This window comes from Phycodurus eques, chromosome 13 (genome assembly GCF_024500275.1).
Source record: "Phycodurus eques isolate BA_2022a chromosome 13, UOR_Pequ_1.1, whole genome shotgun sequence".
Classification (NCBI taxonomy): domain Eukaryota; kingdom Metazoa; phylum Chordata; class Actinopteri; order Syngnathiformes; family Syngnathidae; genus Phycodurus; species Phycodurus eques.
The window spans coordinates 24566189-24634345 of NC_084537.1; the positions used below are offsets into that span (position 1 = coordinate 24566189).

Genomic DNA, 68157 nt, shown 5'->3' on the forward strand with positions numbered 1-68157 from the left:
CATCATCGACTTTGCCACTTTTGTCGACTACGGGAAAATGCATGATAATGTGATCCTTTGGGAGGAGGATGCTAGAAAAACCCTCCAACGTATTCATGGATTTCCGCATGGTAGGAAAATGGATCATAAAGACAGAATACACATTCGCTTTATGTTTGTGTTTTTATCACATTACTGCAGATTGTGTGAAGGCGTGTACGTGCACGTGAGAGTTTGTGTGATGCAACTTCATCCATAGTGTTCATTCAGAGGCTCGCAGGCATACATGCACACACAATCCTATTATGTGACACAGAAAGCTTGGAATGTACTCATCTTAATAATATGCAGTGCAAAGTATTTTTTTCTGTTTTGAATTAATTCAGTCCCTTTTCATTCGTGGCATGCCGGTGACAAACATGAGAAGTCAGGAACGGTGGCACAATGGATCGCTCACATCCTGTCAGAGCAAAGATGGGCGTGACTCTGCTGCCACCGGCTGTCGACAAATAGAAATGCACGATTTCTGTCGGCCGACCACATTGAGGCACTGTGTACAAAGCAAGGTTGGAATACGAAAATAAGGAGTGGTAGTCAAATCTTTATTGTGTCAAGTGACTGCATATAATGTTGAACAGTTTCATATTTACTGAGAAATGTGTGTGTGTGTGGGAAGGGGGGGTCGGCAAAAAGTAATTACGACCGCGACTAGGAGTCATGTTTTATATGCGGCCGGTAACAGAAGGTTTTCACTCATCCAGTGAACACAAAAGTGAGCAGTGAGTCTTCCCCCCCCCCCCCCCCCCCAGAATGTCAATTCCTGCACGTTTTCATTCGGATCGTGCAGTCGCACCGTCTCACGCGCAGTGGCGGCCCTAGCTTGGATGGCGCCCTGTGCGTGACCCACCTTTAGCATCAATTCGGAAGCAAAAGAAGGCTGAAAGCGGCAGTTCGAAAGGGATTCCGCCTTGACCGCGATCAACAGTGTTGGGGAGAGTACTACTTACATGTAACAGGATGAGGTCATTTCATTTTCCCCAAAAATACGGAATTGTAATCTATTGCATAACTGGGAGAAAAGGTGGACTTCCATTGCAGTGGCTTTGGGAAATTTCGATGATTCCAATTTTAGTTACCTTTAGAAAAATAGCCGCAAAAGCTCCGATTTGTTTTTTTTCTCGTTTCAATTTGTAGTAGTAGCAGTTTGTGTGCTTTTATTTACTTTGTACTATGACTAAGGTTTGTATTTTGACCATGCTATAGCTGTAACGGTAAATAAACCAAAAATGAATATAAGACAGAGGATTTGTCTGCGATTCCCGAGAAACACATTTCTCTTCAACACATGCGCTTGAGGATGGATGGTACGTCACCGCGCTTCAGTCCTGCAGGGGGGCATCGTCTCAAGGGGGCACGAGTGCCGATTGGTAACAGGTCATACATATCTTTGCAATCCATGCCACGTTCGTATTGGGGAAGGGGTGCATGGTTATTATAATACGTTTTTTGTTTTTTTATGTATCACTGGTAGCCTGTTATGGTGACATCACAAAAACAACAACAACAACAAAAAGTTTATCAAGTTTTGTTCTGTTTAGTTAACTGTTCCTGAAAAGAAAAAAAAGTGCTGAACTCAAATTTAACCACCTTTAGTGTGTTCAGCTTTGGACGTTCCACGGTATAAGACGTCAAACCAAGTGGAAAATCATCACCATCATCATCATCATCATCGATCCTCTAAAGCCCAAAGAGAACAGCAGACAGCTGTAAATTGCGCCACAAAACTTTTGGTTGGAAAGGATTTATAATGTTACACCCAATTCCATTTATGGAGATGTACGAATAAATCTTAGAAATGGTGAAGAACTCAAAATGAAGTGTGGGAGAATACTAATGCGTGGCTCTTGCTTTTCTTCACAGATGCTGAATTGATTTGACCTTGGGGTCTTTGCTAAAGCGAATGCATTCGTAGCTTTAGTCCTGAATCATTTGCTATTTTGGGTATCCTTGACTTTTGGCTCATGTACTTATTTCCTGGCTGAATTCTTCTCCGAACCTTTGGAGATATAAATAATCCCACGTTTCTTCAGGAGACATTTCACCTTAGAATGATTGTTCTTTTTGTCCTTTTTTTTTGTTTGTTTCCCTGCTAAGTGACCAGGGTTGCTTCTCGTTTAGTGATGAGCGGTATTCCATCCCACGGGAGGGAACAATTCCCACACGAATGTGGCTTGCAGTCACATGACTGGAATCCGGCAACATGGGAAAGTTGTTCCTGGTGATGACTGTCCCATTCACTTAGGAAGACAAAGTCACAAACAGCTGTCGGGCTTTTCGGCTTGAACGATAACAATCGCAAATTTATTGTTCCCCTAAAAGCCATAAATGTGTTTGGGGTCCAATGTTTGCAAATATTTTACAGATGAATTGCTTATTATGGCGCTTTGAGCAGACACGGAACCGCGACGTCCTGCTGCTACTCAAGTGAGTCGAGTGGGTTTAAAAACATCTGAATCTCCCCTTTCGTCCACCGTGAGACATCACCTCCACAGTGGAAGCTTCCATTTTGACTTCTTTTTGCACGCTCGTCCAACAGGAGCGCTCGCCACGCCGTCGCCGAATGGTCACGGGGTCTGTCGGCTGGCAAAAAGGCCAGAAGTGCTTGAGTTTTTCACACTTATTTTGGCTAATTGTACTGAGTTCGTTGGATTTGACCGAGGTCGTGATTACACGATACAACGACAAGTTTAGCCGTGAAGCTCGCCGCAATAAAAACAACACAAGCAGCAATGCGGAATCGCTAATATTAAAGACATGGCAAAATAGTCAACGTAGTATCTCAACACCTTGAAGATATTACAAAGATGTCATCTATACAAGTCTTTCTCGTTTTTCATTTCTGTACCTACGATTCACAATTCCAGTGCAGTCTGACGTTTTGGAATAAGGCGCACGGCGGTCAGCGTTGAAGATGTGGAAAGTCCGCATGAGCTGAGCGGACTGCGATGTGAGCGTTTCCCTCCCGCGGTGCACTGAGATTACAAAGATTTCCTGCTCTGCCCGAAAGTGCTGGCGTGCGGCGGAAGCTGTGGCTTAACAAGCCCGCCGTCCTCCTCGGTTTACCCGGTTAATGAGCGTGCGCAGGCCGCAGGCCGCGGGGCTCATGTTTTTAGTGTCTCAATTAAATTGCTGGTATCAACGCCGCCACGTATAAATATCTTAATACATATATGTCGGGTTTGAATTATTAAAAGATCAGAGTAGAACTTTTGTGCGCTACATGAAGGATCGGAGTTGGGCTGGAGCGAAGTTTGTCAGCTTGTCTAAGAATAGAATGTTTTATGTCTCAGTCTTTGCAGGCCTACTTCACCCTCCGTGTTTTGTCTTCGGCACCACACCTGAGCTGAAACTTTGCGTCTGTGCACAACTTTTTTTGTGTTTGTGGAAGCTTTTTGTTTGATGGGTTCTATAGCACTGACTCATATCAAATATTCTACATGCTCAAAGATCTACTCTGACTCTGTCTGTGTATTACAAGTCCAAAGCGTATGCAAAATTCTTGTCTGAAGTGGCAAGAGTGAGTTTTCATGATTTGGATCTTTGTAAAACTGTGCTGGACTACAGTGGCAATGACCTGGCATGAATCGAAAAGGATCAGATGTATTCCAGAAGATTATGATTTTATTTTTTTCTCCTTTCTAATGTATGATTATTGTTATCTCCTGGATATATTTGTACATGAATTTGAAGCATTTCCATCTTTTGCCATCGGATATTATTGACAAATGTGAATGAGAAAGCAATGATCTGATGCAAAACTAAAACCAGGATGGAAAATTGGATTGACACGGTCATAGCGGTTTTCATGAAGCGTGTTCAAATAGCGCTCGGAGTGGGTGCTAATTGTGAACCCCGCTACATCGTACTGAGAGGTGCCTCCATTTGTGTGTTTTCTTTTTTCACCTCATTTAGCAAAATGAGACGAGTACCTAACGAAGCCTCCACTCTGCACACAATCGTATCACGTAGGCTTCCGCTCAACGCTCCGCCGTGTGCCGTCTTGACCACGCTGCCGGCATGACTTGGCATTCTCGGGAGCGCCATACGCAGGTTTACTTTCTGAGAAGCACGCCCACCCGCCGCCGTTTCTCCGCTCGGGCGTTGCCGAGCAAGGCTCTCGAATGTTGGCCTTTCGTGGTCCGTCGAGGTTAAAGCCTCACCTGCCTGCAGAAAGACTTAGCAGCTGCAAGGCAAACTGGTAGTAAGTCGTATGTAGCTAACTACATATATGTAAATATAATGAGCAAGATTAACAATCGTAATGGTCAATCTAAAGAATTCATTGTATTTACTCTCACGATCTCAGGCGGAGTTAAAGAGGTCAAGTGGATCCGTCTCCATCTCCCTCACCATAATCTGCTTACGAATACGAATACGTAACCGTAACTCCAACTCAACTGAACTTTGTCTGCTAAGGTTGGAAACACGGTCGCGTTTCGCATCCGTCTCAGTGCACAAAATGAGCACGTTGCGCAAGTCAATCTAATAAGCGTCGCAATCAACGAGGACGGGAAGCCGGCGCCCTCGTCGCTCTGAGGGGACATCTGCGCCTTGTTTACCGACTGCCACCTTCTGCCCCCGCTCGACCTATTGTGTCACCGAGGGGCTATATTTCAGAATAAAAGTGGGCGCATTAGCGGCATTCAGGGGCGCGCAGACGTTTCCTACAAATCAGCTTTCCCTTGCACACAACCCATTTGCGGCAATGTACCCAATTAGCTTTGTGGCGCACATCCTGCTGGTGCCTCGCAAAGCTTCCCCGCCAGCTTATTTGTTTCTGTGCTACTGAGTCCAAACTTATTAGCCTCCTGCGGGGTATTCTTTGGAAAATGGCATCTCTTTTTTTCTGACTCATAATTCATAGAAGAACTTAGCAAACATATTACCGCAATCGTGGGCAACAGCGGAGGCCTCATTCATTTGTCAGAATGGTTAGAAGCATCATTGTACGGGCAAGCGTGTGCGGCCTGATGGCAGTCGGGTTCAAAACAACAAAATGAAAATTAAGAAATACATGTAGCGTTCAGTAGCCGGCCGGTACGGAGAGCCGCTGAGGGCGGTGGCTGTCTCCGCCTCTTCTTGTTCATGTGCCATCATCGATATTCTACTCGTGCTGAGGCTGCTGAACATTGATTTGTCATGCGGCAGCAAGAGCACATGTTCGACGTGCAGTTGACATTCGGTAACACACGGACAGCGTCGCGTGCGCCGCCGGTGGGCCGCATCAGGTACACTCAGCCTCCACCTGCTTTGTGACTGACCTGAAGCTGCGCGTACATGCTAGCCATTGCCAGATAAAAACCTAGTCTCACTTTTGACTTTCTACCGTCAACAAAACACGTGAGAGACGGAGGAGGAGAAATGCTGGAAACAGGCGGTGGAAACTACTTTTGTCTTGGACGCTTTCCAGATGAAATCTTGGCTCATGTCAGATGGGAAATGGAGTGACGATTTGGGAATTCCTCTGTACTTCCCACTCTTCCAGAAATTCATTCAAATCTTTCTCGCAAGAGAGCGACAGGAAGTGGTGACTGTCCCCGGAGTATCGAGATAAAGATTTTGACACAACTGCTTTTAGCAGGCGTTTCAACCCCGTAGAGTAGTAGTAGTAGTAGTCGTATAAGAATAGGCCTTTCTACTCCTAGTGGAATGAATTCACAGAAATATCCACTCGACGAGTCCTGCGTGTCCGCTGGCTTCGAGGTTCGTACCGGAACAAGAACTCGGTTCTTGGACTGAGACGAGGTGGCTATATTTGGGCAAATCACAATGAGCAAGTTAAATCTGCCTGCGGATTTTTACGACAGGACTCAGTCGATGCTTTCTTGCGCGCACTCAACGGGTGTGTTGAATTTGATTTGCTTCAAAGTTGTATTGAAGTCTCAAATTAGACCAAAGAAAAAAAACTAACAAAGAATAACCTGAGCGCCGTGGACAGGGTTTACCATCATAATGTAGATTTCACGAGCATGACAGAACTCCGGATTCATTTTCTATTTACTACTCATAAAAAGGTGAAAGGTGGGCGAAAACGATGCTCGGTATATTAGTTGCTCATCCCGCAGGACCACATGCAGAGCCTGGTTGCATCATCGTTGATAATTACTGTGAGAAATCGTGAACATGATCAGTCTTTTCACATAGATGAAAAGCACGAGTTATCACAATCACATAATTAGAGGTCATCTGAGCAAATTTGTCATTTCAGAAGTGCGCATAGTGACGTGTAGCCGACAAGTAGCTCGCGGTTTCGAAAAGCTCGGTGACCCCTGATCTGAAGATGTTCACAATCAATATTTGGCAATAAAAGTTCCACAGGTTCGACTGCGCGGAGATACCGACCATTAAATGTATTGACGTGTGCCGATGGCTACAGATGTGTTTTAGGAGTCAAAGGTTTGCTCTGACCAACCAATCAGAGGACGGAAAAACGCTGACCCCTGACATTAGGCTGGCAGCGCGAGGACAAATCTGAAAGCTGATCGCTTCAAGAAACTGTCCTGTTGCTTCTATCGTTTACATGACATAAACCAGCACTACCGATTGTGAAGGTCCGAGGCAGATTAGCTCGACGTGGCAACACATAGAGGCTGAAAAGTGATTGGACGACAAAACATTTTCTCCCTGCGCCTGTGTGGTGCTTCTCCGAGCGCTCTGCTCTCCTCCCACGTTCCCCAAAAAAATACATGCGAGGTTCATCGAAGACTGCAAATTGTCCTGAGGTGTGAAAGGTTGCGTCTCGCATATGTGCGCGGTGATTGGCTGGCGACCAGTTGAGGGTGTGGCCCGCCTCTCGCCTGGAGTCATCTGGGGTACGCCCCAGCGCACCTGTGACCCGACTGAGGATAAGCAGTGCAGAGAAGGAAATGAAATGGAACAAATATTCCAATGTACTTTGTAAATGTAGGTCAGCGATTCTGCCGGTGCTTGGCCAGCATGATCGAAAGCAGCACAATCTGCGTATTATGAATTCATGATTTGATTCAATTCTGGGTCGGCCGCATTGTGACACGTCGAGCTAAAGAGGAGCGCAAAACCACTCAGGTAACCTAGTTTTAGGATTCTTGGAAATGCTGATTATGTCACTCTTTCATGACACTGAGAGCTTCTTACCCGTCTTTTTTTTTTTTTTGTCTTATGCAAGCCAAAACAAGACTTTATGCAATATATGGTCGCTTGTATACCTCTGTCTCACCTTGAACCCAGTCGTGACATCAAACGAAACTGTGTCACCGTACGTAATAAGACGAAACTCTACAAAAGCCAGAGAAGTTACAACAGCACTCTTTCTTGTGCGATAACGCAGGTAATGCATCGTACATTATATAATTTGTTGCGTTCCTTGAACTCCTCCTTTGTCGAGACTGATGCAAAAAAAGCGCAAGAAAAAGCGATGTACCGCACATTGAAATGGAATCCTTCGATGCTCGATAAAATGAGGACTTGCGTGACATCCTTCACGATGACAAATGTACGTCTTTGACTTTCGCGGTTTCACTTCCATTGTGATTACCTGCCTACATAATTCAATCTTGACTGAAGGTTTAAGATTGAAGCAACTATTTTTGACACGTGCTTCCACTGTTAAAACTGTATTCTTTAGGTTGTGATTTGATCATTAGTTTTTCTTGGCGTGGCATTCGAGCCACATCTTCATTCAGAACATTTCGTGCACTAAGTGCGAAGACAATTCTCAGAGAAGTTCTCATCGTCTTCCTATTTTGTGGACTGCTCCATCTTTGGGCATTTTGAAGCGTGTGATTATTTTAGACTGGCTTGGATCGGGAACTGTTTGCCAGCGATAGCAGTTACGAAGGGGAAAAAAAATACAACGCATTGTTCTACTAAGGAAATTGACTCAGACACTTTCAATGAGTCGTTTTTATCTGTCGCCGTTCATTTTCCTTTCCTTAGAGTTTGTGAACTCCTGCTAACAGCACTATCTGCTGAAAATAGATCCCCCCCCCCCCCCTTCACCAAACAATAGGTTTGCTCAAACATAACACTATATTAAGTCTAGATTTATCTTGTCTACGTTTTACCAAAGAAAAGAAGCGAAAAAGGAAATGCTTCTTCATCACTTCCTGTTGATAATGAATGTTGTTGCTTTCTGTTGCTTGTCTTCTCGCGCTAAAGCGAGGTACACCCATAACGATTTTGACCATCTTGGCCGATTTTTAAAATGTGACAGATCCGGAAAAATGGCGGGCTCTTACCGCTCTTACTGTGCGAGCTGTCAACAAGACGGCCAACACGGCGGACCACACGCATAACCGTATTTGCGAGTCTCCTCCCCCAAAGTCGAGGTCTGTTGTAGTGCCGAGACTGACCCGTGAGGGGCGGCGTGGTGCCGCAGTGGACCGAGACTGAGGGAAAATACCAATTTTTTCCCAATTAGAATTGACCGTTTTCCAAGCAAATCTGGGAGCAAAATAATCACTCTTAACGCACCCCACACCGCTTGATAATCGCTCAAGATCGTACCTTTGCTGACGTCAATCGGAAGTGAGGAATACGCTCACATTTAGCCCGATCATCTACTGTATCGTAACTCATGCCAAACGTTTTGTTCTTGACTTTGATTGATTACAATACTGAACTGAACTGAAGAAAAGATGAATTAGCTCAACAATATGAAGAGAAAACAAATGTATGATCATATATTACAAAACTATTCCTGCCGCATATTTTTGTCGCACAGCACACAGAGAAGCAGACTGAACATAAACCGAGTGAGTGATAGCGGGGCAAAGGATCTCGTCGCTCTTGAGCTGACTTTAGGGGGGGCGCCGCGCCCGGTGCCTTGCTTAACAGCCTCTCGGCAGTGGTCAGGATTCACACCAACAACTATTGTAAGTTTTTCTCTGTCCCCGGGACGTGACACACCAGCGCCAGAATCCAAGACCTTACATAACAGACGAGCGACTGCCGCCTTTGTGTGAAAGGAATCGACACAATTAGGTCATTGACTTCCAGCGAGTTGGGCGGCGCGGCTGCCTGCAGTCTGGAGGAACGTCTCCCCGTCGTCCCGCTGCTCTTGCTCCATTGGCTGAGAGCTGTGAGGTCACCGAGAGGGCCGCCCTATAAAAAGGCCCTCTCCCTCACATCGGTCAGACCAGCCGAGAGCGATCCCGCTCGTGAACGGGCTCTTTTTTCAAACCTCGGGAAATATCCACCGCCGGCATCTCGCCATGTGCCGAGGACTCGAACTGCTGCCGATCGCCTGCCTAGAGAGGTGAGCCGCTGTCCTTCTCATCCGGACGACAAATAACAAACAAACAAACTGTGTCGCCTGCAAGCGCCTTTCGCCTCCCTCTGCATTTTGACATCTTTGTTTCATTCCCTCTTCGTCATCACAGGGCCAAAGAGCTGAAAGCTCTGTTTGGGAGTTTGCTGCACAAGTCGGATCACGGCATCCCTGTGCAGCCCCATAAAAGTGAGACTCAGCGGTAAGGCAGATCCACCTCATCTTTACGTGGACTTTTCACGGCTTAACCTTTTTTTGACTTACGTTGTATGTTGCTTCCTTTGTCCCGCAGTGTTGACGAGCGGCTAAAATGGAAGGAGTCATTTGAGAAATTGCTGTCGAGTCAAAGTAAGCGCGGCTTTTGCAAAGTCATGCGATACTCTCACTGGACACAACATTAGGTGCACCTGCGCAATCCAACGTCACACGGGCAGCCGGTCCGGCTTTTTCTCGGCGCCCTCTCCATCTCTCATTTCAATTTACTCACAAAAGAAATCAAATTGCATTGTTTTTACCGTTGTCTCCGATTTACAAGATAACGTCGCCCGATTTAAAATACAAGCAGTAAACTGCCGTTGCATATTGCATGTGGCTATCTCAAGTTATGGAGAATGATTCTGATTATTATTCATAGTAATCATAATCATAATAAGAATACGCACTTTAACACTGATCTGAGGTTTAAATTAAATCACATGCTTTAGACAGTTTGTACTGTAACACAACAAAAAAAAAAAAAAATATATATATATATATATATATATATATATGAAGGGGCAAAAGGGCTTGCTAGCCAGTTGTAAAGTACTAGCACGTCTATTAATCGTAATATTAATTGGGCATCGCTTTATATTTGTATTTATTATTTGTTGTTTATTTTGTTGTTAAGGTTTATAGTGATCATTTGTTTTAGTTTGATAATTAAATCATAAGGTTGAGATGACTGTGTGACTTGTCTGTTTGTTTTGACGCCCAATTAAATAAAAAAACACCTCGATGGAAAATGAATTAAAAAAAAAGAATACCAGCGAAACAAATGAAGGGAGGAAAAACAATACGAGTACTACGGGGGGGGGGATGCACATCCAAAAAGGGAGGAAGGAAAGGAGGATCATTTCTGTTATAACACCATGTATGTTTATTAATGGTTCTCAAGGTGAAGTGAGTGGCACCGCTGGAGGTCACAGTGCCCTTCGCATTTGCCTGTTTAAAACTAATAATCATAATAATTTGCCTATATTATTGCCTAACGGGTGAGCCGGTTTATGTCACTCTGCAGTGACATACAAAACAAAGGCTGCTCTTACGCTAAGAATGCTCGATTTTCCGCGTCGCTCTCCGACGGTGTTATGATGGTTATTATCGCGGTTTTACCACCGCACTGCATCATTCTGAGAGGTGCTTCCAATATTTTGCCTTCCTTCTTCAGATATGAGAGGAGAAAAATAGCACATACACCTTTCGGTATGAGATGCGATGCAGTTTCGTCTTTGTCGAGACACCAATTATATGCGGCTATTGTGACGGATGTTATTTCATTGCGCGGAACTAACCTTGTAGCTGTTGATTCCGAAAGGTCACGACCTATGCTAACTCGAACTCTCTCCTCTTCTTAGATGGTTTGTGTCTATTCAGAGCTTTTCTGGTGTCGGAAGTCAGTGAGGAAAATATTGCCTTCTACTTAGCGTGCGAAGACTACAGGACGACTGAACCCTCGAAAATGTCCGTAAAGGCCAAGCAAATCTTCGAGGAGTTCATCAGCACCGATGCACCCCGAGAGGTAAACAACAGACACCCCAAAATGGGCACATCAGTTCGGAGGTGAGTCCTAAGAAGTCACTGATTGTGAACTCCTTTTCCCCTGGACAGGTAAATCTCGATCACGTGACGAAAGCCATCACCGGCGAGAACATCGAGCATCCCACCCAGTCGTGTTTTGATCTGGCCCAGGCCAAAATTTATACTCTGATGGAAAAAGACTGCTACCCTCGTTTCCTCAAGTCCTTGAGCCAGCAGAGCGGACAAGACCGGCGAAGCGACTTTATCGAGAGCTGCGCAGCCGGCGGCCGGCAGATGTGATCCTTCCGCCGGAGGAAATTTGTAAGCTATTGACGCCGAGGCGAAAGCGATACGCGATACCTGAGCCGAGGGGTCGCGCGGCAGGTTCAGCGGACTGGAGTCCCAGCTGAAGGACGGCGAGCTGGGAGGACGCGCGGCGAGCCGCTCGTGAGGAGACGTGTGACGCGAAGTCCTCGCGCAAGCCTGACGGACGCACTGCCACTCCGCTTGAAAACAATGTCGTGTTGCTGTATTCATTTATTTATTCTCTTTCAACTGAATGTGTATTGATAATGGCAAAAAATGGAATATTTGCTTTCTAGCCGTTTAGTGAAACTGTCTTTTTTATTGTTTTTATTTACATTTGAAATGAAGTGCACCAAACAAAGGGAGGCGTAAATGTCTCCGGAATGTCGTGTTGTTGTGAAGCCGTGTGTGGCCTCTTGACTTCCACTTGACAAGCAGGTGACCAAATGACTTGTTTTAGCCAATGAATGGAAGAGATTCGCGCATCCACATGTTATGATGCCCTGAGAATCGTCATGACTCTCATGAGAGGGCGATTAACGATGCACGATGTTTACTCCTTAGATGGTAACCGTGCGTGTGGAAGGTAAAGTCGATGCCACTTGAGTTGTTCGGGACTCCGACAGACGACGAGAGAACAAACAACAACGTGCAACAATTGCTAAGTCAGTGCTTGCGCGAGACGTTGTCAACTGAGAACACGAAAGAAAACAAATGCGCCACCTTCGCCAGCAGCGCCTTTTGTAACGAGGAAACAGAAATGTTTGAAATGGGGATTTCACTGTGAACAGGTAGTGTTTTGACCACATTGCCAACTTTTTGCTTCAACTTCTCAGAAATAAAATGGAAAAGAAAAAAAAAAAAAACAGTTTTTGTTTTGATCTGGTCATTGTATATGAAAAATATAAATAAGGGATAAAAGCTGTTTTCTCTTCAAAGGATATAAGCGAGTTCGCAATCATGGCCATAGCGAGCCCAGACGGTCGACTGGATAGCCCGGACATCAACGGCGTATCAAATCGGGTGTTGTTACTAACTTTCAGAGTTGAACCAGCAGCTCGCTCTCTTGCTGCAGCGCTACCCGTCGTCGTCGTCAAGGTTGCGAGTGAGCTGAAGCTTGTCCCAAGTAACTTAGGATGAGAGGCGGGCCACCTCCTGGGCATAACCATAAAACATAAACCGGCATCTTACGACTACGTTTGGCACGTTTCAATGAAATTCATTGAGGAAAACAATTCCTAATAATAAGTGCCATTTGAAAGTCTGCTCTGCGCTTCAGTTGCACTTCTAAATATGAAGATTAAGAATGCAAAGGGAAAGTGGGGTGTATTTATGTGTATGTACTTTGTCATTTGGTGCTTCGATTGTCTAAGCGGGCAAACGCCACTGATTGCTGCATGTTAGGCTGAGCCAAAGGTTTTCGGGCGGGGTGGGTGTAAATTGCCTTTTTGGAAGCATTATAATTATTGGTTAGTGCCATGACCACTCGCCACTGTCTACTACAAATACTTGGTGTTTGTGTTTTTATGAGCATTTTTCTACGCATCCTCAAAGCAAATATCGTCATGGCGGTGTTGTAATCCTCAGGTAGCAGGGCAAAGGCAAACACGCTCGGCGGGTCCTTTGGCCGGTCTTCGTTCCGTCACTTAAACAAAGTTTCCCGACAATCGACGTGTGCATGCGTGTGCGTGTGTGTGGGCGCGAAATGACTAAGAGGTTGTAGAGGAGTCATTTTCCGCTGGTGTTAACGACTGCGTCTGCGCCTCCTCAGGGCCCGATTGCCCGAACGGGTTTCTTTCTACCTTCGCAGTCGGAGGGCGCGTGGGAGGCAAGCGGAGAAGCGCAGCTAGCGTGTGACGCTCCGCGGCGCAACGAAGGAAGGAGGCGCTGACTCAGGCGGTGAGCGGCTTGCAAGGAAGAAGACGAGCTCGCCTGCGCACGCCTCGCTAATTGTCTCCGTAGTGTCTCGCCTCCTTCGACCAGCGCGGCGGATGTTAACATCGAAGATGAGCACGTTTTTCGTTCTTCGGTAAATGCAAAGACACCGACGCTAATTGCATGATATGAATGACATTATTTTCCCGTTGACGACGGAATGTTCTTTCCCTAGCATGTCTCGATGTATCTCGCAACTACAGGGCGTGCAGTATTCCTAAAGCATCCTCACCTTTAAAAGGCTACAAAACGGGCTGTCATTTCCGTACGTGTTTCCTGAATCGATGCAAATACCAGTAGTTACAGGTTAGGTTAGGCGAGGCGTCGGTTAGGTCAGGGTGAGGTTAGGCTTAGGGTCCTGCCTCTGCCTCTGCCACTCTGTTCTTATTCATCGTTTTCATCAAAGATGTAGTCTGATGTAAGATTCAACAATTGTTCTTTGTTTTCCAAGTGGCGCGGTGCTCGATTCGCCGCGGAAGACGGCGCCGCCAAAGGCAAGTTGGCGTGCTGTGATAATTGCATCGAGAAGGAAACCGTCAGAGGTGGCAAAAAGTACTTACGCTCTTGGATTTGGGTAGAAGTACGGATCGTGAGAAAACAAATAAAAATGCCCCGGTAAGAGTAATGATTTCATTCCTTAACTTTGCTAACATTTTAAGAATTAAACACACCTTACTTGTGTGTGTTTTGTCCGACGACACGGCTCATTCTTGGAGCCGACAACATCAAGTCATTCTCTTAAATAAGGCCACGGACGGGAAACATCGTCCTTCATCGTCCGAATCTGTTGCATCATCGTTGTTAATGTTTCTCGAGTTCACGTGTCGCTTTTCCGCCCTAAAATTCCCCCAAATCTCATTCAGTCAGTCAATCGAGGTCTCCAGTGCGCTTGACTTGACCTTTCTCTAACGAGCTCTTTTTTTACGTCGCGTCATCGTCGGCCAACTTCAGAAAAAACAGTAACTGACTTCTTTTGATCAAGGAGTCGAACATATTTGTCTTTTCCAATGCAGTGAAAGTGAAATGTCGTCCAAAAAAAAAGAAATACTCAAGTAAGTTACAGATATCTGAAAAATGTACCGTACAGTAAAAAAAGGTATTTCTACTTTGTTAGTCGAGGACGCTTGCTTAAATAGTAAACTCCTTTGGCATGAACACATGAGCTGTCTTGTTTCATATTGTGGAAGCGTCAAGGGGATGCAGGCGACACGACCTTTCCCCACAGGCGATGGAGCCCGACCTCGACATCTGCTCCACGTGGACTCGCGCCTCGCGGGTCGCCGTGAGCCGCCGTCCTCATTTTAAAAACTCCCTTTCCATTGCTAGCGTTAGTAAAAGCGCTTGAGTGTATAAGCGCGGTGTGAAAACAAAGAGCCGCATTCATGGCTAGCAGCAGGTTACCAAGGAAACGCAGCCTTGCAGCTCACACAACCGTCACCTTCTTGTCATTTCAGTGGCTACTTTGTTCATTGGTTAAAAACAGTTGATCACCAAGCCTCATCAACACTGCTCCGATTGTAACGATCCCAACAAAGTGCTCTTTTTTTTTCAACATCGGGTAGGCATTGTTCCTTTATGATGTTAGGACACAAGGTAGTCGCATAATCCATCAAATACGCCGACTCATCACCACAGGAGGCGGGCAACATACCGCATGTGTGCTATCAGTATGGAGGTACGGGAAACACAATGTGAAGCGGTTTCCTCCACTTTCGCTCAGGGGACAAAATGAATTGTAGATCATTAGAGTCTCGTCCAGGAAGTGATATGCAAAAGATCGAAAAATATTCATTTGAAAAATTGTCCTCGCTCGTGATGGAGGGTCAGCCATTAAACTGCCTCCGCGGTTCAAGGGACAAACTCCGAAAGTTGTGATTTTGGATTTCCCATGACCGCTGTGACCCGGAGTAGCTGAGTAGATCTGAAAAAGACAGCTTCGTGCAACATTATTCATCTTGCTTTACATTTGCGCAAAACATTCATCCCTGATTTATGCTAATCATTTTGAGCAATTATTAACAAAACGAGTCGCTTTATTTGTGCCGCAAAAAAAGCTCCCGAAATACGCATGTTGACATTTCACGTGACTGACCTGTGTGTGTGTGTGCGTGTGTGTGTGTGCGCGTGTGCCGTCAAGCCCGGTTACGTTGGGCTTGAGGAGCTTTGCCGAGAATATATCCTCCTGCGGATGGCAACAAAAGTGAAAATGAAGGAATTCTGAGACACACGCAAACAAAAAAAAGGGGATGAAATGATTCGCCTGTTCGAGGTGGAGGGAACTCAAAGCATTTGGACTGGGTCACGATTTTTTACGACGAAAATATGGAACGATATCAAGTTGTACAGTTTGTATGTATTTGTACTGCATTTGTTTTTTGTTTTTGCCAACGAGAATCTGTTCTCAAATGGCTTCCGTAGATCGAGAGATGAATAAAGAGACAAATAAATAAACGACGAAACGACTAATTACGTATAGAATGAATTGATTCGTACAATGAAAGCCAGCCAAATCTCGTTAGATCACCCGCGCCGAACTTGGCGCAACTGGCGCACGTGGCTTTGGTCAGTCTCCGTGGCGGGTTGGTCGAGTCAGGCTCCGTTCCAATCTTGCGAGCAGCTTGAGAACTGCGAACTCCCCTTGAATTCATTTGCTGACTCGAAGTTCGAAGCCCCGCCCCAACTGAGAGCTTCCTGACGGCGACGCGTATCCAGGAGACTTTTCACGGTTGAGCTTAATTGAACGTCCGGCCTGCATCGCTTTGTTTGATTTGGATCCCGGCGGCGCTGAGTAAACTTGCGAACGAGCGGACTAAACGCCTCGTGACGTACATGTGCTGCACTTAAAGTGTCAAAAGTGCACCTCCGAGATGAACACGCTGTCTCTAAGAGGTTTTTTTGTTTGTTTTTCTATCTTTCAACAAATTGACTGTTGAGGCTTTTGAGACAGATGTAACTAAACACGTGTACATTATGCATACAATGTAGGCATCCCACTTCTGAAACCTACGATCTCCACTCCACGATAAACGACATGATGGGATGTCCTACGTTCATGGTATCGCGGTCCGCCACTTCTGTAATTGCACCGAATCGACTGCCGGCAATCAACGGGTACGTTAGCGTAGCTTGCGAGCCGCCCGAGACGGCCGCGGTCTCAAGGCTCAACCTTGAGGTCGGCTCACGCACGAGCTCCGAGATTGTGAGGCAGAGCGCCGAGATAGTTAATCGGGTCGCAACCTGAAGCCGGAACCAATCGAAGGAGCGACCGGTCGAGATGAGCGCTCGCGCAACGTGGACCCCCCCAGTCGTGCCGCATTACGTGTTTACATTCGAGCTATACATGACTGCAAACACTTCCGAGTACGGCGCGTCGCACAATTCGACCCTATGTAAGGACTTACTAAATAAATAAGCATCCACACCGCTCTGACCTCGCGTGCAAAGGGTGAGGTGGACAGATTCATAAGGAGATCCGGACTGAACAGCGTGGGACGCTGTGGGTGGAAATAACAGGCGACATAGATGTCAAGTGCACGTAACGTAGACCCTCACACGTCGACGGGGAGAGCAGCGTCGGTAATAAAGCCGAAAAGCGACGAACACCTATTCAGCAATTAAGCCTTGTAGAAGACAGCGTGTTCTATTTGCTAGGAACTTCGTGCACCCAAAAGATGGTTCTCCGCATGAGTCATTCACATGGGAAGCCGAGAGAGCGGCGGGCGGTGCGCTCTCAAAGGAGCATCTCCAGAACACTTTGTTCCCCAGGGAGGTGACCGGGCCTGCTGCTCTTTTTGACCTTCATGATAGGCACACAAAAAACAAAAAGAGGGCTTGCATGACACGGCTGCTGAACAAGCAAACGGCGCGAGGAGCTCGCGTCACTTTGCCTGTTAAAGACCATAGAGCTCTGCTGCCATCTGCTGGTCAGAAAGCGCGTGGCACGGAACAGAACGACGCTGGATAATTGTGGAGGCCACATCTCGGTCCGAAAATGACTTCTTCGCTATTCTTATGAACCGTGGACGCAGATTTGTTGTTTGTTTCCTCTGTCGGTTTGCGTGTTCGCCTGGTGCCTGCCTGCAGGTTGACGCTCACAAACAGAGTCCATCTCACCTCTGACCCCAATCGAGACGGATGGATGATTCCACATGTTGGTTTCCAAATAGGAGAACGGTGAGGCGATGCCTAATTCATGCTTCCTTTCATAATTGTTTGCAGTAATGTCGAGGAGGTTCACTCAATAATGTAATAACCCAAATAGGATCTCTGCATTACTGCAAACACCGAACACAAATCGTGCAACGAATACTCGCGTGTCATCAAAGTGTTTTCTTCACAAAATAAGCAGACGTTTTGCGAAAGATCGTTTGTCTGGGATCTGATTCGATTGTGCACTGCAGTTGTTTGTCATGAAGTGTCTGATCAGCGTGGAAAATGGTTCGCTCGATTTTCAGCGTTTTGTTCTTTGTCAGTTCTTCCCTACGTCGCCCTCGTTGCAATACTTTGTTTGCATTTGAATATTTCTTAAACATAGCAACGTATACTATCAGTCTCCAAATATATTAATAATTCTATCATCAGTGGACTATAAGTGACTGTAACCTTTTAATTCTTGCCATGAGCTTTCTTTGCCGATTGGCTGGAGGAAATCACATGATTCTACATGGCGGCGTCTATTTTTGACTTCCATTTAATTTTTCTAAATGTTTGAATGATGTCTGCCATCATTTATTTCTTTTGTATTTTTAATGTGGATTCCCAGTAATGTCGTCCTCTGGCTTTTGTAGCTCACCGATTAATGTAACCGGTGCGTTCCTTGACGAATGTGCTGAAGCTTTTTTTTTTTTTTTTTTTTTTTTTTTTAACCAGACAAACGTGTGCCTGTATTCATTTGTGTTCAGAAATATTCTTTTGAATATTGATGGAGATTGCGAAAGTGCGTCCGAGTGCGTTGTCGGCGTGTCGTTCCCAAGTGTCGCCGCTAGATGTCACTCAAAGCGACGGCATCCGCTCCCGCTGGAATTTGGCGCTTTTGCTCTTTTTCTCCTCCCGGCTCGACGGACGAGAAGCACTCGTGGCACTCGATGCGGCTGAGCTTCGAGGTAACCGCAATCTGCAGGGCGACAGCCGCGCGTAAATCCTCCGTCGTGCGTGGGGGGCGGGGCTAATGCGCGCATCGATCACCGATCGGCTCCGGTCGCCCCGCCGTCGACCCGGATGACCTCCAGGCAGCGACGCTGCGCAGAGTGACGCTCGTCTGAGGCCAAAGAAACCCGAGCGCCAAATGAGCGATGCCAGGAGTGACCAAGTATAATTTGGTGGACGACTGCCTGGATTTGAGGGTCCCCATGCATAACGAGGAGGTGTTCCAGCATGGAGTCTGCTTCCAGGCAAAGGTAAAGACCACCCGCTTGTCGTTATCGGACCTTTTAGCGCCAAATGTGGCAGTGAGGTGTTTCATTTTTTGCTATTCTTACATCTTTCCGCGCCTCGTTTGTTTATTGTCCTTTATTGATTTGTTTTTGTCCCTTATTTGTTTGTTTATTGCACGCCTATTTGCTTGCTTTGATCCATATTTCATTTCATCCCTTACTTTCTTCTGTCCCAACTATCTTCTGTCCACCAATGTTGCTTGCGCTTGTCTTTCCGGTGTGCCCGTGAGAGTTTGAGTGGATGCAGTATGGCGGGAGAGTAACAAGTGGCGGTGCCTTTCTCTGACACAATTTTCCTTTTTGGACAGTACATCGGCAGCTCGGAAGTGGCTCGTCCTGGCAGCCGCGTGGAAATAGTCGCCGCAATGAGAAGAATCAGAGTAAGGAATAGTTGGCGCCCGTGACCTACTGCGATCGCAAAGGGAACACATCGTCCGGCGGTCGATGGAGTGCGTTGAGTTCGATGCCGCGCCTTGTTCACAGTGCCGAGAGGAGCCTTGCCCCCCCCCCTTTCGTCCTCTCTGCACTTGCACAGAATTGTACTGCCTTTCGCACTGAGCGATCTGTCAGGAGCTATTAGATTCTGACTTGCTGCCTGAGGTTTGAAGAAGCAACATCTGTCCGGGCTCCCGTCCGGACGAGGCCGGTGACCGCAGAGCGATTACTTCTCACCGCAGCGTCGTCGGACGAAAGGATTTACGAGCTGTCGGTCGGCCCCGAGAGCTAATCTAACATCCCGCTCACTTCGTCGCTGAGCTCGGCGGCCGCGTCCTCAATGACACGCAGTGACGACTTCGTCCTCATCCGGGATGCTGATGCTTTATCGGCACACGGGGAGGAAATCGTATCTCCTTTTAAAAATCATTTCAATCCGAGGTTTGCCCAAATTGTCCGCCCCCGGTTCCCCAGGCACAAACAAAGAACGCAAATGCACAAGTTGTCCCAAAAGTCACGCTCCAATTCCTTTTTCTGTTTCGTTTCAGGAATCATTTGGACAAATGGGAGGCCATCAGCATCGGACAGTTTAGGCTTTGCAGTTTTTGGAACGATAGAATTCCCTTGCCCGTGCCGCACCAATTGATATCGGAGCAGCGTTGCAAAGTTTTTCTGTCCTGTTTTTTTCTGAGAAGCTTCACGGCTGTCAGTCTGCTCCAACACACCGTGCAATTTACGCCATCCGTGGAAAGAAAGGTCGCTGTACCGACTTCAGATTCTTGAGCAGAATCATTTGCATTTTCAAGCCTTTGAACAAGCGTCAGTCGGTGAGGGTCGAACTCGATCGTCCGTCGAAACCAGCTTTTGCCGGGTAGACTTTCTCTGGGTTTGCGCGAACGCCTGCTCTAGGAGTTTGGTGTATTCACCGCTGGGTTTGTCAAGAACCGCACCCCTTTGGAGAATCTTGCCACGGACGGCGTCAACTGTACAACAGCCGTGAAGGGTCTCAAACTGGCACCGGACTGCAGTCGGGGGCATCGAAACGGTTGCGACGCCGCTCCGGTGTCAATTGCCGAGTCCTGGGCAAGCGTATCGTGCTTACAAAAACTGCAACGCCTAAGCTGGGCAAATGCAAATGGCCTCTTGCCTGTCCAAACGGCAAAGAAAAGTTGACATTTGTATTTATGATTTTTCTGTTTTCTTATTTAGTGTCCGGTCATTGTGTGACGAATACGCCTCACCTGACATATTTGTGTGTTGCGGTGGATCCTCTACACGCACACACACACACACACACACACACACACACACACATTAGTGAGGCTGTGTCGCCTTCACCTGAAGGCTCATTTCATTTTTGGGCATGTCAGAAAAATTCCCGTTCCTGAATGAGACGGGTGGTTGGCGAGTAAGCGCGAATGACTGAAATGAAAGATGCATGACTGAATCTTGTGGCGACTGCGCACGCACGTCGCCGACTCGGAGACGATTTGCTCCTGATTCATCGGCGCTAACGTCACGGTCACTTGACACGTGACTATAAATAAAAGCGACGTCATTTGAAATCCTGACAGATGGATTTGAGTGTGATGCGTCAGCACGGAGGGATCAGTCCCATCCGAGTAAAAGCCTTGTCCACATAAGGACAAAGAAAATATCCTCGGCTGACTTGAATTTCTTTCAATTAATGACGTGACGTTTTCAAACATGACGTGTGAGTTCAATGACATTCCGGCTGCTCTTTGCTCTCGGGGCCGAGGTGTCTATAGAGGAAGCGCGATCGCTCATCGCGAGGGGGGGGGGGGGGGGTGAAAGTGTGCCAAAACATCTCAAGCTCCCACCGCCAAGTCTCAATTTGAAATCTTAAAAACGCTTCCGGAAGCAGAAACTGAAAGTGCCGACGTGTTTACTCAATCTGAGATTTCCTCTGAGAGGACGATGATCAAAAAACGTCCCACGATCGGGGCGATCCCGTCTCTCTTTTCCAATATATCATCTGTCGCTGTGTAAAGAGAGCTGTCCCAGTGGGAGTGCGGTGCCGCATTCATCACTCGCTCCACCACCAGCGCAATTTCTTCAAGCTCTTCCAATTCGATTCGGCGACCTCGGATTGCTAACGCCATTGTTTTCTGCTTCGCAGTACGAATTCAAGCTCAAGAACATCAAGAAAAAGAAGGTCGACATTGTCGTTTCCACGGATTTTGTCAAAGTGATCTTGAGAAAAAAGAAGGTCAAGTATCGTAAAGTATCGTTTTATTCTTGCAAATAATCAAATGCTAAATCAATGTCTCGCTTTGATTTGTGCTGGCAGCAAAAAGGCTGGACATGGGATGAGAGCACAATCACGGTGACGCAGGATCCCATATTCAGGTGCGAAGCAAACTCGAGAAAAAACAAGGGCGCCGAATCGAAAGCGGCGACTTGTTAGCTATTGAAAACCTGCAATCTGTTCTGCCACCGCCAGGATTTTTTATGTCTCACATGACGCGCAAGACCTAAAGATCTTCAGTTACATAGCACGGGATGGAGACAGCGGTAGTTTCCGCTGCAATGTCTTCAAGTCCAAGAGGAAGGTGAGTTGAACGAAAGGAAATCGTCCCAATTCGGCCACCCGTGGCCCTGTAGCTGTCGTTCCACGTGGACGAGAAACGATTTCGATGGTTCTGACGATAGCACGAGCAGCCTTTTCATCTGTAGTGGCGCGTTCACGGAAAAGAAAATGGCGATCTTTCTCGCCATATCTGCCTGATACGTACAGAGGACATTTTCCTCCGATAATTCATTCCCCTGTGGTCCCTTCACCATGGAGACGAGACACACAGCGACTTAGCTGAGACTCAATATGAATCATCCTCGTTGGACGAGAAAACGACTTCTGCGCGTGTTTGTGTTTTTCATTGCTCCGAAAGACATCGCGTCGGAATAACGTCACCTCATTGTCCGGAAAACGCTCGGTGTTCTTGTCGGGCTGCTGTGCACCGCGCAGGACGAGACGGAGCAGCTGATACGAGAAAATGATTTTGGCTTCAGGTCTCGGAAGGCCCAGCTGCTTTATTTGACAATTCTGCTGCAGTATCGATGCGGCAATAAATAAGCAAAGTCTCAAACCTGTCACAAATTCGGCAAAACATGAAACAAACACTTGCGCGATCCTTTTCTTCAGAGTACTCATGAGGGCCTCTGCGGGTTGCACTTATGGAGTGCAATTCATTCTGCCTCATTTACTTCAAGTTACGACTAATCGAGATTGTAAAAAAAAAAACATTTTCAAGGAACACTTAATTGCTAAATCAGGTTCTTCTGCTCGTTCCTAGTAAAGCAAGAGGCTGTTGTTAATGTGTTTGTTCTGCTTGTGTTTCCTACCGTTCCTTATATGGGTTGTGTCACACGTCCAGTGTGTTAACTGACACATTTTCCTCCACGTAAAGCGGAAAATCACGCAGAATTAACTGTTCAATTGCTCGTGTTTTTGGATTGCCTGTCCAGCCGCCAAGTGTGAAAATAGTTGTCTGGGAACAGGCCGTTCTGCACACCGTCATGTCACAGTGGGGATCGCTTCCGCGGTAAATGCACCGCCCCGGGTTTTTTCCGCCCGTGACGCGATCAGCGAGGCCAGGTGAAGATCCGGAGCCACTTTCGAACGACGGCTGGACTGTGGCCACCAGACTACAAAGACTAATAATATAGCATAGAGACAATATGTCTCCTTTAACATAACATCGAAGTGGTTTTTTTTCTCTTCTTCTTCCTTTCAGAGAATCTTGACTTTAGGATGCAATTGCTTTATTCTCAGCCAGCCAATTCATCGCTATAGCAGCAGAATCAATACGAGACCGGAGCTTCTCCTGTTCACTCCCACCACAACTCTTTCCGACCTCACTTTCCCAAATATTCGACCCACGGCAATCGTTTCTCCTATTTCACCTTCATCTTTCCATCATCCCTGAAAAACAACCTGCGCACAAAGACACACACTATTGTCTCCCTTCCTAGTCACAGGCCATGCGGATTGTGCGGACCGTAGGTCAGGCGTTTGACGTGTGTCATCGGCTGACCCTGCAGAAGAAAACGGACGACCGGGAGGATGAAGAGGGGAAGGAGAAGGAGCCCGAAGCAATGGCAGGTGAATCGCAAGCAGCCCCTCGGTCCCTTCCCCCCCCCCCCCCCCCCCCCCCCCCCCCCCGTCACAAATAGTTTTCATTAGCTTGCAGTGCTGCAGCTGCACTTTAGTGCCGGAGAGTTGTTTGAGTCATTGATCAAATCATCTGCTCTTGAGGATTGTACCCACTACAAGGCACTCCATACTGCAGACGAGTTGCACGCTGCCAAGCGCAGAGCACAAACACGGCATTAAATGTCCCCAAATGTGCTTGCCTTCTCTTTGCATTGTCAGAGGAGACCGACCTTGAAGCCACAACAGAGGAGAGCATAGAGTGCAACACTTCATCAGACATGGAGAGGAACAAAAAGGACATTGGAACTAATGGGACCGCAGACACGGTAAATTGTACTCGATCATTTTAGTGTCCCTACTTGTTTTTCCGTCCGAACAACAGGAGAGTTTCGGCACACAGATTTAGACCGAGTGACATTTATGGATGCTATCAGACAATTAAGACGCACCAGACGTTTTATTTGGTACGAGCGGAGAATCCGATCAGCTCCAGCTGTTATCGAAAAATACGTCTCGGACGGATGAATCTCCATCGCCGCTGTTGGTAACAGCGGTCCGTTTGGCAATGTCCTCTCCATCGCAGGGCTCCAGTGGCGGCTCGCTTCTGCTCAACTCCCCAGCCGGCGAAGCTTCCGTGGCGGCTCAGTCCGCCGCAGAGGGCCCCGGCGCTTCGGACCACCACGTCCAACTTTTGCAAAAACAGTTAGCGCAGCAGGAGCAGCAGGCGCTGGCGGCGTCAGCTCAGGTACTCGGGGCATCGTTTTAACGTTCATTCGGCTTCATTGGATTTTCCAAACATCTAACCAAACCTTTCCAACAAAGATGCACTGATGCCTCTTAATGTTTCATGCTTGATGGAAGACGACACTACACTATTTGACTGGCTTTTTTTGGTTTTGTTTTGTTTTGTTTTTTAAATACGGTCGATTTTGCTGTGCTCAGGCGCACGCGCTGCGGGGCCAGCTGTCTGTGGAGGCGTGCGCTCGAAGCGAGGCCCAGACGAGAGTCCAGACGCTGCTGCAGCAGAACACCGACTTGCTGCGGCACATTTCCCTGCTGGTCAAACAGATCCAGGAACTGGAGCTCAAAGCCGGCGGACTTGATTTAACATCCGGTGAGTGGAAGACGCTCCTCTGCTACCTTGACTCATGAGTGTCCCAACTGACCACTTTTCATTGGTTTTTCGCCAAAATGTGACTCGTCTTTCATGAAGCAGGACGAGCAGCCGAACGCGCAAATACAAAATGAAGACATTTGCAAGGAGAATGGAGCAGACGTTAGGCCACGCCCCCTTAAAGCCACACGTCCACGCATGAATATCCTACCGCGCTAATGTGTTCGCGCGCGTGCGGCTTTCGGCATAATTAGATGTCGCACTTTTATTAGGTTTTATTATAGTTCCGTATTTTTGTCATTAATGTATATTTTACTAGTTTACATTAGTTTTAAACCTTGTACAAAAAAAATGGTCTGGAAATCCATCCATTTAAATGGGGAATTCAAGGTAGCACTGTATTTCGTGCCTACTTCCTCATCATATTATTTATGATTTATTATTCGCGTGCAGTGGACCCCCGCAAACTCGCCGTTCGGATTCACCAATTTGTAGATTTCTTTGTCCATTTTTTACATTTCTTTCCATTTTTTACAAATTTGTTTTCTTTTTGTTTTTCCTTTTTTTCGAGGGGAGCCACACCCCAAAACACTTGTTGGCAATTGATCCTCATTTATTCACTAATTTTTTGTTGTTGTTTTTATGGAATTAGAACGATCCTAGTGAGGATAAGCGGTAAAGCAAATGGATGGATGGAATTATAACGGCAGTCAAGTAACCGCAGATCTTTGCTCTTCGCCGTCCGGACCGCTCCCCATCCCCTGCGATTAGCGGACGTCTGCTATTTGTTTCATCAACATAAGTGTCTCTCCTGTCCGTGCATGCGGAAGTGAGTGCTTGCCAAACAGACCTGAATTCTTAGTCCGGTCACAGCACACTTCGTCCTGCTCTTTGCTCACAAACGTCCTTGGATGTGTGTCCTCAGGGGGCTCCCAGGACAGTCTTCTGGAGATCACTTTTCGTGCACGACCCCCCAGTACGCCCAGCGAACCGCTCACCCCGTCTCCCCCGACAGGCCCGGTGGGCTCTCTGTCCCAGCAGCACCTGACCGGCGACAGCTCTTCAAGCGCCGCGGGCGGCGAAAGCGGCCCCCTCAGCCTCGCCGGCGACGCCATGCGTCTGGAGTGCTTCCGGTTCTCCTCGCGAGTTCCGGACGGCCGGGAGCGAGGCCGAGGAGCGGGCCGGACGCCCGACGACGGAGCTCCGGATGACAGCTCGCCGTCGGGCGAGGAGGTCCTGGGAGCTCTGGAGCTGCTCCGCTTCAGGGAATCGGGAATCGGATCGGAGTACGAATCCAACACGGACGAGAGCGAGGACCGGGACAGTTGGGGGCTCGGGGAGGGGGACGGTGCCGCTCGACTCTTCCGCGTGTTGAATACCGAGAGCTTGCCGGACTGTTTAGGGGATGAAATGGCTGTGTAGAAGCGCCGTTCTCGACATCGCACTCATGCGTCATCGTGCCGATGTGGAAATCATCAATGTAGCGCATCACAAAAAAACAAAAAAAATCCCTCGAGATGAGAGTCAAGTTGGGATGTTTCACGCTTGAAAAGACGTCGCGCTTTTAGTGACTCCCAAAATGTCTACGCTCGTGAATGTGACGGCAAGCCAGGCTTGAAATAGCAATCGGAACGCACGCGTGCATGTTAAATCATAAATGTAACATATGTATCAAGAATTACACTGTTCGAAGCCAATGCTACTGCTCATGTAAAAACCAATGTTGTGTGTTATGTCTTTAAGTTGAAGATTGTGTCCACATTTGGCTTGAACATTCAAGGGTCATCTTGCACTTTACTGCCGGACAGTTGAATAAACCATCTGCACGTGTGGAAGGAAATCCCAACCTGAAGTTTGGACACACTTGCGCGGCCGGCGATAAATGACAAGGAGTGCCCAAACCTTTGACCTTTGACCTGGGGTGAGGCTTTCATTCACGGGGAGGCCTTCATTTGGACAAATGGCTTTATATTTGGATGGTCGTCATGGTTACAGGCAATTGATTTTTTTTTTTTTCCGAGTGGCTCCAGCTGTTTTTGTTTGTTTTGTTTTTTTTGTTCCTGGAGGGGAAAAGGAGACATTGTTTCGCGGTGCGGCGTTTTTACGATCAAACGAGCAGCCGATGATGAATTGAGGCACGCTCTATTGGAATTGTCAGACATGTTGGCTGCACAGATTGTTTTGCTTGTAGCGCTTACCATTTTGAAAAAGAGATGAAAAGGATTCTCTGCAATTCGGAAAACCAAAGCAGAAATTCTGAGATTCTACGTCCGATGCTGATGGCAAAGTGCAAATTGTGTCGCGAATTCTGTGTGTATGTTCAATAGCGCACGTGCGTTTATTCCCGGCTGTGAACAGGTTAGGCTCCCTCCCTTGGCGACATCACTGCGCTCCATGCTTGTTGCCGTAGCAACCGCATACTGTGGTGATAACTGTGTAATGCAGTACATCCAGCGAGGAAACGATCGTCCGTGTTTCTTCGAGGTTAGAAAAGGGGGAAACGCGTTGTGTTTGCTCTCGACGTGCAACACTGGGCTTGGGTCTACTTACACGAGTCTGGTTTTGTTCATTTTGCGGCATGAGTTGAATATGCATGTATCCACGAGGGGCAACATCAAACTTCGTGTCTGCTTTATAGCCCCCGTGTTAAGTATTATCGAGGAACTCTAGTGTTGCGCCCCACAGGAAGCCTTTTGGAGAAGCATAAAAACAAATCCGTGCCTTCCAATTCGTCTGGCCGAGCGTCACTCCAGTTTTGGCATGCGCGACTGCAAGCCAGCAGTCGTCGTTCAGTTCTCCCCCGTGGCCTCTTCTCTCCATCTTCTTTGTCTCGGCCATTTTCCCCCATGCTCAATTACTGCTGGAGTCCTCAATCACACCGTCGAAGTTGAGTTTGTTGACATGAAGGGTTCTGAAAAACGAACGTGCTCTTGCAAACACGCCGTAAATGTGTCAACCTGTGGAATTGAACATCGTCTCTCGTGTTCTGTTGTTTGGCCGTGTCTTTAGGTGTGCATTTATTCTCATCGATTACATGCAGCCGCGATAGTGGCCAGTTGCAGATAAATAACCCACAAATGTCAATGGGCAAAATGCAAAACGCTAAGCGCTACATCCGCTGCAAAGTTGACGTGGACTATTTCTTTACAGCAGTTTGTGTAGGCGGTAATCCCGAATTGCGTTCCCGACGAGGCCACCGCGCAACCCTTCCAAGCCGACGCAGTCCGGACTGAAGACTGCAGATTGGATGGAAAATGGGAAAGATCGGCCAATTCCCGCTCCTACGTCGAGCCACCGCCGCGGGCAGCGAGCTCCCTGTGGCGCAGCTGCTGACACTTGATGGCGAGAGTGGGCGGACCCCCAGGAGCTGCCTACCAGCGCTTTCATTTCAGGTTAGAAGAAGCCCGCCTCCTCACCCAGCCGACGGTTTGTGTTTTGCCACAGCAGCTGCTCCTCTGTTTCAGTTCAGAGGATAACACCGAGTCTAATCGTCCTCTCACGATTGCACTTGAAGTGCGTTATCGCAAACCAAAAAATGGACTGGATTTGATTTATTTATGGGGATGGGTTTGTACAAAATGCAGCACGTGATGATCCCTGACTTTTATACTCAGCATGACAAGGCTTTCACAGTAATACTTTATGTATTATTATTATTGGGAAAGAATACAAATCTGAGATGTAGGGAATCTCTGCCCGATTGGCACGGGGGCGGCGGGCATGTTCGCCAGGGAGTTGTACTCCGCGTACTGTAAATGTGCGTGAGGCTCAACGTAAGGCAACATCAACACAAGCCCTTCTGTTTGCGCTTTCTATCTTGGCTAAATCCACTTTTTTTTTTGCCATATGTACTGTATACTGGGTGTTTCCTTTCAATTTCATACACATTTACAAAAAAACAATTAGCACAAACATAATCTCTTTATCGGCGCTATAACATAAGGAGAGCACAGCTTCCTTTCATGTCCAAGCAGCAAGCATAAAAGTGATGCTGAGAATAAAACAATTCTAATCGCAACAAAAAAAGGATTGAAGTTTAAAACACGACGACTAAGCCAACATACTCGATCATAGCAATCCACAAATGTCTTTCATCTTCCAGCATTTTTGACGATCTTAAAAGTCTTGAGGAACTTCCGCTCGACGCTTGTCCTCATTAGGGTCGCAGGTAACGAGGCGAGGTTCCGCCTGGAGTGGTTTCCAGTCCATCGCAGATTGAGAGTTCAGCAGCAGAACGATGATATTGATACAACACATAATTTGGTGTCGCAAAAATGCATGCAACATGAAAAAATAATAATCTTTCTTCTTGTGACTTCATCTTTAGCGATTAACTTTCACAAGCAACAATTGCCAGTCGACAAGATGGGTTGTTTAACGACTATTTGTCATGATCGGAGTGACTGACGCAACTTCTGGCTGGGAACTTTTGCATGATGCCTTTTTTTTTTTTTTTTTTAATGCAACTCTATCTTCGCCATTTAGATCCCACTTGACTCCAGACATTGCGTTAAAGGTTTACGACTGCGCAACAGTTCCGTCCATTTCCTAGAGCGGTTGTCCTCATTCGGGTCGCAGGTCAGCTCGGCCTACCCTATTTCAAATCATTTCCTCCAAATCCATTTCTTATTTCAGAACTCACGTTGTTGACATATTGGGAATTTTGTAAATAATGCTCTCATGGTCAACAATTAGCATGTTATTTTGTGCAGAACAAGTTATTAGATGAGTTGCACTTCCAGTTCTCGGCCTCCGCAGACCCAAATTTGGGGCATTTGTGAATCAGGTGGAATTCTGGGAGGTTGGCCTCCTCCTCCTCCTCCTGCTCCTCCTCCTCAAAACCCCAAAGTGTGTTATTTTCTCTGTTTCTTTCCACCAGCCTCCGTTTCCTCTCCCTCGCTCTCTTTTTCTCTCTCCTTTCCACTCCCAAAAAGTCCAGAAGAGTCCAGCGAGGAGAAGATGCAAAGGCCTGTTTGCTCAGACTGATGGCTTCCTAACAGAAAAGACAAACAACAGTAAGTCTAATCCACATTTTGTGTATCATTCTTTTAAAACCAGCAGCCATGCAGACATTTAAAGTTTGCGTCGGCTTGCATCTTTGCATTGAGACACGGTGCGTGTCCGGATTGGAGCGACATCACTCGCAAAGGGCAAATCAGCCAATCATTACAAAGGGAAAAGCATCGTGGTGTTTTTGTTTCTCTTCAGTGTATTCTTCGTTTGACAGGAGCCTCGTTTTCACAAATAACAGAGGGGTACTGGAAAGACACAAGTCTGTGCTCCTCGGCGTTTTAAAGGCGTTCGTCACCTCAAGTACTCAAAGACTACGAAGAAGATTGTGTGTATGTATGTGTGTGTCCAATGAAGGCAGATTTTGGAGGGTGTACAACAGCACAATGAGACATGCAACCAGAACGCGACCGACTGTAGTATTGTTGCGTTTGCATGCATCGCAAAACTTTCCATCTCCGCCTTCTTGTGGGTCGATGCAGGTGCGCAGCTCCTTGGGAAGCGACAAAGGTCATGGAAGGTAAAGAGGCCGCACGCCATGTTGTCTTTGCCCTGCTGGCTGCCGCGGTGCGATGCCAAGTCAACCCAGGTAGATTTCCATCTTCTGCTGCAATGTATCTGTGCGCGTTTGTCTTTTCGTGACATCAACTCCAGCTGACTGGGATGCTGACAATTAAGTTGCAAAGTAACCGGCTCGCTAAGTGATCAAACCAGCCAGTGGAGATGAGACACAGGCGATCTTAAAATAACTTGCGTATTTCAGGGGAAACGATATGACGGCAAGATGGATAAAGAAAGCAATATCAGGTGGGTGGGCTTAAAGTGCAAACCGGTGTGTGTGCGTGTGTGGTTTGCCCAACCTAAGACAGCAAATACGGTCGGAACAGGCAGACCTTTCACAAGCGGTTTAGAGGCGTAGTCGCGGGCAGCGCACACAGCTACACACTCTCCCCACTTTGAATATTTTCGCAGCAAAAGGCGTATTTGTTCTGCTGCTCAAATATATTTTTGTGGGAAAGTGAATAAATCGACAGCTTCCCTTAATTAGCAGGTAGGAACCAGCGGTCGCGCAGATACGGAAAGCCACGGCTGTTGCATTTGACTAGTTCTGATTTTGTTGTTAAAACAAACAAACAAAAAACATTAGGAAGTCAAACGTGTGTCTCACGTGGCTTTGGCGGAACTGTGGAAAAAGGAACGAGCAGTGAAGAGCGAGCCTCCCGAGACTGGCACCTACACAGTGTCGCCTCTGTTCCGCTGTCGAGGCCTCGCGGGGCCGCCGGAAGGTGATTGGCTGGCGCAAAGTGGCGGCGTGCGCCTTAAAACCACAACTCACCTCCACACTTCACTTGGAAATACACGAGCTGTACACAAATCCATACGGTATGCCAACGTGTTCATGTATCAAGGATGCCTTGTGTGTTTGTAGAAATGTGTCGCTATCCTCTGGGTATGACCGGTGGGCAGATTCAGGATGAGGACATCTCCGCTTCCAGTCAGTGGTCAGAGTCGACCGCTGCAAAATTTGGGAGGCACGTTCTTGTTTATTTCATCTCAGTGTCACTTTAAATGCTGAAATTCTTGCTTCACTCCACAGCATGAACGATGGATGAAAACAAATCATGAAAAAGGATGGAATGATTAGGGTTTCATGTTTCAGTTATGCAGAAAAGCCTTCTGATGCATTTATGCAAAGACATTGCTCAACTCGAAATAGGCATCTGCAGGAGATCAGTTTAAAGCTAAATCATAATCAATAATTGCTTTTCCCCTTGTTGTCCAAAGTGCCTTTTTGTCAGTGTTGTAACCCCGCTGAATGTTATTCAGCAAAGTTGTATGGAAAAAGAAAAAAGAAAAGAAAAAAAAAAAAAAAAGTCTGGACACTCTTTAAAGTGACCGCACTTTTCAAGCTGAGTAGCAATATGGCGCCCGCCCGTGTCACTGCCCAAACCTTCCTATTGGACAGTCATAACATTTTTATTTGGTGGTGTGCAATTAGATTTTCCGTATGTAAATGATTGCCTTGGCTCAATAGAGGTTGTGAAACTGGAAAAAAAATAAAAAGTACAAAGACCGTTAGTCGCGGATGCCCTATAATGTATATATAGTGACGCGTGTTTCTGGAAGGTGTTTCAAACTCTTCTTCCATGTGCCTACTTTTCACTTTGTGCAATTGCGCAACACACAATACAGTGATATCAGTCACGGTGAAGGTAATTAATTACCCGTTATGTTTTTTGTTGAGGGTAGAAGGAGGCGACTCAGTGAATGTGAAGCGCTTCACTCGCCGTGACGTGCGTCCACGAAGGCAGCGTGGGTTCACTTCCCACACAACAACGCTGGCAATGTGTGTGTGTGTGTTTGTGAAGGATTGTTTGCCTCGGTGTGTACTTCAGTGTCCGCTTTTCACACGAAGTCAGCCGGGATAGGCTCCAGCTCCCCGTGACCCTGAATACATAAAATAATTATTGGTGCAAAATAAATATTAACAAGTACACTTTGAAAGCAAATAACATTTTTAATAAACACAAGTAAACTACTGGATTAGAATGTAATTTAGCGCAATGACTAGTTTTATTTAAATGACTATTATTGTCAGGTCGAATTGATTGAATCATGTTGAAAGAGTTCATATTCGGTTCGTCAATTTTATTGGTATTGGTATCAAATGGGCATAAGCACATTTAGCCGAGAAGCAAGTTTCTGGCCAGCTGAGACTTGGATGACAACTGTTGTCCATCCGGATCGAAAAAGAAAACAAAAAGTTGCACTTGAGCGCCGGTGGGTGGCTCAGGTCTAAACAGTATATGACGACAAACAACAAGCCCGTGCGACGCTATTCAAACTAGAAATCCCCACCGCATCGTCACGCAGAAGACAGAAGATTCCGGATTTCTTCGAAGTCGTCCTCAGACTCTGCGCCGTCCTTCTGTGTTTCGTACAAACCCTTCCAGGTTCGCTGCGTTCCGCCTGCGGCCTCGAGGTCTGTGCCCTGCATAAGACATTGCACAAAAGAAGGAAGCGGCTGCATGCTACTAAGACATATTTCTTGGATACTCCACTTTCATTTCAAGGGACATTGAATTGAGGCACAGTGCCAGTTGCATTAGAGACGACTATTTGAGGAACTAGAATGCGTAACTTTGCATTACTCTACTTCATGTTCTGGAAAGTTTGATGCATCTTTTTTATGATTGGTCATTTTTCTTCCTCAATTTGTGTAGCCAAGCTCATTTTCTTCATAATCTGCAGACTGGATTTTGACAACGGCGACGGCGATGGTGCCTGGTGCCCTGACATCTTGTCAGAATCCGACGGCCTTAGAGAATATCTCCAAGTGGACCTACGCTCGCTCCATTTCATCACACTGGTGGGCACTCAAGGGCGCCATGCTGACGGCATGGGTAACGAATTCGCCCAGCGATACAGGATCAAGTACAGCCGGGACGGCAGCAATTGGGTGGGCTGGAGTGATCGGAAGGGGCGGCAGGTGAGCACCTCTTCAGAAAAGCCGTGAAAATAGAGTACGGTGGTACCTTTTAAGGGGCGTGGCCTAGTGATCCGAGTATGGAAGAGGTTAGTAGGAGTTTGGGGAAGATCAATAAGAGTCTGGGGAGGTTCATACAGCTTTCAAATATGTGCTCACTACTTTGCAGATTTCGCCATAAGCGAGGGATTATTGGAATTGCAATCATTAACGTAAAAAACTAAGAGGAGTCAAAAACAAGTTGAGAGCATCAGAGAAGAAGGTGTCCGATTTGCAGGACAGGATTCAGCTGTGAGCGAGAGCGAGAAAGTCAAAACGTCGGCGGCGGCGGCGCTCATTTCCACCCGTCTTCCGTGGCTCTCCTTCCGCCAGGTGATTGAGGGGAACAGGAATGCGTACGACGTGGTGCTGAAGGATCTGGAGCCTCCCGTCGTCGCTCGACATGTGCGCTTCATGCCCGTGACTGACCCCTCCTTGATCGTCTGTATGAGGGTTGAGCTCTACGGCTGCGAATGGCTCGGTTAGTCATGAGATTTGGAAACTCCCGATATCTGCATCGCGTTTGGATGAACGCAACTGCTAAATTGTCAGTGGTTGTCGCTGTTTTGCTTTCAGATGGCCTGATGTCTTATAGCATCCCAGAGGGACACCAAATGATCTACCGGGGCCTGGATGTCTCCTTCAATGACTCCGTGTATGACGGAGCATCAACTGAAAAGTGGGTGGCTACGACATACGTACACCGTATACACCTCATAAGACATGAAGTGTATGATTCATCCATCCGTTTTCAATCCAGCTCAGGGGTGTACTCACTTTTGTTGCCAGTGATTTAGGCAATAATTGCTGTGTGTTGAGTTATTTTGACGGGACAGTAAATGTACACTGTTACACTGACTTGTAGCAAAGTGTTTTTTTTGTTTTGTTTTGTTTTGTTTTGTTTTGTTTTGGGTTTTTTTTACAAAGTGTTGTCCTATGAAAACCTAGAAGAAAGCGTTTCCATAAATGTGTACTCACGTTCATGAGATCATGAATATGATCTAATCATTTCAGCAATCTCCCGACTAGACTGACAAAGGGTCTGGGCCAGCTGACGGATGGAACTTGGGGTCTGGGCGATTTTCTCGACAGTCACATCTACGGCATGTGGCCGGGGTACGACTATGTGGGCTGGAGCAACAGGAGCTCCCCCAAAGGTTACGTGGAAATGACCTTCGAGTTCGACCACGTGCGAAACTTCACCTCCGTGAAGGTGAGAAGACAAAATGTAGAAAGTGAGTTTCAAAGAAAAAAAACTGATTTCAGAGGTCTGGTCCACAGGTTCACTGTAATAATATGTTCAGTCGAGGGGTCCGGATGTTCAGACAGGCCACCTGTTATTTCCGCTCGGGCGCCAACTGGGAGTCTGACCCGGCGACCTTCAGGCCACCTGTCGATCACGTGAGCCAAAGTGCCCGTTTTGTCACCGTGCCCCTCGGGGACCAGACTGCCATCGCCATCAAATGCCGTTTTCACTTCAGCGACCTCTGGATGCTGTTCAGTGAAATCGCCTTCCAGTCAGGTGAACTAAGATATTCCAGCCATCCTGCTTCCGTGCGGTGTTTCCGTCCGTTCCGTTTCCGTGTTCATTTTGCATCTTATCTTTTCTTGTCAGGCTCAGCGGTGTACAACACATCTTTGACTCCTCGTAAACACGGACACGCAACTAACACGCTGCCAGGTTGAGTTTGGTTATCTCACTGACTCCTAAAAGAAGGTCAAACAGACACTTGCGACACGTGCGCTGACTGGATGATATGTCGTGTGTGTTAACAAAGCGCAGGGAGCCACTCGTCTATTATACATCTAGAGTTCATCGCTTCAATGGAATTGGTGCGATATATCTCGATTTGGTCTGCCACGTTTCATTTGAATCTACAAGAGAAGCTAATTGCATCAAGTTGCTAAAACTGGTTAGCTCATTTTGTGTGTGAGCAGACAATGCCCCCTGCTGGTCGTCCTCCAGATTCCTCAATCATATCCAAATGTAAACCTGAAATATGTATACGAAGGTGTGAGAGACTGACCCGAGTCTCATTTCCCATCTTATTTAGGGGACGATCCAACTCACAAAGTGGATGACAGCAACACCAGGATCCTGATTGGCTGCTTGGTGGCTATTATCGCCATCCTTTTGACCATCATAGTCATCATCTTGTGGCGGCAGGTGTGGCAAAAAATGCTCCAAAAGGTGCGAAACATTCCTTTGAGTGCAATTCTTTTCCAAGTACGCATTGCTAATAGCTAGAAGCGGTAACTCGTATCTCTCTTATTAATAAAGGCCTCACGGCGAATTCTGGACGAGGAACTCACAGCGCGTCTTGCGGTTCAGACTCGGGCCTTTTCCTTCCACCACTCCTCTCTGTCCTCCTCTCTCTCCACCACCAACTCCACCTATGAGAGGATCTTCCCCCTTTGCTCCGACTACCAGGAGCCTTCCCGCCTCATCCGGAGGCTGCCCGAGTTTGCGCATTTCACCGAACACCTGGGTGAGGTCGCACACGGGGTCGCAAAATGTTCCGCTAAATGATCGTACAGTTTCTCCAAGTTAAGATGGGGAATTTGGAAAATATTCCAGATTGGAAACTTTGTGGGACTGAACTCGGGATTGAGGGTCATTTAATGAAAAGGTATCACATTGGAGCCTAAATATTTTGTTTGGCCATAAGACATCCCTGTCAAACATCCACCCATCCATTTTCTGTCGCGCTTCTCCTCACGCGGGTCGCGGGCGTGCCGGAGCCTTTCCCAGCTGTCATCGGGCAGGAGGCGGGGTACACCCTCAACTGGTTGCCAGCCAATCGCAGGGCACATACAAACAGACAACCATTCGCACTCACATGCATACCTACAGGCAATTTAGAGTCTCGGATTAATGCATGTTTTTGGGATGCGGGAGGAAACCGGAGTGCCCGGAGAAAACCCACGCGGGCACGGGGAGAACATGCAAACTCCACACAGGCGGGATTGAACCCGGGTCCTCAGAACTGTGAGGCCGGCGCTCTAACCAGTCGGCCACCGTGCCGCCCCCTGTCTAGCGATACAACAAAAAGCATATTTCAAAAGTTTGAAATGTTTTAGTGAACAAATGTTGCATTCAAAGTGACTAATCCACCAACCCGAGCATTAAAACCTTGAAGAAAATGCACTCACCGTCCAAAAATACCAACAAAGTCCCGTTCAAAATATTACATTTCCCATGGAAAGTTTCCATTTTTGAAAATTCCTGCAATTTTGCAACCCTCGTCACACAAGCCATTGAATGCCATTGCAAGGTCTTCTTTCACGTACTGCGATGATCCTTTTTCCACGCGTCGTGCGCATTAGGACTGAGCGGCTCCTACAGGACTCTCGCGCCCGGCGGTTCCGACGGCGTCCCCCACTACGCAGAGGCCGACATTATCAGCCTGCAGGAGTCAGACGGCAACAGTCACTCCGTCGCAGCTGGCAACCTGAGGATCTTCGCTGGCGTAGATCCGGCCATGAGAGAGTTCCCCCGAGACAAACTCACGTTCAAAGAGAAACTGGGAGAGGGCCAGTTTGGCGAGGTGCATCTACTGTAGCTCTGTGCCACTTGTTGTCTGGAAATGCCGTGACATGAAAAAAGTTTTTTTTAGGTCCACTTGTGTGAAGCAGAAGGCATGCGGTCCTTTTTAGATGACGACTCATCTGGAGAAGGGACTACTAACCAAGCGTCCCTACTAGTAGCTGTTAAAACACTGCGAGAAGATGCCAACAAGAATGCAAGGTAACTATCAAGGTACTAGGTAACGACGTAGTTGTAATTCTTTTACATACAAGCAGAGGTGGCAAAAGTACTCGCGCTATATTAGAAGTACAGATATCAGGCTATGGTAAAAGTAGAAGTACTGATTGAGTGGAAGTAAAAAATAGGGATTTTCGATTCCACTTTTTTCTGATGCCAGTACGAGTAGTCACTCTAAAGTGACCGTCGATGCTGAAACCCGTTACCTTTACTCGTACTTTTGATAGACATAACATTTCAATGACCGCAATGGGCACCGTGATAATGTAGCTAAAGCGCTATATACAGGTAAGTGCTGTCCATTTGCCATTTACCATGAAAGACAATTGTGAGCAAAGATCTTTCTTTGATCTGTCGCACAAGATGATTCGCCGATGTCAAACCGCCATCGTGTGTTTTTTTTTTTTTTGCTTCAAGTATCGGTGACTGGTCTCGGCAGCATTCGCAAGTACCCGATACATTGAAATAAGGCCGGTATGGCCCCGATACTGATACCTGGTAACAGTACTAGTAAAAGAAAAAAAAAAAGTATAATGACTGAAATGTACTTCAGTAAAAAGTAGAAATGAATGTCAGTTATATACAATACCTGTTATAAGTTGGCACAAAGAGTAAGGAAAAAAACTTCTCCCTCCGCACACAAAATAGTTTCACAATTTCAAAGATTAGCTCAGTGCTCAAACCAGAAAAAAAAAAATCGAATCAATGGACAGGTGAATTCTGACAGCATACAGAAGAATGAACTGACAACAGACAGTGCGTGAGGAAAACAAAGCAACATAAATCATATGAGCTAATGATAACACCTCAAAAACGTTTTGTTTTTTCAGGTTCGATGGGAGAATTTTTGAACGCCAGAATCTGATGTTTTTTAAGATGGCATAATACACAATGCATTCGCTACGAATGTAAAAGTAAATAAGTCTAGCTACCTGAAGATCGAATGAAGTACAGTCAGCAAATATTTGTATTTGATGACCTTCCGACAATGCAAACAAGTTGTATGTATTTGTGCAATTTCTATTTCTGCGTCGCGCACCATAGGAATGATTTCCTGGAGGAGATCCGAATCATGTCGCGCCTGAGGGACCCCAACATCGTGCGTCTGCTGGCTGTATGTGTGGACACGGACCCTCTGTGTATGATCACGGAGTACATGGAGAACGGAGACCTCAACCAGTTCCTCTGCCATCTCAGACTGAAGGACCTTGATGAGGAACATGAGGCGGGACAGCGGGAGAAAGAGGAGAAGCGCACGGTCAGGTAGCTTCAACATCCTTTCGTGTTTATTCAAGCAGAAATTCAATTGTACTTAAATGATGCACCCCGCATGTTCGGACCGCTATTCAGTAGAGTGCGGTGACGTTTTACACCGGCGAAGAGAAAAACATTGTGAAATGTCTGCACCCTGACACAAAATGTCGGATGCAGTGTTGATGACATGAGATGCATGCGCAGGTCTACCTGGTGTCTTGTGGTTGGTAAGTGTCGAGACGACAGGGAAATTCTCTTTCTGACCTTTGCTCTTCAGCTACAGCAAACTGATAGACATGGCCGTGCAGATAGCCTCTGGTATGAAGTACTTGTCCTCGCTCAACTTCGTCCATCGTGACCTGGCCACGCGGAACTGTTTGGTGGGGAAGAACTACACCGTAAAGATCGCAGATTTCGGCATGAGTCGCAACCTGTACCGCGGGGACTACTATCGGATCCAGGGCCGAGCTGTACTGCCCATACGCTGGATGTCTTGGGAAAGCATTCTGCTGGTAAGTGGTCTGGCGGGGCAGTCTAAATAAATACGAAGTGGCTCAGTCCAGCTCGGGACGTGAAAAAAAAACCACATTTCAAAACCGCTGGGTACCCCTTACCTGACTTCTATTAGGGACTTCCTTCCTCTAACAGTCCCCATATGTCATTTTTCTGATCTGATTTGCAGGGTAAATTCACCATGGCCAGTGACGTGTGGGCCTACGGGGTGACTTTGTGGGAGATCTTGACTCTTTGCAAGAAGCAGCCTTACTCCCACCTCTCTGACGAGCAGGTCATTGGAAACACAGGCGAGTTTTTCAGGGACCAGGGCAAACAGGTGAGCGTCACACCATCGAGCTATTTTAACACCTCGTACGATCTCGCCATCGATACTTGCGCAGTAACGTCAGAGTGATCGGAAATACGTTTGTATTCTTCGATGCCAACCATTGTTTCATATGTCCAGGTGTACCTGCCTCAGCCGCCGTGTTGTCCCGATGGATTGTACGATGAGCTGATGCTGAGTTGCTGGAGGAGAAATGCCAAACAGAGGCCGAGCTTTCAGGATCTCCACGGGCAGCTGACGGAGAGCCTGCTGTAACAGACGCTGCTTTTTGTCTGCTAAGGTTCCGAATTGTTCTGTACAAATGTGGAGTCGCAATCGAAGCCCGCAAACGTTATCCAGTTGTTTTAAACTAGTTTGGGACAAAGGGACTGTTTATAATACATGGGCAGAGTGCAACTGAACATACCTTTAGGGATGACCTTCTCATATTGAATTACTCAATGTATTTATTATTTTGTACTGACATTTGGTGTCTATTTATAGGTAAGATTTATTATTGTTAGGGTTTGAAACATATTTGTGCAGATTTTATAAATCATATATTCTGCCCATGAATGTGTAAAAAAAAAAAAAATGTAGAAAAAGTAAGCGTAGTTGTGACACCTTTTTAAAGAAATGAAATAAACTGCTTTAGAATCCTGACGGCCTAATGATGTGAAGATTTAACAACACTCAATGTTTTAGCATTTCTTACTTTGCAGCAATAAAGGAAAGTATAAAAATCCTAATTTCCTCACGATGAAGTACACTCACAAGATACGTAGGAACCTGCAGCTTAGTCTACTGGACGCCAATGAATGAGTTGTTTTACTTCGTCTGTCTGCCTGTTTTACACCGGAATCAACACTCAGAGGAGGTGTGGATTATAAATACTGTCTATTTAATAAAGTGGTTTGAGGGAGCAATGGCTATGAAAGTAATTTAATTTTGGCAGCGTAGTGCGATACAGTATATGATCTGTAAAGCATTGCAAATCATTGAACATAGTTTGCAACTAAAAGGCAATTTTGGAAGATAGATAGATAGATAGATAGATAGATAGATAGATAGATAGATAGATAGATAGGTAGATAGATAGATAGATAGATAGATAGATAGATAGATAGATAGATAGATAGATAGATAGATAGATAGATAGATAGATAGATAGATAGATAGATAGATAGATAGATAGATAGATAGATAGAGTGTGTGGGACATGCCAAAATCACGGACTTCCAGAGGAAACACATTTTAAGAGACTTTAAGAACTTGTATGTGTGCAAACATTTGGTCACTTATAATAACAATTTAGAGTTTCATTAGTCTGCAATATTTTCATCATGACTGAGTGTTTTTGTGACAAGGACACCAAATGCTACTTTATAGTGATATTGCATTTATTTGCACCATTAGAGAGCAATAAGAATTTAAATCTCTACAAGTACATTGAAATTGCCCTCATCCAAAATTTGATAAAGGAGAAACTCTGGTACAAAAACACCAAAAAACTTAGAATAAAAGCCATTTTCCACCAATTGTATTATTCATCCATCCATCTATCCATCCATTTTCTATACCGCTTATCCTGTTCATGGTCGCAATCCATAAAATAACAAGGAAATGATAATGTATTTTTTAAATGTTTCAATTGATCCACGATAGAACGGGAGGCCCCATTTGGTGCAAACAGTATATTGTTATATTTAAAGAGTTGAAATTACAAAGTCAGACAAAAATCGCCACCCCTGGGAAGCTTACTTTACATTCACAAAGTTACACTGGTTTGAAAGAAAAGGAAGAGTTGTGGATACAAATTGCCAGGGAGTTATTATTATGCGATAGACAGAGGTATGACATTTGCATATTGGGCAGCACCTTCTGTTTTGGCTCTCGCCGCTCGCCGTACTTGGACGCTGATTGGCCAATCCTTTCGCATGACGTCCTTGCTCGTGCACGCTGATTGGCTCACGTGTTTGCAGCGGAATCGAACCATGGGAGCCGTCCAACCGTCCCCAAGCTCCCACTCGAGCGACCTCGTTCGCTGCTCAACCGGCGTCAGTCTCACGGAAGTTTACCCGAGGCAGACATGGAAAAAGTTGTCATTATAACCGGCGCCAACAGGTCAGTTCATCATGTTCACGTTATTTCCGATGTTTTTAGAAAAGTGGTTGGCTAGCAAAGCATTGAGACACATTGAGGTGGTGGAAGCTTTTCTACATAAACATAGTCGTCTAGAACGTCCAAACGTTTTTGGGTTTTTTTTGTAAGTATACAGTGCTTCACAATACAATAATATGTTGTAAAACAAAACAAAACAAGAGATCAATGTCATTTGCCCAGGGCCTTCAGAATCAGTAGTGGTGGCCGACTGAACTGAAACCATATTAGCAATGAGACGGTTTCTTTAAGCAATCAGACTTCAACTTCACCTCGCAAGAAGGGACTTTCCCAAGTCAGTCAGGAAAGTTCTTTCTCAATTTTTCCATCTTCTGATTGGTTGGTCGGGGCCAAACGAGTTAGAGCCGAGTTTGACTGGCCAAACGCATCGTTACACATGTCATCATCAGCATCTCTGTATGCTGATGATGAATATATGATGTATGATGTATTGAAATGTTTAATGTTGTGTCATGTTCGAGTAACATGGATTCCGAACTGCTCCAGATGATGTACGTGGCACACCTGCGTGTTGCTCTATTGCGTTTTTATATAGTATTGATAGTTTCTACAATTGTGACATGATAGCGGTGGTATTAGAAGGTGGATGAAATAAGTCAAGAAGTCCCCACTGAAGGCCCGGGTACCGAAAGCGGTGCCCGCCAATGTCAACAACAGTGTCTGGCATTCTTTGTTTCCGTCTTTGCCACGAGTCTTCTTGTTGCAGCGGAATCGGACGAGCCTTGTGCGAAAGGCTTCTCGCGGAGGACGTCCAGCTCCGTTTGTGTCTCGCCTGCAGAAACACGCAGCGGGCCGAGACCGCCCGCTCTGCCCTCTTGACCTCTCACCCCGAGGCCCGCGTGGACTTACTGCAGCTCGATGTGGGTTCCGTGCAGTCAGCGCTCGCTGCTGCCCGAGAGCTCAAGGCCAGGTTGATACGTCACGTAGCGATGCTGACATGAAACGTATTGGCCCTCGTTTGACACAATTTTTCTTTCTTTCTTTCTTTTCCTGCAGGTACAAAAGAATTGACTTTTTGTATCTAAATGCAGGAATAATGCCCAATCCACAAGTGGATATAAAAGCTTTTTTCAAGGGTTTGTTCTCAAGGTAAAAGTCCAGTTTATTACTTCTCTAATTTGAACCATTCCGTCATGTTGCTGATCCGATGCAATGTGTGCCCCCCCCCCCCCAACAGAAATGCCATCAACATGTTTGCGACAGCACAGGGTCTTTTAACACAGCAGGACTGCCTCAACTCTGACGGTCTGCAGGAGGTTTTCGCCACAAACCTGTTTGGTCATTTTGTCCTGGTACATAGTGCACACCCAAACAAACAATCAGATCATTTGATAGTAAACTTCATTATGTCTACCAGTGCAATCTAATGGCACCTAATCAAGGACCTGGAAAACAAATCATGTTTTCACAACGATAATAATGCACAGTTTTGCTTGACACTGTCCAAGAGGTATTCATTTGACAATATGTTTGTCATTTTTATTTATAGTTTGCCGTGGTGTACTACTATCCTGCTTCATATTGAGGGGCTGTTGCTAATATTGCAGTAACGCTTTCATAAGAAGGGCATGTTTTGGATTTCATTAGCTTGTGGAGGTGTCCCAAATATTGTGACATGGGAGTACATTTTCAACCTCGTCACCGGATTTGAGAAGTATAAGATTAAATCGCAGGTTAATGTTGAGTATCGAAGCACCTTGAGCGGGACAACAACCCACGGTTGGAGTCGGATCTGCCGTAGTCAACGTGGTCTGTAGTCAGTCCGTTGTCTACAATTGTCTGTGTCGATATTGTTATTGTTTATTGCTAATGAGTGGCTGTTTGTCGAGACTACACAATGTCTGTTTCAAAGTCACTGTCTCTACTAATAACTTCTCTTCCCATTTTTCTCAAGCACTTTGGGCAACCTTCAGTTGACTAAACTGAAACTAGATTTTGGATTACGTTAGGATTAGAGACCCCTAGTGGAAAATATTACATACTGTTCTTTTAAAATAGCTTAAGATCATCATTATTTCAGTACAGTATGTACTGTAGACTAGACTTTTTGGGTGATGTTTTTGTTGGGTGTTGTGCCATGAGATTTTTCAAATTTCAAATATGTGCATTAGCTCAATAAAGGTAGACGTACATCACGTTTACATTTGCATTTGTTTTCCGTGCAGTGTACAGGTTTGACACTCACGTTTCTGTGCTAGGTCAGAGAGCTGGAGCCTCTTTTGTGTCAGGCGGGTCACACGTCACGTGTCGTGTGGACCTCTTCAAGTAACGCCCGCCGCACTGCCTTCAGCATCGAGGACATCCAGCACAGAAATGGGACGGAGCCCTACAGCTCGTCCAAGTATGCCTCGGACATGCTCAGTGTGGCCCTCAATAGACACAAGAGCAGTCAGGTTTGTGTTTGCACATGCAACACTTGAAAATCGCTACAAAAACACATCAAAGCATTTTGAAATACAGTCCATTATATTTATATACTGTACTGTAAGTGTTGGGACCAAGTGAAAGTGGAACAACAGTTGCATTCTGTCTCCTCTTAGCTGCAAAACAGCATCTTTGCTTCTGGGAAGGTTTTCTGTGTCTAAACATTGTCTTCATGTTCACCAGGGGCTTTTCTCCACTGTGGTTTGTCCAGGGCTAGTGATGACCAATCTCACTTATGGTATACTTCCCTCCTTTTTCTGGACGTTCATCATGCCAATCATGTGGCTGGTGAGTGCCGTGTGATTCTTGCTGTTGTTGTTCTTTTTTTTTTTTTTCCCCCCCCCCATTTTTCTCAAGCATTTGCAGGTGTTTTCTGTCTTGAGCAGATCAGGATCTTCACTAATACATTTACTCTTACACCATACAACGGAGCGGGGTCACTGGTATGTTGCTAAGTCAAATAACCCATGAAAAAGGACTGATCAAATGTAAGATATTTAAACGTAAAATAATATGGGCTTCCACAGCACTGGTTGTTCCTTCAAAAACCGGAATCTCTGGACCCGAGGGCAAAATATCACAGTTTAACATCAGGACTTGGAGCCAACTACACAGAACCGCGGCAAGTAAGTATCTCACAGACTTCAGTTACTCAAATTAGCCACTTTCTTTGCAAGATGCAATACGCGAGCTGTGCCAAAAGAAGTTACTTTACAAATATTATTTTTATTACGAATGCTCCATTTTAGTTGACCTTGTCGGTTTGAATATCATTATATATGTGTTGAGTATTGTGTGTTGGTTTGCAGTGGCGTGCAACTGCCCTGCTCCATACTTAGTGCCGCTGTTCACTTTGTAGAAGGAAAAAAAACAAGAATTTAATCATTAATAATTCTAATTATATTTAAAATATCAAACGTTATCACAGCATTAATCAAAGAATGCTTTACGTACGGTATATGTAACGATCCCCGGCCTGTGTTTGTGTTCTGTCAGATGGACATTGACGACAGTATGTGCGAGGTGTTTTATGAGAAACTGCTTCAACTGGAGAAAGACATCAGGAGAAGTCTCCCTGACTGACCTAAATCAACATTAGCATCATGACAATGACTTGTGTTCTATGTCATGGAAAGGTTCACCGAAAATATCAACACTGCTCTCGTTTCATGTGTGCCTAGTGTTAAACGAGAAGTCTGCAATGATACTTTTTCCTCAATCAGTAGCTGTCTTGATTAACAGATATTCAAACATCCAATTCAAGCAAACCCAGTAAAAAGCCACCTTGGCCCGGAACATCTCCCAACCGGTGCCTTGGTTAACACTACTGTATATACCAGTAATGGAAATGTATAAAATGATCTGTTTGGACCTGGTCAAGGAGGTGACTAATGTGTGGAATGCTTATACTGTATGTTAGTGATCTCGTTGAAAAGCATGAAAGAGGGTGTGGATTTAAACATGAGCCTTGGCTTCTTTAAATCGGTGCCACTTTTGTCAAGCGGAGTGGATGAGCTACGTGGCAGATTCCACACACGAAAGACAGATGTGTTTACTCAACATGTCCCTGCTGACCACATGGTTGCTGCTTTTTATAAACTCCAGAATCCCACCTAATCTCCGGAGCAGCTGCTACAGCATTTTCAAAGTAGAACACTTTTTTTTTTTTTTTTTTTTTTTTTCAGACTCGACGCCAGTGGTCCTCAAACTGGGGTCAGGGGCGCCCGGGGATCTGAGGGTTGCAATAATTGTCATATCATTTTAAAAAGTGCAGAGAGTTCCTCCAAAACTAAAGGCTTATTAGTGCAGGAATATAGTCAGTTTTTAAGAACAAAAGGTGGCATTTTTAAATCTAATCCTAATTTGGGAGAATAAATGTGTCTTTCAGAATGAAATGTGTATTTAAAAAAAAAAAAAAAGGGCTGCATGGTGAAAGACTGGTTAGCACATCCGCCTTCCAGTTCTGGGGACCGAGGTTCAAATCCCGGCCCCGCCTGTGTGGAGTTTGCATGTTCTCCCCATGCCTGCGTGGGTTTTCTCCGGGCACTCCGGTTTCCTCCCACGTCCCACAACCATGCGGGGTATAGAAGACTCTAAATTGCCCATAGGTGTGAATGGTTGGTTGTTTGTATGTGCCCTGCGATTGGCTGGCGACCAGTTCAGGGTGTACCCCGCCTCTCGCCCAAAGATAGCTGGGATAGGCTCCAGCACGCCCGCGACCCGCGTGAGGATAAGCGGAATGGAAGATGAATGAATGAATGAATGAATATTTAAAAAAAAAAAAAGATGTGTTTTTTTTAATTATTTTGTTAAAATATGACTTTGTTTCCTCATTAAACTTTGACTTTATTCTTGTAAGGTTAGAACTTTGTATCCGGACAAAATACATCCTGTAAAGATTAGTTGTACTGTTACTACATTACCGAGTGATTACAGTGATTCTATAAATTCTGTCCAATGGCTCCCTCTCGTGGTGTGTGATAGAATCACTGAATTAAATGTTCAAAGAGTTACAGTGGTTTCAACCTTTTAATCCTTGGCAGTGCTTTTGTTAACAATTCAGTTGTACTTAGCATTTAAGTGTGCAATACATTTTAATTGACGCGTTATTTGAGTACAATATTTTGTTGTCCTATATTTAAGCGCAGTGTTATTATTCAAACTGTGCATAATGATACAGTGGTTCAACAATAATATGTATACTTTTTAGGAATCGGGCCTACTATGCTATTGTATTTAATGGTGGTCGTTATTGTGGGAGTCAAGTGTTTTTTGACACCTGATTTGCTTATGCGGGCCACATGAAATCACGGCGTGGGCCAGGCCTGTCCCCCGGGCCTTGAGTTTGACACCTGTGCTGTGAGGGGCTCCCTGAACCCCAAAAGTTTGTGAACCCCTGCGATTGCAATTGTGATCATGTCCGTGAAAGCTCGGTTGCAAAAATAAAAACAAATTGTCCATGTTACCGCGATGAATTTGTGTGAAATCTCGTGACTGGGAGCTTTCCGTGCATGTCACTCCGAGTGGAAAATGAAAAAGCAGATTATCCTCCGAGGACATGCGCGTGGGTCATTCCATCGTGTCAACAAAAACATGGCAGGCGGGCGCGCGCCTCGCCGTGTCCCGGATGTTGCTCGCACCGGAAGAGAAGGGGCCGCGCTCCCCGCCATCTTGTGGCAGCATCCAGCGAATAGTTCGCGTCGAGCCCCGTCCAATCGGAGGTGAATCCAGCTGAAGGGGCGCCATCATGCCCGGCCACCTGCAAGAAGGCTTCGGCTGTGTCGTAACCAACCGGTTCGACCAGTTACCGGACGACGAGTCCGACCCGTCCGAGATCCTGAAAGCTGCCGAAAACAAGAAGAAGGAGGGGGCCGCCGCCGCCGCCGCGTCCGCCAGGAGCGCCGCTCATGCTGCTCATGCCGCTAAGCAGCCCAAGAAGGAGTCGCAGAAGGACAGGAAGAACCCGCTCGTGGATAAGAAGGAGGAGTCCCAGCCTGCGGTGCCCCTCAAAAAAGAAGGTAAACACACGCACGCGTTGATTTTGCTGTGATGCTCCACTGTCCTGCAAGCAAACTCGCTAGCTAGCTAGCTACTGCTGCTGCTGCTGGACAGCGTCACTCGGCGCGAGGTCAACACGGAGCCCGCTGGCTTGTTGTTAGAGGACACACGGAGGTGGAGTCCTTCTCTCCTTGCTGTCGCTCAGCTCGCGACACTCTACCGCATCCCGTTGGAATGTGCGCGCCCACCGACGAGCATGAATTTTGGACGAGTGTTGCAGACATCAATTCCACATTGTTTTGCCCATGCCAAGAAGGCAATCACACTGGACATGACCAAATATGTGCTGCCTGTTCATGCGTTGCAAAAGTTGGAAACTTTTGACCCGAGGTATGTGCTTACAAGCCGCTAATAGTTCACCAAGGTCGGCTTGCCTCACCTGTACAACTCTACATGCGAAACGCGGTACAGAGAGCTATACGTGCTCCGTGCGTGCTTTGATGTCAAATTCATGTGATACCTGTATGGCAAAATCATTTCAGAGCTTTTAATTGGCCCATCGCTACATTAGAGAGAAGCCATTGGTTTATTATGTTTTGTTGGCGCGCCACTCCCCATTTGTAGATGGGTCCGTATACACACATTAAACAGGAGACATGAAGTGAGAGAGAAACAGGAAAACAAGCCTCCTCCTCAATCGGGTAGTGAGGGATTGCGTAACCCGAGGGTCGGCTCGGCTGCTTGCTGCCGCACTCGCTCGTATATTTGAACAGGAAATGTGCAAAGCCTGCAATTTGGACTGGCGTGGACATTATTGGGATAGAAAATGAAAATCATGATAAAGCACAGGCAGGAGAATGAAAACAGACAATAATTTAATCTTTTTTCTGTCTTCTTTTTTTATTGTGAGGCTTTGCGGGAGACGATTCCTAGGTTTTGTTTTGTTTTTTTTTTCCCCCCACCATTGCGCAGGATAGGGGCAGCTTGAGGGCTGGAACATTAGCATGAAACAAGCCCCTAAAACGGTCAGATTTCAACAAGAAATTGTTTTAAAGTGAGCTGCAATTCTTAATCCTTGGGGTATTCTGACGAAAGCACGTTTTTAAGACACCTGGGAGGCATCTCAACGTCTGAAAAAGTGTTTCTAGAATAAAGGGTGTCAAGCAAATCTGACTGCACCTGTTTGCGCGATGGACAGGAATCCGGCGAGTGGGTCGAAGGCCAGAGCATCAGCAAGGTCACCAAGGCTCCCAACATCAGGGGAGCCAAGCCGAGGGGCGACCCGGAGACAAGAGGCCGGACCGCAGACCTCCTCGTGAGCGACGCTTTGAGAAACCCACCGAGGACAAGCCTGAGGGAGGCGGCGGCGACTTCTCCGCAGACAAGTGAGTACAGGGATGGAGCTTCACATGATGATTATATCTGGAACCGACTCATCCCTCCGGTCTACGATCGCAAGAGCACGTTTGAGCTTCTCTGGTTGTTCCTCGTATTCAGGCCTTCCAGAGAACGGCCTTCCGGAGAACGGCCTTCCGGAGAACGGCCTTCCGGAGACCGGCCCCCGAGAGGGCGCGGCGGCGGCCGGGGTGGCCGTGGCGGGCGAGGGCGGGGCACGGGCAGAGGAGATGGCTTCGACTCCCGTGGCAAACGAGACTTTGACAGACACAGCAGCACTGACAAATCGTGAGTCTTTATGTATTAAGATACTAGATAAATGCATGGGGTTCCTCACTTTACAACAGTCCCGTCACACGACATTTTGGGGGTACCAACACGTATAAGAAAACATAGTCACGTGTAGCGTTGTCACAATCCAAACATTTTGCCTTTGATATGAAGTTCCTCGATACTGAATCGATACCACGGCAAAAATTAAAACATCAGGAAAAAGCAGTAGAATAATAGCTGACAAAACAAACCCTAACCCAAATTTGTTTTATTTGTATTCATTCAAAAAATTGTAAGGATTAGGATTAATTCCCTCACAATTATTCGAGGGAAAAACCCGGGTAATTCCGATTTTCCTATTGCATTGGTGATAATCTACGGCTCATTCCGAATTGCATACAAATTCCAGTTCCATCGCAGCCGTAGCGGTGGAACTCCGTTGTAAACCAAGGACCCTCATAAGATTCCCATCATATGAATGTACGCTGCGTACGTAAGCTGTTATTTGACTTACCTCAGGAATCAGAAAAGCGAGGAGAAGCGTAGTGGCAGTGGCTCACACAACTGGGGAAATGTGAAGGAGGAAGCCAGGTGAGCAAAATTCACTTTGTTACACACACACACACTCCTTAAAGGTCAGATTTCAAAAATGTACAAATTCCTCTTGATAACTTTAGAAACTTGGTCTGCACGCATCTCTATATTTGTTTCTTGCGGTAAATTTAAAATAAAAATACAATAGAGAACAACAGGCTGAATCAGTTCACGGTATGCTAACGTAATACGTTCAGCTAACGTTACATGACGCATAAACAACGAACTGAGAACGTGCCTGGTATGGTAACGTAACATAGTAACAGTTATTCAGATAACTATAGCATAAAGAACATGCTAACAAGTTTACCAAACTAGTAGTGTCACTCCAAATCACTAAATCCAATGAAATATTCATCCTCGGTGTCACTTCTAAACAACTCCGGAGGTAGACAATGCGCCGCTTCCTCTTCTACGTCGCGTTCGTCAGACTCGTCGCCAGTCAATTGTCAGAGGTGCAGAAGTAGCAGGTACAGATACACAGGCCTAGAGCGCCCTCTTGCGGTTGTCAGTGTGAACATAACGTGACATTATATAATAATGTGTTAATAATTTCACATAAATGTCGCTCCGGAGTATAAGTCGCACCCCCGCCCAAACTATGGAACAAAACTGCGACTTATAGTCCGAAAAATACGGTACTTGTACTACATGTATACTGTGTATCTTCAAAAGTCATCTCTTGTCCAGTGATTCTCAGCCAGTGTGGAGTGGCACATTAGTGTGGCATGAGCGCTCTTCGGGTGGGCCGTGGGAAATTATCAGATTTTACTTAATTGCTCGAAAAATCATTTACAATAAATGTGTTCATCTATTTGTGGCAGTGAGGCATAGTGACAGACAGAACAAATGAATGGTCTTCTATGACTACATACACTAATTAATGTATCCACTTTTTGTGACATTTTTGTTTGTTGATGTGCCGTGAGATTTTTCAATTGTAAAATATGTTCCTTGGCTCCATAAAGCTTGGAAATCACTGCTCTGCTCAGGTCATGTATTCTAATCAGCCAGGTCAAACCAACATTACAACATGACAGAAATAATGGGTGCGAACTTACTGTAATTAAATTACTTTATTGCAATTAAACTGTTTTGTCGAACAATTGTGACATGTCGGTCGGATGCGGACCCCGTGAGCGTCCGTATTGTACTCGCGTCGGATACATATCCAAGTTATATCCACATCTGAAAGAGGCCTGGGTCGGGTATGAAAAAATCTTAACTGTACTGTTCACATTGACATGAAAAAGATCCGATACATGTCGCATTGGGCAAAAAAATTGTAATTGACCTGCAGTATGAATGTCGCCTAAGTGGCATAACATCACACGGCGAACGTTTTTGTGTGCCAATATTGTATATACTTTTTGTGCCGTTTTGGGGGGGTTGTGAGTTTTTTTTTTCGAATGTAAAATAAGTGCCATGGCTGAGTAAAGTTTGGAAACGCTGCTGGATGCTTTTGTGTCTTTCAGTGAGGCTGAACCGCTACCTGCTGCTGAGCCGACCCCGGAGGGAGACGAACCGGCACCTGCGGGCTCTGAGAACAAGTGAGTGTTTACTTCCTGTCAGGTCAGAGCGTGATGTTGATGACATTTGCACTTGTTGGGAGTGCTTCCAAATCACCTTGACGAGGTTTGACACCTCGGTTGTGTCCACACCTGCCGGGCATCTCTTCTCAATTTTTATACCTAATCAAATGGATTTCTGTATTTGCACGTTTGTCCCGACATTCACAAATAAGATAAGAACATGGTCGTTGATCTTTTCGGTAGCATGTTGAGAACTAATAGGAATTTCAGCTTTGAAGTCTTAACCTGGCTCTGCAGGGAGAACGAGGTGGAAGAAGTGAAACCCGAAGGCCCCCGAGAGATGACGCTGGACGAGTGGAAGGCCATGCAGGACAAGGAGCGCACCAAGGTGGAGTTCAACATCCGCAAGCCCAACGAGGGCGCGGACAGCCAGTGGAAGAAAGGATACGTGCTGCACAAGTCCAAGAGTGAAGATGTGAGTATGGGCCCACAATGCTGCAGGTGCGACACCTGCTCACTGTTGAGCTCGTTTGCACATGAACCTTCAACTTGCCTCCTATGTAGACACACCTTATCCTAATTTGTCCCAGTTCCTTGTGACGTGCTCTAATGTGGCAGCCCGGCGGTCTGGCGGTTAGTACTGTATGTCGATCTCATAGTTGTGTGGTGTACGGCCTTTGTGGCATTTCTCCCCAAATCCTAAAACGCACGTTAGGTTCAGTGAAGACTCTTTGAAATTGTCCATAGGTGTGAATGTGAGTGTCAATGTGTGTCTGTATGTGCCCAGCGATTGGCTGTTGAGCAGCGCAGGGTGTACCCCGCCTCTTGTGCAAAGTAAACTGGGATAGACTCCAGCTCGCTCGCTAGCTACCCGAATGAGGAAAAGTGTGATACAAAACATTTGGTGTGACCTGGAAGCTGAATGCATATTTGGTTATTCAATTAAAAGTTGATTGAAGTTTACAAACTGCCAAAGTGATAAAAACCAAAGATAGACAAATACAATTGCAAATGCCATTATTAATAGTCGGTGAATTTGAATGCAGTTCGCCACATGTAAAACACAAGCAAATTCACCTGAACTGAACAGAATGTAGAACTTTCTGGTGTCTTGTAATTAATCTCAATCATTGCTTTTGTCCTGGAAACGTATGGTCCTCACTTTTTTTTTTTACTACACTACCACCATAAGACTGGTGCAATTGCACTGTGTGCTGGTGAGACCAATGTTTTGAAAGTCTTCAATAGGCCGCACAGTCTTTGTGATATGAAGTAGTCAGCGTTTCCTATTTTGTTTCATTATTACATGAATGTGTAAAGGACTCATTTATCCTTGTGTAACTTTCTCAGGGAATTGAATCGATCGCAACTGGACCGTTCTGGTCGTCTTAGAAGATTTTTTCGCCTCTCGTCCGATCGGGCTTCATCAGTTCATGAAACAAAGCCGAGCGGCGATCGATTCAATGATCTGGATGAATGAGGATATTCACAGGCATGCTTCTTATGTAACCTCAATGTGTTGGAAACCTCTGCATCGTCATTTCCTGTCTTTAATTTTCAGAGGCCTGTCGGAGCTTTGATTGATGCCTCGGAAACGGAAGTAGACGCACAACCTCTGTACCAAAAGGTGCCTGCAACCTCACATTGGTCGTAGTATTTATTCATAGACACTGTGGCTATGTTAAGGTGATAAAATGAAATGAAAAGGAAACATGAGGTCATCCAGTACTATTGGAAAGAGATCTTTAAAAAAAAAACATCTGAACTGGGAATACTTGTGCGCAGGGCACTGCTGACGAATCTGCCGAGCATCACTTTCGCAAGCCGGCCAACGACATCACATCCCAGCTGGAGATCAACTTTGGAGACCTGGGCCGCCCCGGTCGAGGGCGCGGGGGCCCTCGCGGGGGCAGGGGAGGCCGCGGCGGGGGAGGCAGCAGGCCGGCACGGGGCGGGGGCCGCTCTGAAAAGGTAAAAGGTGAAAATGTGCTCACAATAGCGCAATGATAATAAACGCCTAAGCCTAAAAAGGCACTGGTGTGGAAAAGCTGCTGCGGAGCTCACACAGAGGCTCAGTGAGCACGCCCCAGTTCATGTCAGTGCGTGCCGATAGTGGGGCTCATCAAAAAATGCTTTTACTGCATCGTATCTTTACTTATAGGGACAGTTTACAATTTTCCATAAAATAACTGGTTTAATATTTGCTAAAACTGCCAGTCTGACATGACACTAGGACAGTAGTAAAGTGATCTGTGGAAAGAAAGAGAAAAAAATCTGCCTTGCCTTCTCTGGCCCCATCTTGTGCTTCTAATAGAATTTCTTTTCAAACCACCGCGCCCAGGGAAAAAACAACCAATCAGAGACAGACTGCGACCGACGAGGTGTCATATCAGAGTCCGCAGGCCGTGCGCATCAAAGTCGTGGTCAGCTGAGCCCGACCGTTCAAAAAGCCTTTGATGTCACTAAATCAAACAACTATGCCACGTCTAAAACGTTTCATTTTTTTTTTCCCCAAGCAACCAAGCGTGATAAAATGGTACGAACACGCTGCCATGATGGCAGGTGTTGACAGTCAGCCGTGCACGTCAAAGCCCGCGGTTACATGACGTCACCGATCGTACAAAAAGTTCATAAAAGCGAACGCCTGTGTTTACGTCATCTTCCAAAACTGCCTTTCAGAGGTGAGCGGTGCCGTCAATCCGGCAAACGGCTCACAAAACTCGCGTTTGTAGGCGGGAATAGATCACTTAGCTCTTACCTCCTGTGGCAGCCCTCTGCAAAACAAGGCTACACAAAAAAGAGCCACAAGGCGAATATAGGCGACAATGACACCACACTTTGCTTTTTAGCCACTTTGCTCGCACGTTAACGTCACAGCATTGAGCATTGAGTCCCTTTGGCTGGTTTTAGCGTTAGCCACTGTTTGCGAAGAGTGAGGGAGTCGTCGGCAGATCGGCCAAGAGTTGCTCGTGTTTGCTGTATTTCGTTACCGTTTGTTCGATAAAGCCATTGAAAGCGTACCAGCGGCTATTTCCATCCTCCCTCTGTGCCAACCAACTGTTATGTTTTCAAATTCATTCTAACTAATTAGCTAACAATGTTTATACTTGTCTAACTTGAGCCAGTTTCATTTTACAATAGGCACGTTAGCTTCTTTTATTAAGTGCGAAACGATCGCAAACTTTGGAGTCTGTCTCTTTCCACTTTCTTCCTGGCTCGTGCTTCGCGCTAAACGAGTCTGCATCAACAGCGTGTAAGCAATCGCCGCAAAATCCCGCGATGTAGCGAATGTCCCGCCATATACGCGCAATTTAAATATGTGCGATGCAGTGAACCCGCAAAAAGATACATCGAGGGACGACTTACACAATCAAATTCTTTTTCCTCTTCAACTGCAGACGTGGAATCATTTCAGAATGTTGTTTAACACGCGCTCTTTTGGGTGATTCTTTACTTTTTGTATGTCGTATCTACCAGTATATAATGATCATTTCCTTGAGTTGACCCAAAACAGTTTGAGTGTTAGCCTTTTGTTCTGCATGCCACCGTTAAACTTGTTTGTTTGTTTGTTTGTTTTGGAATAGTGGATCCCAACCTCATTTCTTGTTCACCCAGCAGGCAAGTGGCGTGTTGGTCCCCAACGTGGATGACCCCGAGGCCTTCCCCGCGCTAGCCTGAAGGCTCCTCCGCCGCCTCCGGCCATTCCCTCGGCCCTTCGGCCCCCCGCCCCCTTCTGCGAGGCTTGCATGCTTACCACATTCTCAAATATGTAAGAAATCCAACAACAGCAAAAATTCACGACAAAAAAAGAGTCTTCCCCCACTCGCCCCACCAGAGGAATTTTAAAGCAGAACAAGACAACAAAAAAGTGGGAAAGGACCTCGTTACACTGACGTTTTGTATTTTAAACCTGAAAGCAGGGATGTTTTCATTCCTCCTCTTCCCCCGCCCCCTCTCCCTCCCCCGAGATAAGGCATACTTCATTTTTTGTTCGTGCTGCGTGAAATTATGCGTTTTCTGCCATTTGTAGGTTTCACATCTCCGTGGAGCTTTCAGCCCAGTATTATGGGGTCCTAGAAGACTTTGGACTGGAGTGCTTTTCTTCCCTCCCTGTGTAACAATACACACTGATGTGGTAGCACTGCACTACATATGAAACGTGTATTAGATATCTGAAGTATGACTTTTCATGCATTTTAATTAAAAGTGTAATTATCCTGACCGGCCATCTCATTTTGAGAGGCACGAAATGCAGATGGCTAACCAGGCAACAGTGACATCCTACTAAAAAAAAAAATAATAATAAGCTGGGTATTTTTTCTGCTTGTTGTGCAGTGAAAGTAAATGCCTCTTTTCCTTTTTTGGATAGTTTGCCTTTTTTGGTGGACCAGTGGTTCGTAATGCTTGGTATCCCCCGATCCAGATGTGCCGCCTGTTTGCAGGGTGTGTATCTTTAGGCTGGTCCTCTTAGCTCATACGGACTGTACTACTTGGAAATTCAGGACCACGAAGCAAACGCTTTCATTTTTATTTCTTCTGTTGAGCGTGCGTGGGTGTGACTGAATGTGCAACTGTGCCCGCCGGTTACTTAGAAAGTATTTCTCCGCTTCAAGTGGTCAGAACGGTCAGCGGGTTTTTGCCCGAAGTCGTTAACGAGACGGGCAAGCTGACGCTCAAAATCTTGGGAACGTGTAACGTCCACCGCATCTCAAAAAGCACTTGGGTCTTTAGACGCACTGGCGCTCTGAAGACTCCCGCCCCTTTCTGTAGACCATGTTTTGCTGTGTTTATTATTATTATTATTATTATTATTAAGCATGAGTGCAGCAGCGCTCGTGCATAATGTCTGCTGTCATTATGGAACAATCATGATCTACAGAATGTAACGTAAACTATTGTCGCGTGGAGACACCTGTGTCAGCATCGCCGGCGAGCGTCTCTTTAGAATGAAGCGGGTCGTCGGGAGGGCCTGAAGTGTAGCGAAGTTCGGAGCGCAGCGCCGTACTTTTGAATACGGTGCTCTGCGACGCCTTGCTGCTGGTGCACTGCTACAGGTGGCTCGACAGTTTTGGTTTGGTTTTGTATGTTTCTCCTCGTATGACCGTTTGAGCCACATGACGGTCAAACGTGCAAACGTCCCTGTTCTAAGCAATTTCCGGAGAGGTGTAAAATATACTCTCCAAATGGAAAGTGGACTCTTCATTATCCCAAAAACATGATGATAATATTAATGTATTAAATTTTAGGGCAATACTGTTGCTATTTGAATGGAATACAACACGGTAATTACGGCTTAAATGTTACACTGCTTTTACATTTTGTAACTTAACTCCTTTATTATAAACTGAAGTAGAAGACCACAGAACATCGTTAAATGTGGTCGTGAAAATGACAAATGCAGGTTTTTATAGCTTGCGGTGAATTACTGTAGCTTTAGTTTTTGGAGCTGCTGTATATTTGTTGATGCAATTTAATGTATTCATTCAAGTCCTGGCTACCGTTTCGGAATTCTGTACCTGGCTCGTAAGCGTCAATCTGTTTGGAAAAAGGCGTACACTATAGAATTGGCTATTATTGTAAAAGCTGAAGATGTATTTGAAAATAAAGGGTGATGCCAAACCTCCAAAAGATCCGTTTGTGTCAGGTCAACGTAAACATTTCTTTCGCTGTGTTTTCTTTCCACTCAATGTCTCAAAGTAGGTTGTTGCTGCTGCTGCTGCTGTTGTTGTTGTTTTCTCACTAGTAACAGTTAATTCTTCTTCTTTTTTTTTTTTTTTTGTTTTTGGTCTTGAGCAAGTTAAATGCATGCTCGGTGAGATTCAGGTGATTGACATGGCCATTGCATAATCTTCTACTTCTTTGCCTCGAAAAGCTCCTTGGTCATCGTCCATCCGCACTGTGAAGCGAACAGCAAGACCCAACAAATGATAAAACTATAAATACGAATAAGAGGAACAGATGTGTGAGCAATTAGATAAAGGTGTACTTCTGCAATAAGCATTTATGCTGCTGGGCCATATTGTTGATCAAGTTTGTCTCAAAGTAGACATTTCCTTCTCGTCATATCCTCTTTCATTCATTCATTCATCATTTTTGGTTTGGTCGATTTTGCACCTGATGGATGCAAGAGGGAACTTCCTTCACTTTGAGGATTTAATGAAGTGCACTGAACAACAGTTGGAAATCAAAGACACAATATATATCAAGTCACTTTAAAACAACATCCCAATGGGTCGAATCCAAACACGCCTTGTACTCTACAATGATAGGTTTTGTTTGTTTGTTTGTTTTTTTATTAGACTTCTGACGGTTTCATTTCATTGTTATATGTACTGTTTTGTACATGATTTGTGTATGCTCAGTTTTTTTTAACTTTGATATTTATTGAATTGTAATGCTAGATCTTGACTAATAAAGTTGTGTGGGGGGGGGGGGACTCGCAATTGTCATGATAATTTTCGACTGTACGGTTCTAATTTGATGTACGGTTTTGTGATGCTGTGATTGAAGATTTTGACTAATAAAGTTGAAGGGGGGAGAGAAAAAAAAAAAGACCCGTTCGTGGCCCTATCTGCTGCGCATGCGCACGAGCGAGCGGACTGGCAAATCCTTGCAGGCGGCGAGCGAAGTGAAGCGAAACATGCCAGGGCCGCACAAACGTCGACCGAGGTCGTCCGCCGAAGCCGAAAGACGAGACGACAAGGACGCTTCGCGCGACGGCCCCACGCTGCTTCCCAGACTGCTGGCCGCAGGATTTTACGGACTCACTTCTTTTGTCATCGTCGTCGTGAACAAAAGCGTCCTCAGCGGCTACAGGTGAAGTGCAGAGTGTTGCCGCACATTTGCCTACAATGGACTTTCTCCCCTCGCGCTCCAACAAACCGGAAGTGTTCGAGGGAGAAAGTTTGCTTTGCAGGAACAATTTGGCAGTTTTGCAAAGTGAGTTTTTTGTCGGTCTCCTAACACATCGAGCGGTGAGAGGTGAACATTTCCCGATGATGTTTTAGCCTCTATCGGGACCACACTGAAGGAAAAAAGTCTTGAACGGACTTCTCCAGTATGGGGGTCCCTCAGGGTTCTGTTCTCTTCGTTATATAACATCAGTATTTTATTTCCGTATTGATGCATGAAATACAGAGTGGGAACGAAATTCCTATTTGGGAAAAAAAAAACCCTCAATTGTTCTCGAGTTTATTGCATTCCTCAACAATTCCCTGAATCTGGTGGCACTATGATGCGCATATTTACAAAAAGTGTCCCATTTCTATCTGCAATGCTTTGACACCTTCCAGATTTCCCTCATCGACGTGTGTTGGCATCGGTCAAGTGAGTGGTTGCCGCGCGTGGCTCAGCATCTGCTCACGTGACCGGCCTCGCTGACTTTGGTTTGGCAGATGCTGGCGACGGTGTTGGTTCTGAGGCTCGGCAAAACGCTGGCTGTCGTTTCATTTCCGGATATGGACCGGAGTATACCACGCAAGGTGAGCTGTAGATGTTGCGCTACAATGTAGTTGTGTGTTGAGGAAAGCCAGCTGTTTTTTTTTTGTTTTGTTTTTCTTCTCCCTCTGCAGATGTTCCCCCTGCCTCTCCTCCACGCGGGGAATCAGATATCCGGACTGTTTGGGACTCAGCGACTGAAGTTGGTTTGGGAAAAATTACAATCAGCTTCCACCAAGCTGTACCGTTTTGTTGTGTTTGCCGTTTTTGGGTTCCGTTGTAGAGCGTTCCTCTTCACGAAACCGTTGCGGTCGGGCAAAATTCCTGGCTGTCCGGTGTGAATCGCGCTCTTGCGCTCACGCCGCAGCGCCTCCATCAACTTGAGGTCTGCGTACAGCATCCGTTTTCTAACGTAGAGAGTAAAAGTCAAAAGCCGACACAAAGGTAAGCGGTCAGGCCGAGTACGGATTCCTGAAGATCTACTTCACTACGGTAACAAAGTATTTGTACTTTCTAGATCAAGTTAAACCTGAACTGTACCACCTGGTGGAAATAGGAGTATTATGACACAAGGCGGCTTTTGGAACATGCCTGTTTTTCCTCTTTTAGTTTACCCATGTTTACAGTTCTGCGCAGGTTCAGCATCCTCTTCACCATGCTGTGTGAACGCACCTTGCTCGGGCAAGTCGCACTCGTTTCCAAATAAGGAAGTCGCCGTGCCCAACAAACAATTCAGCTGAACATCCACGCTGCTTGGTTTTGATTTTTGTCCTCAGAAAGGCGTACTCGACGGCAATCGAAACCACCGTGTTCACGATGATCTTTGGCGCTCTGATAGCCGCCAGGTGAGTTGGCCGTACGCACGTGTAGCGAATGTCACAAATGGGAGTCGCCTTTTTCTCGATGTTTGGTTTTACCTTTTCATGGGACGACACTGAAGAAGTGACACTTTGCTACCATTTAAAATAGTCAGGGTACAGTTTGTAGAAGCGTGCGCCCTCAAAATCACCCAACACACAGACGTTGTCTTGAATCGATCAATGAATAATTGTATCAAAGTGTCATTGTTTTTGTGAGGAGCGTCGTCGCGTGCGAGATGGTGAATGCGCTTGATCCGTGTGCCTCGTAGCGCCGACCTTGCGTTTGACCTTGAGGGCTACGTATTCGTGATGGTGAACAACGCGCTGACAGCAGCCAGCGGCGCTTACGTCAAGCAGAAACTGGATGCCGAGGTGAGCGCAGCTGCTCACATCATCATTGCGTCATTCTTGATTTTGTTTTTTCGTTTGTTCCCTTTTTCTTTTTCTTTTTCTTTTTCTTTTTCTGATCGGAACTTTTGTGCTGCTGTCCTCGCAGGACTTGGGCAAATTTGGACTTCTCTACTACAATGCCCTGATCATGATTTTACCCGCGGTGGCGTACGCATACTGCACCGGAGATGTGAAAAAGGTGGGACTGTTTTTGTCGCACTTTGCAATAAGCGGAATGCGATTATGGATTTGTTGTCATGACGTAAATTGTGCGTACGCAATTTAAACAGCCATTTTCAATAATCCGTTCATGAGATTGACTATTTGGCAAGCGCGAGCTGAGCTACTGTCACCTTTTACAGTCGTCCGTGCCGGTCATTGGCAACCAATGTGCCGCAGAACGTTAGTGTGCGGGGAGAAATTATCCCGTTTCAATTCATTGGTCAGAAAATGATTGACGACAAAGAATCCTTGTTTTTAGTGACATCAGTCTAGTGACATCAGGTGTCAGGCTGGACAATGAAATGCGCTTCCACCAGAGGGCAGAAGGTGCAATTAACCTATGAAGGAATCTGCCTGTTGCCATTCAAACAACAGAATTACAGCAAACTCCCGCCCTTTGCAGAGGAAGACAATAACTCGGCCCTGCCGTTAAGAGCCGAAGTCGGCGACGAGTTGACGCTTACAATGGGATTGTCATTGCCTGTAGATGCCACAAGATGGTGGCAAAGCACTTTTGTTCTACGGACTCGCGGGATGAAGCTCCTCCCATCAGTTCAACATCATTTCCTAGCACCAAAATGGCGCCAAAGCGATGCTTTTGTATCGGACTAAGACTTTGGCCTACAAACGGGAAACGCAGCAGAGCTCAAGTGGGCTCAGCATTTGGTCGGCAGGAGGTTTCTGTGGGTGTTTTTCATCGATCGGTCAGTTTATTCAATCTCCGTGAGTGCAATCGTGCACTCGCTGTAGTCGTCTCGCCACGCTGCACTATTTGCATACCTGTTGTTGACCAATACTGGCCACTCATCTGCCCCATTTGCACACTGACTGAGGAGTATCTGCAACATTTGCACAATCGACATTGTCCCAGATTATCCCACAACTCGTCACTTTAAACTGCATACAGTTCTTGAAGTCTCGGCGCCCTTTGCACAATGCTCATTGGACCGGACTATTGCGAGATTAGTCATTCGAAGTGCTCTGAGTGCTAGAGGACAAAAATTGTACCGGCATTACCAGATTACTAGCAACCCTTTATTGCTCGGTGACTTGTTTTTCTCAATGTATTTTATGTCTCAAAAGTGTTCTCTGTCTATTGACAAGTTCTTTGTGTGTGCCTTGGACATACTTGGCAAAATAAAGATGACTGTGATTCTGAACAGGTGATCAATCGAGCCTTTCTAAACCCGTTACCGTAACGCGGTACCTTTCCTTCCTATTACAGTACTGAGACTTTGGCTGTATGTTTTAGAGTTTGGAGTATGACGGATGGTCCGACCAGCTGTTTGTTGTGCAATTTGTCCTCTCCTGCGTCATGGGGTAACTACGGCGCCGTACTATTCATAATGTACCAACTGTAACTCCAAACACTCGTCTGATTGGTCATTTATCCCTCCACCAGATTCATATTAATGTACTCCATCATGCTTTGCACGCACTACAACTCGGCACTCACCACCTCCATCGTGGGCTGCATCAAGGTAAACCAGTTGAGGTGTCGTCGGTAGATTTGAATGATCGACCGTTGCTGTGGTTGTTGCAGAATATTTTGGTCACCTACGTTGGAATGGTCGTGGGCGGGGACTACATTTTCTCCTGGACTAATTTTATCGGTTTGAACATAAGGTAAGACGACTGAAATCAAGCTCGCACATTTGGGAATAGGACGAACAAAGCTTCCACATTCGCTGACCATTTTCAAAATTATTTAGGAATGCACTCTGCCTGGCAAAAATAAATAACAATAACGACAACAGTAATAATAATCACCTACGTGCAGATAAAAGTTTGCAAAGAGGTAAAAGGCTTCCAATAAATGCATAGTTATTTTTGTGCCAAATATAAAACAATTAAGTACGTTTCATTATATTACATATGTTCTATATTCATATTATCTTGGCTAAAATTGATATTGTCAGTTATTAATAACCGAATTGTGAATGTAGCTATTCAATAGTAATTTTATGTCAAATTTAATCTCAAATACGGGTCTCGATTTTTGTCCATTTATCTGAACACGAAGCCTCAACACGTAGTATCAAGCAAACTCAAAAAACGCGCTGTTGTACAGTGGGAAAAGAAAGCGGCGGAGGAAGCTGCTAAAATAGCCCGCACGCCCGCCGCGGTCGCACGCCGGTGCGGTCTCGGTGCGCACGGCTCTCCTCACCTGGATGCGTGTGTGCGTCTCTCTGATCTTGATGACATATTGATCTATTTATTTGATTTTATGAAAAGCGCTAACAAATAAAGTTTGATTGATTGATGATGTAGAAGTCCTACTTTAAATACAATGTATAAAATATTTGGATTTGGTTGTGGACCTATAATCTGTACAATTCAATTGAAATGGGGAAAATATTTGTCTTTAATGTTTAATTGTTAAGGTTCTTTTTTTAATTGTTTTAATTTTTAATTTCTTTTGACGAAATTTTTAATTTCTTTGACTTTTAAATCTGCCATCCGAGCCCATAATCATCAAATTGCAAATAAAAAAGAAAACAAGAGTTGAAATAGTTCACACTGTGTGTAATATATCAAATATATGGGTTTCACGGTGGCCGACTGGTTAGCACATCTGCCTCACGGTTCCGAGGACCGGGGTTCAAATCCCGGCCCCGCCTGTGTGGAGTTTGCATGTTCTCCCCGTGCCTGCGTGGCTTTTCTCCGGGCACTCCGCTTTCCTCCATCCATCCATCCATTTTCTGAGCCGCTTCTCCTCACTAGGGTCGCGGGCGCGCCGGAGCCCATCCCAGCTGTCATCGGGCAGGAGGCGGGGTACGCCCTGAACTGGTTGCCAGCCAATCGCAGGGCACATACAAACAGACAACCATTCGCACTCACATGCACACCTATGGGCAATTTAGAGTATCCAACTTATGCATGTTTTTGGGATGTGGGAGGAAACCGGAGTGCCCGGAGAAAAGCCACGCAGGCACGGGGAGAACATGCAAACTCCACACAGGCGGGGACGGGGATTGAACCCGGGTCCTCAGAACTGTGAGGCTGATGCTCTAACCGGTCGTCCACCGTGCCGCTCCGCTTTCCTCCCACATCCCAAAAACAAGCATTAATTGAAGACTCTAAAATTGCCCGTAGGTGTGAATGGTTGTTTTTGTCCACGTGCCCTGCGATTGGCTGGCGACCAGTTCAGGGTGTACCCCGCCTCCTGCCCTGAGATAGCTGCGATGGGCTCAACCACGCCCGCGACCCGCGTGAGGATAAGCGGGAAAGGAAATGGATGGACGGAAGTTCTGAAATGAGCGACAAAAGAAACAAAAAACTTTTTCATGATATTCTTTCATGAGTTGCACCATTTATTGGTTCTGATTGGTAAAAATGGGATGAAAGTTTCGATTTGTTGAGTAGTTGTTGTTGTTTTTGGGGTCATTGAGTATTTTGTCATCTTTGTGTCTTTAAAGCATTGCGGGCAGTCTTGTGTACTCCTTTATCACCTTCACACAAGAGCCAACAAGTAAGAGCCTTTTCAGTACTGGATGTGAAATGATACATTTCTACGGTTCAGTGTGCTAATTCTACATTTCCATATTTTTAACAGAAAAGGCGTGAATCTCAAGAGGCCTCCCTTGAAGAAAGGCATCAATCTTTCATCTTTATTACCAAGTGCCTTAAATTTATGATCATACTTTTAACGGCTTATTCCGCGTGTCGTTGTATTAAGTCTGTAATGTTGTATTATTTTCATTGAAGCAGGTCCTAACTTTATCAAATGGAACCGTTTTTTGTAATTATAATGTTTTTATATAGGTGTCATTTACAAAGCAAAACATCACACAAAAACAAGAGTAGCCCGGCTCGGTGTGCTATGAGGCGAAATGACCTTAATCTGGAGCGCAGTGAAACCAAACAATACGATTCGGAGGCAACTTCACCGATTAGTGGGACGGTTGGTGCTTATCGCGCGCAAATCGACCTGCTGTGGGAGCCTTGCATGTAGCGAGGCCACCACAACGATGAGGCAAAAGTGTCGGCTAAATCTGACAACTTTAGAACCGAAAGGTGAGCCGAAAATGCTCCGACATAGACTATAAATCAAACGAGAAACAACTGGAATCTTTTGAAATGACATGTATTTCAGATTAACATGGACAACGTGCTTCTGAAGAAAGCAAAGAAAGAACAGAAAAGGATGAAGACAATTTGAAAATGTACCAATGCATGTAAGAAATCGATACAAAGCTTAGGAATCACTGACATTCTGACTAGTAAAAAGAAAACGTTAAGCAAAGCAGCCGATTGTGAAAATCCCAAAATACAGCCATCTGCTAACGTGTTAAAGGACATCACTGATGTCAGCGGCTTGACACAAACAAACCTGCGCTGGTTTATTATTTCTCCAAGTGAAAATGTCATTCTGCTGCTTCTCAACCACAGAAACGTGTAACGAAAGTGCAACTAAAGACAACTTGCGACATCACCAGCTTGCCTATGCCGAGTGCGCTTACTCCGCGCCTCCTCTTGGCAACTGAAGCACAAAGTCGTTTAAAACTCTCTACGCTGTTCACAAATGTTCAAATGGCTTGAAAAGCAAATACCCATCATAGACTTTTTTGTTAAAAAATATAAATATCTAGTGTAAAAAAATATTAATGGGAATTGTTTTGTTTTGTTTTTCTTCGAGTACAAATAGAAAAAGAGAAATTCTTGGCAAAATGCTGTGAGTCAGTCAAGTAATTACAGACAACGGGTAGAAGTTCAGAGCTACATGGATGGCTCCAGACACCACACGGGTCAGAATCGTTCCCTGCTGGAGGATCAACGGCATTTTTGGTCATCGAGTCCTCACTGACCATTTTCCACCAGGAAAATCAGCGTCCTCGCGACAGAGCTCAGGCCTCTTCAGTTCTCCTGGGTTCCGGTAGCTTCCGCTTGGTTTTGGGCCAAAGGCTCCGTCTCCATCTTGACCCTCTTGGCCGGCCTGTCATGCGCCACGGCAGAGTCTCTTTGGTCTGCGGGAGGTTCCGGAGAACCGTTTTGCTGGTGACTGGATGAGCTGGGGTGGCTGCATCCGTTGGAGTTGTTGTCCGACGAGGGAAGGGGGCCATCGCCTGACGGACCGTTGGACTGAACAGGCTCAGGTTTCACTTGGTTTACTGGGACCATAATATGCGTACCATCTCCGAGATGGCTGGAACTGTGGCCTGCAACACCTGTCCAAAAAATAATAATAATAGGTTTAAGAACAACCAAGAAATTAAATACGTTTAGAGAAATCAGGAACTTCATTTCTATCACATTCAGAAACAGATTCATAGTACATCCATCCATTTTCTACCACTTATCCGAGGTCAGGTCGCGGGGGCAGTAGCTTTAGCAGGGACACCCAGACTTCCCTCTCCCCAGCCACCGCATCCAGCTCTGGGGGGATACCGAGGCGTTCGCAGGCCAGCCTGGGGGTCCCAGGGGTCTCCTCCCGGTGGGACGCGCCCGGAACACCTCACCGGGGAGGCGTCCGGGAGGCATCCGAATCAGATCTCATCTGGTTCCTCTCGATGTGGAGGAGCAGCGGCCCTACTCTAAGATCCTCCCGGGTGACCGAGCTTCTCACCCTCTCTCTAAGGGAGAGCCCGGACACCCTGCGGAGGAAACTCATTTCGGCCGCTTGTATCCGGGATCCCGTTCTTTCGGTCACGACCCACAGCTCGTGACCAGAGGTGAGGGTAGGAACGTAGATCGACCGGTAAATTCGAGAGCTTCGCCTTTCGGCTTAGCTCCTACTTCACCACAACGGACCGACACAAGGTCAGCATCACTGCAGACGCTGCACCGATCAGTCTGTCGATCTCCTGCCCTCACTCGTGAACGAGACCCCTCCACTTGGGGCAGGATCTCATCCCTGACCCGGAGAGTGCACGCCACCCTTTTCCGACTGAGGACCACGGTCTCAGATTTGGAGGTGCTGGTTCTCATCCCAGCCGCTTCACGGTCCAGGGAGAGTTGGAGATCACGGCTTGATGAAGCCAACAGGCCACCAAACCGGACCCCCTCTACGTCTAGAAATTTTGTCCATAAAAGTTATGAACAGAATCCGTGACAAAGGGCAGCCTTGGCGGAGTCCAACCCTCACCGGGAACGAGTCAGACTTACTACCGGCAATGCGGACCAAACTCTGACTCCGGTCGTACAGGGGGTTCGGTACCCCGTACACCCGAAGCACCCCCGCACAGGACCGGGGGACAGTGTCGAACACCTTCTCCAAGACCACAAAACACATGTTAGACTGTTTGGGCGAACTCCCACGCACCCTCGAGGACCCTTCCAAGGGTGCAGAGCTGGTCCACTGTTCTACGGCCAGGAAGAAAACCACACTGCTCCTCCTGGATCTGAGATTCGACTTCCCGACGGACCCTCCTCTCCAGCACCCTTGAGGAGACCTAACTAGGGAGGCTGAGGAGTGTGATCCCCCTGTAGTTGGAACATACCCTCTGTTCCCCCCCAGTCTGCCAATCCAGAGACGCTGTCCCCGATGTCCACGCGATGTTGCAGAGGCGTGTTAACCAGGACAGCCCCACAACATCCAGAGCCTTTAGGAACTCCGGGCGAATCTCATGCCACCGAGCAGCTTTTTACCCACCTCGGTGACCTCAACACCAGAGATAGGAGAGCCCGCCTCAGAGACCCCAGACTATGCGTCGTCATGGGAAGGCGTGTCGGTGGAATTGAGGAATTCATACATTCATATTTTAAATTTGTCATTTGTGGAGAAACAAAGTTGTGCAGAACTGATTTGCTTTGGGGTGATTCATATAAAACAAAACTTAAAAAAAAAAAACTATTAAATTGAGTCACAATCGATTAATCGTCCCAATCTAAATCTAAAAATAAATCCGTTAATGCTTTTTTTTTTTTTTTTTTTTTTGCATTTTTTGTTCTTGAAAATGTCTGTTGTAAAACAATTTTTTCTGTGTTCAAAAAAAGTCTAATGTCCTGTAATTCCTATCTTTGATGATGTGCATATTATAATTTTTTTAAATTAATCGGATATTAGAATTTTTTTCTGCTGAACACTAGAGGAAAAAAAATTAAATAAAAATCAGTATTGGTGGAGGTCTACTATTAAGAGCCCGGTTTGTCTTTCCTGCCTGGTACATTGTTTTGCTTTTGTTCCCTTGGCAACGGCGCTCACCGTTGTGGCCACTGCTGTCTTCCCTCTCCGATTGGCTGGCGCTGCTGCTGGATGTGGTGGGAGGGGGCGACGCCGCCCTGCTGGAGGCCACGCTCTCCGTCTCGTCCAGTAACCTGTCCATGTAGTCCCTGATGGCACACGGCAGCGTACGGGCACGTTACGCACGTTATCTCGGACTGTCGACGCCGTGGGCGCACGCTTCAAGTCTCTCTAGTGAGACCAGGTTAGGGCGGACTTCCCATACAGTCCATCCGGAAAGTATTCACACAGTGATTCACTTTTTCCACACTGTCATGTTACGGCCTCATTTCAAACTGGATTAAATACATTTTTAATCTCAGATTTCCTCACACAAACACCCCATAATGGCAACATGAACTTTTGGGGGGAGGTAACTACAAAAACTGAAAAACTAGCCCATTTATAATTAACCAATGGCTTACATAAAGTAACCGCTGTGCACGTCTTGACCTCTGAGGGGCAGTGTGGTGCACGCAATGAGATACACATGAAGTAACAAAGAAAGTAGAAGACGCCACAATCGAATATTGTTATTGTAACTCATTTTTCGCAGAGTTTGAAGAATATATGCCAGAGTATAGTTATATTGCCTCTTTGTATGCGTTTATACAGTTTGTGTGCCAATATTCATTATTTTGAGAGATAAGTGCCGCGAGTTCAATGCCAATTGTCGTTAGCTCGTCAATTGTGTTTCTAATTAATTGTGTGTTAGCTTTGAGCTAGCAATTTTTGTGAACATAAACGAAGAAAAACAAAGTCTGATGTATTTGAACATTCAATAGGTGTAATTCTTTTGTCACGTGAGTTTCGTTTTACAGTGAACTTCAACTCTAGTGTCAATAAATGACTTTAAGCAAGCAACATTCACTCTTCACACGATGTTAGCACCTTAGCAACCCGTTGTGATCGCGTGGGCTCTGGATGCCTTCCAGGCGCTGCTGGATAGAAGTGCTGGAGCAGACCGTAGAAAGGACTGCTTGTACAAGAGTGGTAAAATCGGGAGATTTTAGATTAAGTCCGATCTTTGTTTTTTTGCTGACATCGGACCGATTTCTGATCTCAAAGATCGGATAGGGAGATCAGTGGTACCTTGATTTATTATGAGTTTAAAGCGCTGTAGTCAGTCGAGTTGGCCGGTTAAGTCTGCGTGAGAGCGTCTGCTCCTTGTGAGTGTTCTCATAATTTGTATTTGTGCGTTTGACTGTTTGTCCCGCTCAATAAACAGCTCAACGTGCATCGGGGACTGGTACGCTCCTTGCCCACTTGCGAAGGCATTACAGTACCTTACTTTTCTATCGCCTCTTTTTCTATCCACAGAAAAAGGCAATTGCAATGGTACCAAATACTAA

At 46.0% G+C, this 68157-nt stretch overlaps 6 protein-coding genes and 1 pseudogene across 12 annotated transcripts in view; 6 read left to right on the forward strand and 1 right to left on the reverse strand.

Moving 5' to 3' along the window:
* Positions 1-9166: 9166 nt before the first annotated feature.
* LOC133411622 (regulator of G-protein signaling 5-like) lies at positions 9167-11666 on the forward strand. Its single transcript, XM_061694193.1, has 5 exons — positions 9167-9274; positions 9399-9488; positions 9579-9634; positions 10903-11066; positions 11156-11666. Exons 1-5 carry the CDS (start codon positions 9231-9233, stop codon positions 11363-11365), a joined length of 564 nt encoding a protein of 187 aa, XP_061550177.1. The 5' UTR covers positions 9167-9230; the 3' UTR covers positions 11366-11666.
* Positions 11667-17251: 5585 nt separating this feature from the next.
* Positions 17252-25883, forward strand: LOC133411773 (carboxyl-terminal PDZ ligand of neuronal nitric oxide synthase protein-like; annotated as a pseudogene).
* Positions 25884-26882: 999 nt separating this feature from the next.
* LOC133411772 (discoidin domain-containing receptor 2-like) lies at positions 26883-39497 on the forward strand. 2 transcript variants are annotated; one of them, XM_061694451.1, is made up of 19 exons: positions 26883-26945; positions 27612-27853; positions 29341-29476; positions 29954-30060; positions 30901-31003; positions 32724-32961; positions 33331-33478; positions 33574-33676; positions 34012-34210; positions 34279-34519; positions 34613-34678; positions 35052-35188; positions 35279-35486; positions 36325-36545; positions 36615-36745; positions 37808-38026; positions 38295-38529; positions 38700-38849; positions 38979-39497. In XM_061694451.1, exons 4-19 carry the CDS (start codon positions 29985-29987, stop codon positions 39111-39113), a joined length of 2610 nt encoding a protein of 869 aa, XP_061550435.1. In that variant the 5' UTR covers positions 26883-26945; positions 27612-27853; positions 29341-29476; positions 29954-29984; the 3' UTR covers positions 39114-39497. The 2 variants fall into 2 exon arrangements, with proteins under 2 accessions (XP_061550435.1, XP_061550434.1); XM_061694450.1 differs by having other exon boundaries at positions 29341-30060.
* A 1328-nt stretch (positions 39498-40825) lies between these two features.
* On the forward strand, positions 40826-46407 carry LOC133411357 (3-keto-steroid reductase/17-beta-hydroxysteroid dehydrogenase 7-like). Of its 2 annotated transcripts, none has more exons than XM_061693661.1 (9): positions 40826-40961; positions 41725-41928; positions 42015-42107; positions 42196-42310; positions 43217-43411; positions 43626-43730; positions 43829-43885; positions 43970-44068; positions 44439-46407. In XM_061693661.1, the coding sequence occupies exons 1-9, from the start codon at positions 40927-40929 to the stop codon at positions 44523-44525; spliced, it is 990 nt and encodes a 329-aa protein (XP_061549645.1). In that variant the 5' UTR covers positions 40826-40926; the 3' UTR covers positions 44526-46407. The 2 variants fall into 2 exon arrangements, with proteins under 2 accessions (XP_061549645.1, XP_061549644.1); XM_061693660.1 differs by having other exon boundaries at positions 40830-40961; positions 43809-43885; positions 44439-44531.
* A 170-nt stretch (positions 46408-46577) lies between these two features.
* On the forward strand, positions 46578-56362 carry LOC133411356 (SERPINE1 mRNA-binding protein 1-like). Of its 4 annotated transcripts, none has more exons than XM_061693659.1 (9): positions 46578-46960; positions 48139-48325; positions 48438-48623; positions 49128-49199; positions 50678-50752; positions 51032-51209; positions 52296-52361; positions 52520-52712; positions 54353-56362. In XM_061693659.1, the coding sequence occupies exons 1-9, from the start codon at positions 46690-46692 to the stop codon at positions 54382-54384; spliced, it is 1260 nt and encodes a 419-aa protein (XP_061549643.1). In that variant the 5' UTR covers positions 46578-46689; the 3' UTR covers positions 54385-56362. The 4 variants fall into 4 exon arrangements, with proteins under 4 accessions (XP_061549643.1, XP_061549639.1, XP_061549640.1 ...); XM_061693655.1 differs by having other exon boundaries at positions 52520-52705; positions 54319-56362; XM_061693656.1 differs by having other exon boundaries at positions 52520-52705; positions 54350-56362.
* A 974-nt stretch (positions 56363-57336) lies between these two features.
* On the forward strand, positions 57337-64040 carry LOC133411308 (nucleotide sugar transporter SLC35D1-like). The gene is made up of 13 exons (XM_061693513.1): positions 57337-57550; positions 58027-58060; positions 58129-58215; positions 58306-58373; positions 58781-58856; positions 58952-59016; positions 59301-59403; positions 59528-59620; positions 60896-60963; positions 61046-61124; positions 61187-61269; positions 63063-63115; positions 63200-64040. The coding sequence occupies exons 1-13, from the start codon at positions 57375-57377 to the stop codon at positions 63208-63210; spliced, it is 996 nt and encodes a 331-aa protein (XP_061549497.1). The 5' UTR covers positions 57337-57374; the 3' UTR covers positions 63211-64040.
* mier1b (mesoderm induction early response 1b, transcriptional regulator) overlaps positions 63714-68157 on the reverse strand; it is a 9486-nt gene continuing 5042 nt past the window's right edge. For both annotated transcript variants that reach the window (XM_061693509.1, XM_061693508.1), the window contains exons 12-13: positions 66788-66915; positions 63714-64811 (exon numbers count right to left, since the gene is read on the reverse strand). In XM_061693509.1, coding sequence (XP_061549493.1) covers positions 64501-64811; positions 66788-66915 — 439 coding nt within the window. In that variant the 3' untranslated portion in view covers positions 63714-64500. The remainder of the gene's footprint in view (positions 64812-66787; positions 66916-68157) is intronic.

What these genes read in the sequence shown, in the direction of transcription:
- LOC133411622 (XM_061694193.1), top strand. Translation starts at nt 9,231, where the DNA reads ATGTGCCGAGGACTCGAACTGCTGCCGATCGCCTGCCTAGAGAG. An exon ending in CCGATCGCCTGCCTAGAGAG is followed by an intron (nt 9,275 to 9,398) that starts GTGAGCCGCTGT and finishes TCGTCATCACAG; the next exon opens with GGCCAAAGAGCTGAAAGCTC. An exon ending in CATAAAAGTGAGACTCAGCG is followed by an intron (nt 9,489 to 9,578) that starts GTAAGGCAGATC and finishes TTTGTCCCGCAG; the next exon opens with TGTTGACGAGCGGCTAAAAT.
- LOC133411772 (XM_061694450.1), top strand. Translation starts at nt 29,907, where the DNA reads ATGCATCGCAAAACTTTCCATCTCCGCCTTCTTGTGGGTCGATGCAGG. An exon ending in GCGATGCCAAGTCAACCCAG is followed by an intron (nt 30,061 to 30,900) that starts GTAGATTTCCAT and finishes GTGTGTTTGTAG; the next exon opens with AAATGTGTCGCTATCCTCTG. An exon ending in GCATTTCACCGAACACCTGG is followed by an intron (nt 35,487 to 36,324) that starts GTGAGGTCGCAC and finishes CGTGCGCATTAG; the next exon opens with GACTGAGCGGCTCCTACAGG.
- LOC133411357 (XM_061693661.1), top strand. Translation starts at nt 40,927, where the DNA reads ATGGAAAAAGTTGTCATTATAACCGGCGCCAACAG. An exon ending in ATTATAACCGGCGCCAACAG is followed by an intron (nt 40,962 to 41,724) that starts GTCAGTTCATCA and finishes TTCTTGTTGCAG; the next exon opens with CGGAATCGGACGAGCCTTGT. An exon ending in ACTACACAGAACCGCGGCAA is followed by an intron (nt 44,069 to 44,438) that starts GTAAGTATCTCA and finishes GTGTTCTGTCAG; the next exon opens with ATGGACATTGACGACAGTAT.
- LOC133411356 (XM_061693655.1), top strand. Translation starts at nt 46,690, where the DNA reads ATGCCCGGCCACCTGCAAGAAGGCTTCGGCTGTGTCGTAACCAACCGG. An exon ending in GGCGACTTCTCCGCAGACAA is followed by an intron (nt 48,326 to 48,437) that starts GTGAGTACAGGG and finishes CCTCGTATTCAG; the next exon opens with GCCTTCCAGAGAACGGCCTT. An exon ending in CCTGCGGGCTCTGAGAACAA is followed by an intron (nt 50,753 to 51,031) that starts GTGAGTGTTTAC and finishes CTGGCTCTGCAG; the next exon opens with GGAGAACGAGGTGGAAGAAG.
- LOC133411308 (XM_061693513.1), top strand. Translation starts at nt 57,375, where the DNA reads ATGCCAGGGCCGCACAAACGTCGACCGAGGTCGTCCGCCGAAGCCGAA. An exon ending in TTTGGGACTCAGCGACTGAA is followed by an intron (nt 58,374 to 58,780) that starts GTTGGTTTGGGA and finishes TTCCTCTTTTAG; the next exon opens with TTTACCCATGTTTACAGTTC. An exon ending in AGCAGAAACTGGATGCCGAG is followed by an intron (nt 59,404 to 59,527) that starts GTGAGCGCAGCT and finishes CTGTCCTCGCAG; the next exon opens with GACTTGGGCAAATTTGGACT.